Source organism: Clytia hemisphaerica, unplaced genomic scaffold (genome assembly GCF_902728285.1).
Source record: "Clytia hemisphaerica strain Z4C2 unplaced genomic scaffold, Clytia hemisphaerica genome assembly, whole genome shotgun sequence".
Lineage (NCBI taxonomy): Eukaryota > Metazoa > Cnidaria > Hydrozoa > Leptothecata > Clytiidae > Clytia > Clytia hemisphaerica.
The window spans coordinates 1,157,257-1,228,292 of NW_027104338.1; the positions used below are offsets into that span (position 1 = coordinate 1,157,257).

At 35.0% G+C, this 71,036-nt stretch overlaps 6 protein-coding genes and 1 long non-coding RNA gene across 8 annotated transcripts; 4 read left to right on the plus strand and 3 right to left on the minus strand.

Moving 5' to 3' along the window:
* Positions 1 to 2,659: 2,659 nt before the first annotated feature.
* Positions 2,660 to 4,276, plus strand: LOC136817853 (calmodulin-lysine N-methyltransferase-like). The gene has a single exon (XM_067074186.1). It carries the CDS (start codon positions 3,266 to 3,268, stop codon positions 4,154 to 4,156), a length of 891 nt encoding a protein of 296 aa, XP_066930287.1. The 5' UTR covers positions 2,660 to 3,265; the 3' UTR covers positions 4,157 to 4,276.
* A 696-nt stretch (positions 4,277 to 4,972) lies between these two features.
* LOC136817949 (serine/threonine-protein kinase 10-like) lies at positions 4,973 to 18,596 on the plus strand. The gene is made up of 21 exons (XM_067074298.1): positions 4,973 to 5,204; positions 5,907 to 6,071; positions 6,265 to 6,313; positions 6,534 to 6,592; positions 7,228 to 7,318; positions 7,509 to 7,581; positions 7,876 to 7,933; positions 8,344 to 8,480; positions 9,584 to 9,665; positions 10,501 to 10,617; positions 11,145 to 11,738; positions 12,046 to 12,194; positions 12,790 to 12,894; positions 13,568 to 13,715; positions 13,946 to 14,089; positions 14,840 to 14,969; positions 15,512 to 15,636; positions 16,299 to 16,511; positions 17,169 to 17,294; positions 17,694 to 17,807; positions 18,323 to 18,596. The coding sequence occupies exons 1-21, from the start codon at positions 5,064 to 5,066 to the stop codon at positions 18,506 to 18,508; spliced, it is 3,006 nt and encodes a 1,001-aa protein (XP_066930399.1). The 5' UTR covers positions 4,973 to 5,063; the 3' UTR covers positions 18,509 to 18,596.
* Positions 18,597 to 22,566: 3,970 nt separating this feature from the next.
* On the plus strand, positions 22,567 to 24,261 carry LOC136817959 (synaptic vesicle 2-related protein-like). Its single transcript, XM_067074306.1, has one exon. The coding sequence runs from the start codon at positions 22,605 to 22,607 to the stop codon at positions 24,000 to 24,002; it is 1,398 nt and encodes a 465-aa protein (XP_066930407.1). The 5' UTR covers positions 22,567 to 22,604; the 3' UTR covers positions 24,003 to 24,261.
* A 53-nt stretch (positions 24,262 to 24,314) lies between these two features.
* On the minus strand, positions 24,315 to 37,569 carry LOC136817956 (iron-sulfur cluster assembly protein SufD-like). 2 transcript variants are annotated; one of them, XM_067074303.1, is made up of 4 exons: positions 37,509 to 37,569; positions 33,416 to 34,052; positions 25,802 to 26,156; positions 24,315 to 25,517 (listed from the first exon to the last, which is right to left on the minus strand). In XM_067074303.1, the coding sequence occupies exons 2-4, from the start codon at positions 33,555 to 33,557 to the stop codon at positions 24,506 to 24,508; spliced, it is 1,509 nt and encodes a 502-aa protein (XP_066930404.1). In that variant the 5' UTR covers positions 33,558 to 34,052; positions 37,509 to 37,569; the 3' UTR covers positions 24,315 to 24,505. The 2 variants fall into 2 exon arrangements, with proteins under 2 accessions (XP_066930404.1, XP_066930405.1); XM_067074304.1 differs by lacking the exons at positions 33,416 to 34,052; positions 37,509 to 37,569 and adding an exon at positions 31,796 to 31,975.
* Positions 37,570 to 45,324: 7,755 nt separating this feature from the next.
* On the minus strand, positions 45,325 to 46,432 carry LOC136817826 (uncharacterized). Its single transcript, XR_010848160.1, has 2 exons — positions 46,304 to 46,432; positions 45,325 to 45,524 (listed from the first exon to the last, which is right to left on the minus strand). It is a non-coding gene; the product is annotated as an uncharacterized lncRNA (long non-coding RNA).
* Positions 46,433 to 48,599: 2,167 nt separating this feature from the next.
* LOC136817957 (Golgi-associated PDZ and coiled-coil motif-containing protein-like) lies at positions 48,600 to 55,922 on the minus strand. The gene is made up of 7 exons (XM_067074305.1): positions 55,652 to 55,922; positions 52,228 to 52,398; positions 51,117 to 51,292; positions 50,395 to 50,683; positions 49,932 to 50,185; positions 49,573 to 49,680; positions 48,600 to 48,985 (listed from the first exon to the last, which is right to left on the minus strand). The coding sequence occupies exons 1-7, from the start codon at positions 55,865 to 55,867 to the stop codon at positions 48,796 to 48,798; spliced, it is 1,404 nt and encodes a 467-aa protein (XP_066930406.1). The 5' UTR covers positions 55,868 to 55,922; the 3' UTR covers positions 48,600 to 48,795.
* Positions 55,923 to 62,964: 7,042 nt separating this feature from the next.
* LOC136817930 (uncharacterized) lies at positions 62,965 to 65,855 on the plus strand. The gene is made up of 2 exons (XM_067074273.1): positions 62,965 to 63,020; positions 63,797 to 65,855. The coding sequence occupies exons 1-2, from the start codon at positions 63,001 to 63,003 to the stop codon at positions 65,658 to 65,660; spliced, it is 1,884 nt and encodes a 627-aa protein (XP_066930374.1). The 5' UTR covers positions 62,965 to 63,000; the 3' UTR covers positions 65,661 to 65,855.
* Positions 65,856 to 71,036: the final 5,181 nt, after the last annotated feature.

Here is a 71,036-nt window from a genome sequence, read left to right on the forward strand (position 1 = left end):
GGAAAGAGTAAACGCAAGACATAAGGTTTGGTTGTGTTGATCAGGTATGTTTTTATTCTATCCGAACTAATGTCATGAAAGACCAAGGAGGCCCTGACTGAAGTTAAAGCAGCTCATTTTGCACCGCAAAAATTTTTCAGCTTCATACTTGATTGCATTCAGAAATAAAACCCCAAAAAGTGAGGTTTTCAATCACAGCCACTTTTTAGCCCACAGCGTTGACATTCTTGTGGCTTGCGGAAGTTGAGTGATTCAGTCTTGAAATATAAGATGGCAAAGTGAGGGCAGGTTATGTATCACTCAACGGGTTGGCTTATTATGTGCTGTCCTGCTTTAAGACTTCAATATTTTTTAACCATTTTTCTTGAAATTGGTAGTTTAAGGTCTGATAAAGATACTTATGGGTTTAATTTGGGGCTTCAGAGTTTTCAATGGGCTTAAAGTGTGGCTTCAATCACTAATTTCAGGGGGGGGTCAGGATCCAGATACCAAACCCAGGGCTGGGGGTGGTGTCAATTTTTTTTCTCCAAATTTCAAAAAGTCAAGTTGGTATCGATACCAAAATGAGGGGGTGGGTCCCCCTATTTTTGAAAATTAGGGAATCTTCAAGTTGGTATCGATACCAAAATGAGGGGGTGGGTCGCCCTTTTTTTAATTTTTGCTGAATTTGAAATTGGTATCTGACTTAAAAATGTTGTATAATGTAAGTATAAAAACTTATTTGAATCGTTTACACTATACCCTGATTCCATATAAAAGCATTCTTCATTCTATAATTGAAATTAAATTTTTATTTAACTTTTGCTGCTCTCAATCCTTTCAATCAACCAAAATTCATTCAAAACTAGAGTTGAACAAACTGAATCAAGTCTTAGCAGATCTTAGAACTTTTTTAGTCGTGATAAAATTTTTCTGTACATAAGGCAATTACTTTTTTATTTTCTGGTTTACGGACATTCAAAGATGATCTTTTGGACCGGAGGATGGAAAAAAATAAAAATAAAATTAATCTTTTCAAACTTTAGTTAATGTTGGAGAAAATTAAAAAAATATGTTTTGAGAAGACTTACATATATACATTAAAGAACGTTTTTAGTAGTAAGACCTGGACACACTGACCCTCCCTTTTACTTGCCCTTCTTGCTTTTATAAAATGTAATTTTCTATAAAGTTTCCTTTTTATGCCTGTTCAGTACAAGGTCGGAAGATCATAAATAAATAAAATATTTGTAAAGTCCAATTTTATTTTTATTTTATTTTAGCAAAAAAAACGTCGGCGATTCCGTAAACCAGAAAATAAAAAAGTAATTGCCTAACGTTCATCCAGGGGGTACTAGGGTTGGCAAATGAGGGGTATGTACGAACGGGACCTCTGAAAACCAACCCTTAAAGAGACTGATTTTTGCTGAAAAGGTGACCCTTAGAGAGACTCTTTGAATTTTTTTTTTCGATTTTTGAAAAAAGTCATACCCTTAGACTTTATTACAACTTCTTCTCTGGAAATCAAAAAATTTCCTAAAATTCCTGAATTTTCCAACCCTTAGAGAGACTAATTTAAAACTTTCTGATTTTTCCGACCCTTAGAGAGACTTTGAAAGGTGAAAAAACCGACCCTTACCGTCCGCACTTACCCATCATCCATTTTTGCCTAAGTACCCCCCCCCCCCGGGCGCTCATCATATAGGATAATGTTACAAAGACTCTAGACGTGCCTAATACAATGAAATTTTTATCTAGTCTAGTTTATCAACTTGTTTTGTATGAATTTTATACATTTTGCCAATTTAGTTCAAAAAACTTAATTTACGTTGTGTTAGAATGAGAAAAACTTGTTTTCATTTTCAGGAGTCTAAAGTGTGGTACATTATAAGTGATTCATAAGAGGAATGTTCTTTGAATAAAAACATCCACAGATTCTGTTTAGTGTCCCTTGTATGCAGTATCTTATGCATATAACTTTTTGCATTTTTACTGATTGCCAATTTAGGGGGGGGGTGGGTCCCCCTTTTTCAGAAAAATAGCGATTTTTTAATTTAGGGGGGTGGGTCCCCCCTTTTTTAGAAAATTGGGATTTTCAAGTTGGTATTGATACAAATTTAGGGGGTGGTGGTGTCTACTACTTTCAAATCTCGAAAAGTCAGGTTTTTGGGCCCTGGGTTGGTATCCTGGACCCTGACCCCCCCTGCTAATTTATCAATTTACACATTCCAGGTTGGGTTTTGTTTTCGAAACATGAATATTTTTCAAAGCCTAATGCAAAACAAACACAATCTGACACAATACAACAGTGTTATTTTAAGAAAAAATGTACGTTTTGTGGCTGCAAATACCATTTTTTGTACATAACCTTCTGAGCTGTTACATATATAAGTATTAGTTGGCATTTTTAGGGTTGGCTTATGTGCTGTCCGGCTTTAAGACTTTAATATTTTTTAACCATTTTTCCTGAAATTGGTAGTGTAAGGTCTTATAAAGATAATTATGGGTTTAATTTATGGATGCAGGGTTTTCAATGGGCTTAAAATATGGCTTCAATCAAAGCATATATGAAAAAAATCGTCAACTTTGAGCCGCAATTCTAGCCCAATAATTTTGGTTCCATTTTTGATATTTTGTGGATAAACCCTTTTGCTACAAGTTTCATCTGAAAAAAATTTTTACTCATTGAACAAATTTGTGGCTGCTGTTTTATCAACATAGTGTTTTTCTTGATTTGTGCCGCAATTTTGGCCCATTTTTTTTTTTCAACCTACTTATATCACCTTTATCACCAATATTGTGAAGTTTCGTTTGAAAAGAGTTATTTTTAAAAAGGATATTCAAATTTCTTTTTTTTGCTGTTTTTGAAAACCTCACACAATTTTTGAATGACATCACTTATATCAATCCTCTGTCAGCATCTTATATGACTTTTGAATATGAGATCAAGGTTTTTTTAGCATTTTGTTTATACCCCAGAAGAAGGGCAGTTGTAGGGTTGGAGAAAGTTTATGCCTTTTTAATTCAGATTTATTTGCTTTGGGAAAAAATTCTGGGCTCTGTATAGTACAGTAAGCACTTTTACGTCAACAAAAGCCAAATTTACATTGACTTTGGTTTCTGCAATAGCGGAATGCCAACGCAAATTAGAATAAATGGTATGAGCAAACCAACCTCAAGAAATTGATCTTTAGAGAGACTAAGTTTTTGTAAAACATTACTCATAGAAAGAAAAAAACGGCTAAGAATTTTGAAAAAGAGTTTCTTCCTTTGGGGGAGAGAAAAAATGAAATCAAAAACAACTTCATCAGATGCAGCAAAAGAGCGTTGGAAATTCTTGGCACAAGCGTTAAGGAAAAAGAATAAAAACAATGTGACTTCATCTGAATATTCTGTTCGAAATTTTTCTGGCTATGATTTGTACTCTGTCAAGCCTATTGAGGTCGAAAACAGTTCTGAAAAATGGTGTTCTTACAAATTGAATTATGGCCAAACTGATGATACTGAGATTTTAGTTCGATTAGTTGGTGAACAATTTACAGCAGAAGAGTTACGTGGTTTTAATAATACTGGAAACGTATGTATTTGGCCTTCTGAAGAAGTCTTATCATATTATTGTTACAAACATAAACAACTATTTGAAAATAAACATATAATTGAATTAGGTTGTGGAATGTCTGCGTTAGCTGGACTTCAAGTTGCAGCAACCTTAAAGACAAAAGAAATAGTCTTGAGTGATGGAAATGAAAAAGGCATTGATAACTTGAATATAATGCTTAAATCAAATCATGATACTCTAGTATCAAAGAATGTCAATTCAGTTTTATTGAAATGGGATGAGGGAATTTACAAAAATGACTGTTTAGCTCATCTTCATGGTCAATTTGACGTTATTATTTCAGCTGATTGTTTGTTCTTTGTCAATTTCCATAAAGCTCTTGTCACCACTATTCAATTCCTTCTTGCTCCCGGAGGGCATTGCATCTTTTTTGCTCCACAACGATCGAACACCTTAAATTTATTCGTAGAAGCTGCTGGTCAGATTTTTGATGTAGAAGTAGAAGAAAATTACGATACACACATATGGGGACGGTACCAATATCACATGCAAAATAATAAACACTTTGATAAGAATCTGCATTATCCAATTCTAGTAAAATTATCGGGGAAAAAGTGATTATCAAACATAAATAATAGATGACAGATTTCAAACTTATTTGTTGTTTTTTTTCACTTTTAATAGAGAAACTTCTTTATAAAATATATTATATCAATTTCTCATTTATCTTTTCATATAAAAGTGTAGTCTACACAATAGACAGATTCAGTCTTTTAGGCCTTACTCTTGGTCTATAGGCACTGCTATAGGCGGCCACTAGTGACCCCCACCGGGAATTGCTTATTAATAGGTTTAAACATAATAGACAACATTCACAAAAGATGTTTATCAATAGAGATTTTAAATAAAAGAATGTTTAAAACACAGCTGATTGGCTTAGGTTTCGAAACTCTCTATTGTTTCATTAAAACCTCAGTGCGCATGCGATTTATCTGGAGAATTTCAATATTCAAAACAAGAGCAGTGCTCATAGCCCGAAGAGTAGGAGTTTTACGCTCGAAACGAAGGAAGATATGACGTAGCCTAATAAAAGTGGTATTCTTTTTTTTTCGAAAATGAAATTTAGTAAGTCTTAGTGGGGTGCCTATTTTTTGAAGAACAGATTCTTTGGGATACTCAGTACATATAATATATTATACATACATGGACTATGTGTTTGTTTATATTCAAAGTAGATTTAATAAGCAATTTAGTCTTTTTTATTATTTTGTGAACAAAATACATCAAAAAACTTTTTCATTGTGTTTATTCTTCAAGACAGATTTTGGTTTTTCATATCTTCTCAAAAGGTTCTTTATATCTCTTATTTATATTGGGTTGAGTAAGATTTTTCAATTTAAAAGATCATCATTTTAATTACTGTACTACTTTTCCAGCAAGAAAAAAAGAAACAAACAACAAAAACATGGGTACTGGATGAGGTGTAATGTGAATATTTAAAATAAACAAATCACAAACTCCAAAAATGTCATCTTTTTGGAGTAAGCTGTTTAAGCCAGCTGCAAAGAATAAGGTTTATAAGTACCTTACAAAAGGGGTCGATCCGAATGAAATATGGGAAATCTGTGGTGAACTCGGAGATGGAACTTTTGGCAAAGTATACAAGGTAAAAATATTCTTGAATTTCTTTTGTTTTAATTTTTAAAACTAGTGTATATGAGAAGTTACTATTACAGGTTTCTATCATTATATCGAGTGTTTTAACTGTTTTTGTGAGCTCTTAAATTGAAAAAAAAAACATCTAAAGACCTATCGTAAAGCTTATATCATCGCATGAGAAATAAAGAGACTTGTCTCCTATTTTTCGAAAAATGAGACAATGATTGATCCATATTCTTCAGAAAAAATTCTTGGAGTTAAACGGACCTAAATCCATGAGGTTTGACTTTTTGGCCTTAAATTTGGATATTATCTCTATTTTTTAATGGATTGCAGATTTGAACAAATTATATAAAAGACAGCCCTAAATACAAAGTAAAAAGACTTAAATCCATTTTTTATATGTAAAGTAATAGGTAACAAAATTAACAATTTTGAGAAGTAAAAAGATTTATATCCATTTTCTGGAGATAAAGTCTTTTTATTTCTAAATTTTTAAATGCTAATTATCTCAAAACAAGGAAAATGGAGACAAGTCTCTTTATTTCTCATGCAACGATATACACAAAAAGTAATTGTATTTATTTGGAGGCTTTAACTGATTATGATCATTTTTATAATGTTTAAAAAAGTTAGAGAATGATAAAGAAGTAATGTTAACAAGAATTAATACTTTAAACAGATGATCACAAATTTTACCTTCTTCTAGGCCAAGCGGAAGAGCGATGGGGCACTGACAGCTGCAAAGATTGTGGACATAAAGAATGAACAGGATCTTGATGACTTTATGGTGGAGATTGACATCTTAGCAGAATGCAAACATAAATATGTTGTCAATCTATTTGAAACGTATTACTTTGAGGACAAGCTATGGGTGGGTGTTTATATTTTTTAAGTCTTTGTATGGAAATTTTGTTACATAAGATATGTAAGATGTTTTTTATCAAATTAGTTTTTAGTATTGATTTGATATTGAAAAAAATATCTATGAATTTACCCTTTTTATGTTCCAATGTCCCTTTAAAATTAATGACACCATTTCAATAAGTATTTTTGATCTTCCTCAGATGATGTTAGAATTCTGTCCAGGAGGTGCAATGGATGATATTATTTTAGGTGAGTTCAATAGAATGTCCTGATTTTTTAATGTTTGGTGAGAAAATCTTGTAGTGAAAATCTAGTCATCTGAGTCACTCTGACTCGATCCCATTTTCATTTTTTTCTTCTTCTTTGTCCTCTTTGTCATTTCTTTTTACCTTTTAAAACTCTTATTTTTGTACCTGGTGCATTTTACGTTTCAATTTTGAAAATGGGAATGAATAAATATTTATTTTAGATCTTGAAAGAGGTTTGGATGAAACTACAATTAAAAGTCTTTGTCGACAAATGGTTGAGGTAAGTGCTATGTTCACATTCTTTGGGAATTGTTATTAAGGGTTATTGTTATGCTGCTTGATCCTAAATTTCTTTTTTATTATGATTAGTGTCACACTTTTGAAAAGCACTTTGTAAGTTAAATATTTTCAGAAAGCTAACCCTAAGTTCCCCAAAACCAAAGCCAAATCTTTTTCTTTGTTCAGTCCACACCTTATGTATCATGGGGGGAGTACTAAAATCTCAGACATCATGATGTTAAGTGGTGTGCTGGTTTGCCATTGGGTACTAAAATACAAAAATATATAGGTATACAGGGAAATTCTTTTAGTACATTGATACATTGATAATAATATGTGACCATCCAAGCGATTCAAAGGACATGAAATTCTTGCGATACTTACTGTAATTGATGGATTGCCAGACTCAACAAGAGTGTTAGCAGCAAGATGCCGATAGTTTTGCCGGTATCAAGCTGGAAGATTTTTATGTACTTAAAATCGCTTGCAGATTCGCATATTATATTTTTTTTCGCTTTGAGGTATGTAAAAAAAAAAAGTCTTTTTTTAGTACTGACTCCTATGTTTGTACATTGAAGATAAATTCTGTCTACTGTCTAGTATACAGTATATAATGATACTTTCTGTTAACTCTAGGGTTTGGCGTTTCTTCATTCATGTGGAGTCATTCACCGTGATTTGAAAGCTGGCAATGTCCTTTTAACTGAAACTGGTGATATCAAACTTGGTAAGGTGTAGAATCAACTTCTAAAGAGTTTTGTAACAAAATAGGTAAAAGGTAGCCATTCAGTAATTTCAGTTATCTTTTTAGTTAATTTTTTCAAGACAGTATTCCCTTCTGTATTTGACAAATTAATTCTGTTTATAAACATTCCAATTAGCTAGAAAGTAAAGACAATTTTCTTCACATTTTTCAGCTGATTTTGGAGTATCTGCCAAATGTAAGACTGCTCAAGGAAGAAGAAACACCTTTATTGGAACACCTTACTGGTAACTTATATTTGTTTAACATTGACTTCAGATTTTATTTTTTATGAGATAGTCAGGTTACGTATGCTTACAAAGCAGAATATTGATAAAGGCTTCCTCAAAATTTGTGATCGTTCGGCGCGGGGAGGACGTTCTTTCTTCAAAAAAGTTTAACGTGTACTGAATTTTTCTACAAGAATTTTTAAATTTTTGATTCTAGCTTTTTAATAATAACCGTTTGGAAATTGCTAATCATTTTTAAGTGCACCATTTCTTCGATTTATTTTGACTATTTTACTGTATTTTGCTGTGTAGGATGGCACCTGAAGTTGTTGTCACAGAAACGATGCATGATGAAACGTATGATAATAAGGTAATAATTGTTTTATGTCAAAGAACTGTTAGGTTATCACTGCACAGTGAAGAAAGGCACGACTTTTTTTGTAAGATTTTTTTGTAAGATAGTATTTGCATTGATGTAAAGATCTGAAAATCTGAAAGATTTTGATGAAATTGATGATGAAATAATAATTTTCCTGAACTAAAATCATTTGCAGGAGTGAGAAGAAGGCATTACTGCCTTTTCACCTCTAACCTCTTTGATAATTTATAATATAACTTATGCAACTACTTTTACTGTTCAAATATGAATTGCTTTGGATTAAATCCCAGTATAATTTCTTTCCCACTTACCATCTATATAAGGGATGTTTTTTCCCATTCTTAATGAGTTTGTTCACTGCTTTATTTTTACTCTAAGTTTAATTGAAATTTTTTCTACAGGCTGATGTATGGAGTTTAGGGATCACGCTGATTGAATTTGCAGAGATGCAACCACCGAGCCATGAAATGCATCCCATGAGAGTACTAATGAGAATCACAAAATCGGATCCACCTACACTTCAACACCGCAAAAAATGGTAATCTATAATTACTGTATATGTCTGTCTCGGACAGATTTCCGCCTCAGCGAGATACGGAATTGGCTCTCTTCAAGAGCAGCCACCGGCTAGGAAGTATGAAATATCTGTTCTTGAGGTCCCTTTCTCCTGGAAAAAACTATCTGTTCTGTATCCTGGGCTCTCCTGGATTATATCATCTGTTCTGGGAAAAAATGGGACTCCTGGAAAATGTTTATTTGTTCTCTAGAAATATTATGCTCCTGGAAAAATATAACAGCTATTCTCTAAGAAAATTAAAATGCTCCTAGAAAATGAGACCTGTAAGAAGATTATGAAGCTCCCTGGAAAAAAATCTGGCATCTGGTTGCGTTTTTCACAATTTAGCTCCTGGATTTTTTAAACAGATTGTCCGCTGGAAAATTTTATGTGTTTTTCCTTAAAATGTGCTCGAAAATGTGCTCCTGGATTTTAAGAACAGATGTCTTTAAGGCGACCCCTGGATTTTACCTGGGTGTTCTGAAGAAAAGTCTCTCCTAGATTTATCCATAAAATCTACTCTCCTGGAAAAAAAGAACAGATATTTCAAAAATATCTGCCGGCGGCTGCTCTTGTCTCTTTAATTCGATCTTCAAGAGGCCGAAAATTTTATTCGAATCAGATAAAGATTCGAATAACAGAGAGTAATTTAAACCACTTCGAAGCTGAGGGGACCAATAATTATAGTTCGGATTACAGAAAGATTTGAATTAGAGAGAATTGACTTTACAAAAGAGGTTTTCCGTTTCCAAATTCAATAAAAATCTGCAAAAATTTAAAAGATCTTGTTTAACTGATTGTTTAAAGTCCATCTCCGTCTTCGACAAGAAACTTTGCTTTGGCTACTGAATTTGTAACCCTTCTATTTCTACCTACTTTTTGTTCTACAAATTCATTTGACCGGTTCCTCTGACCCGGTTGAGAAACTTTCCATAGCTTTACACAGCTCTTTAAACCATGTTCTAACAACTCATCAGTGATATCAAATCAGGATTTTCCATAGGTCCGATTCAAAAAAAGTTAAACAAGTACTCCATCGTCTTATTTCATCATCTCTGAATTTCTTCTTCTTTTTTGTTCGACAGGTCAGCGGATTTCCACAATTTTCTTGCGGTTTGTGTGAATAAAGATCCGAACCAAAGACCAAGTATGGAAGAACTTCTTGAAGTAAGTGTCTTACTGAATATTGCACATATCATATTCCTTACTGATTGAGAGGAAGTTTCTTCAGATGGAATTTAAGTCAGCGAATGGCTTGAAAAATTCAATTTGGCAGATGCAGGATATTTTTGGCCACAAAACGCTATTATGTATTAAATAAGAGAAAACTTGTTTTAAGCCTTAAATAGCACACATCTGGGAAATACAATACAATACAATAATTTTTATTAAGGCGGATTTTGTCCAAATCCGCAAAAAAACTTTTCCGTAAAAATTTCTTCCCTTAAGGTACTTTTTTTGTTTCTTTTGTATACTGATATTAATAAACAACTGAAATATTCTTTCTTTCTTCGCATTCGAACCCAAAATCCTCCACTTTACAAACCATCTCAGTTTTAACCTTAAAAGGGCTGACTGGTTATCCGGGTATCGGACCTTTGTCTTTCGGTATTCCGATGTTCGAAAGAAAAATTACTACCGGGTGTCCCAGAAAAAAGTCCCCTTTTTTGAAGTGAATTTTCTCCAGTTCTATAAACTGTTAACGAATCAATCCATTTTGCATTGGAATGAGGAAGGATAAACTTAAATTTTGAGGGGTAGTTTGTCAAATTTGGTCACCTATATCAAAAGTTGTAGTCTAAATGCCAAAACATTACTTTTCAAAAAAGTCTAAAAAAGGCGAAAAATTAGAGCCATCGCACCCTACCCACTTCATGAATAGACTCCTGGTTAGTTTTTAAGTGATTGTATTGAAATGACAGAGCCAATAATAACTTATTCTGGCTAAATTCGACATTCAAAGCCAGAGATGTATCATTTATAATGTCTATTATCCTTATAGCATCCCTTCATACGAGACGTCAAAGACACACAGCCAGTGATCGATTTGTATCGCGAAGCTAAAGCTGAGGTTGTTGAAACGCTGGATGACTTGCCAGAAGATTCTGATGGCAGCTTCGTAAGTCTTCATTGTTGTTTAGATTGTTTTTCTTTACTCCAAACCATGCTATCGATTTGATATTGAAATACAATTTTATGTACATTAGACAGTTTTTAGCAAAATTCAGTGGTCTCATTTTTATTGTATACGCCGTTCAACCCTTTCTGGCGGTGCGACCAACTGGTCAGGAAACTGGTAACAAGAGTACATGAAAAATTATTTTTGATAACGGTATTGAAAACATAAGCGTAGAAAAAGGCTCTTGTGATAGATGTAAGATACCCTTGCTAGCATGCTCTTCATCGCTGAGAAGTGCATATCTTACATGGAATTTTCTTGGCTCGTTTGCGCTGAGAATAATTCTCCTTTAAGTTCATTACCAGTCCCCTAAAAACCGACCGCCGTCAAGGGTGGATACGATTACCTCAATTCAATGGGGAGGGTCATTTAATTGAATAATCTTTATTTTTACGTATTAGATGAATTTGGAAATGCTATGATTCGAAAGAAAAATTAAGTGAGGGATTATTTTCATTATATTATAGGTTGAAATTTCGACTCCCAAATTGGAAAAATCTACTTCAAGCCACACACTTGACAGCTGTAGTATAATATCTGAAGAAAGCGATTCAAGTCCCAAAGATTCTTCGACATCTACGGGTAGTGCTATTCCGCCTATGCCCATCAGAAAGATGAAAGATCTCACTGGAGACACCAACTTAAACGAAGATAAAGACAAATTCCCTAAAAGTGAAGTCAAGAAAGACATTCCCAAACAACCGCAGAGTCCTGAATTAACAGGCTTCAAAGAAACAGGAGACAAGGCACCGCAGAGTCCTTCAGAGCAAACTCTCACAAAAGAAGAACTCAAAAATCGTGAATTGGAGAAAGTTCAAAAGGAATACGCTGAGAAACAGAAACATGAAAAAGAGAAGGGTGGAACGCCTTCCGAAACGCCCCACCCGCCAGCCACGCCCACGGAAACAGACTCAGCTTCGATCGCAAGTAGTGCATCATCAAGGAAATCCTTAGGTGAAGAAAAGAAGCCTTCTGATAAGCTAGCTGGACTAGCCTCGTTGACAGCTGACTTGAAAGCAGTTGAAGGAGAGGCTAAAGCACAAATGAAGGTTCCGGTTGAGGTATGTAAATTATACTGTATTGCATCTTTAGACTACCACAAGGAAAATGGAATTTTACAGACGGACATTTATAGAGGCAAACTCGGTCATATAATTTCTGGTTTACTAGCATTAGAAGGCACCTGTCATTAACATAAACTGTTATGTTGGTGGAACTCGATTTGCTTCTTACCTTAAACCGCATTACTTTGGAAAACGAGTGTTTATTAAGAATTATTTGGTTTCTAGGATGGACGTTTATTCGAAGGGGGGGCGTTTTTTCAAGGGTATGTTTATTCGAAATAATACGTTATCCATTTTTCTTCAGGGCGACAAAGGTAACAAACAGTATAAAACGTTGACTCGCGTTCGACAGTACGAAAAAGACGGTAAAATGGTTACCGAAACTGTCCAACGTATTGTGGATGTGTCGAGTGAAGATTTCCGCGCGGCCGCTAAGAAGGAACAACAATTAAGGTATGTTTTGTACATATGGTTAAAAAATGTATCGACATTGGAAAATATTACCTTAAAAATGACATGTTGCGTCAGGCTAAGCTCACAAAGTATACAATTTTTTTTGTTGAATCGTTTATTTTGTGTGAGTTCTGCTGTAGACCGTTTGGCCGGGAGACCGTTTGGCCGGGAGAAACGTAAAGGAAAAAAGGAAGAAACGAAGCAGTTTGATAAGATCAAAATAAACCTATCGGTATTATTATACCTGCAAAGGAAGGTTTCATAGTTCGGACCCCCCCCCCTTTCTTAAGGGGGGATGACACCTTCCAAAAAAGTGAAGAAGGGGGGGTCAGAAATTTTCACTAAAAAGGGGGGGGTAGCAAGGAGGGGAGGTCGTTTAAGAAGGGGGGCTATATATTGTAGATTATTTTCCAGCACTGTTATGAAATTTGGTCTGCATGACAGGAAGTTCTTTATTTTCACTAAAAATTATATTTGCCAGACTTAATTTTTCTTTACTTTTTCCCTTCCCTTTTTACCATAAAAAATTTAGCCCGAAACCCTTGGGGGATAGCCATTTATACATACCTTTATATCTGTATCTTCCTTCTTCTAGAAAATTGGCATTACAAGAGATGAAAGCTTTACGTCGCGAAGAGCAGAAACAAGGAGCTGAATTAATGGCCAGGATACGTTTACAGTGGGATCAAATCGACGAAAGGTTTGTTTTTTTTATATAGTAGCCTCTCGCTTATTCCAACTTCTATTATTCGAATCTTTCTATGATTCGAACTTGTTCTCAGTCCCCGTCAAGAAGAACCTCTTAATATAATTTCTATAATTCGAATATCTCTGTAATTCGAACAAATATGATTCCCCGTTCGAGTTCGAGTTAGCGCGAGTCAACTGTATTTCTTTTCTTTAACTCTTATCGGACGAAAGAGATGCACTTTTGTGAAAAAGAAAACTCGAAATATTTTGCACAAAGTATGGTCAATAGTATCGACCAACACTTGTCCCATGCATCCGGAAAGGGTTGGAGTCGCTGTAAAATAGTGCACAATTAGCTCTAGGCTGATCGATATCAACTGCATACAATACTATCTATAAAATTGATATGAGACTGAATTCGAAACATTGCTAAGCCGGTGTGATAGTGTCGCTTTTCGTTTCGTTAAGTCGTCGTATCATTACGAGTCGAAGGAAGAGGTCCTTGGACGTTCTTTTATTCACAAGATAAAAAATATCTTCGTTCGCTCCTATCTTAATTTTGTTTATTTGCGATCTCATGCTTTTCCCTGATTTTCATTCGTCCCGTTCTTGCAAAATCTTTGGCCACGCTGAAAGTTTGGTGCATTGATCTTCAAAACTCGTTCCTTATGTTATTCTTTAAGGTTCCACACTGAGGAAGACGAATGCAAGAAAAAGTATGAAGCGGATATCGAGAACATGAGTCGTCAACAGAAACGAGAAATGGAAAAACTAGAACTCAACCAAAATAATCAACTGAAACAAGACTTAAAACATTTGAAGATTGATCAGGTACATTTTTAACATAATATTAATTTGTATAAGCTTTAATTGGTCACGTCCCTTCCATTTTTCTCATTGTACCATACTTCTGCTTATATTTTAACTGTTTAGCGTACATTTTACTACTACTTGAACATTGCCATCCTAATAGTTGCTCCGATAAATGTTGGCGTTTTTTTGGGGTGCTCTGTTTGGGCTGAATTGTATGTAGTATTTCGAACCTTTTTTCATATTTTCAGGAGAAACAATTGAAGACATTCCGTGAAATGTTGAAACAAGATCAAAAACGCTTGAAGAAGGAGATTGAAAAACTTCCCAAAGCAACCAAGAAAGAAGAGATGAGGGTCCGCAAAGAAAAACTCGACCTTCATCAACAGAATCAAGTCAGTATTCTATTATATTGTCAACCCCCCATTTGATTTATTCCGGAAGACACATTCTGTGACAAATGACTTTATGTTACAGTTTACTCTCTCTCTAATTCTAAGCTCTATTATTTGAATCTTGCTAGAAAGTGGGTTTGATTACTTTCTGTAATTCGAATCTTTCTCTAATTTGTAGAAAATGTTCGGTCCCTTTTGAAGATTGAATTAGAGAGAGTGAACTGTATTAGAGACAGCCTAATGAAATTATTTCATGTTTCCTGAGTGTCTTTCCGGTGAACTTTATAGTGTGCTAGACGAACAATGTTCTCCATTCAAGCTCTTTAGGAGGACTCCTTTTATTGGAACATGTTCTGTCTACCTCTTTGTACACAGGGATTTTTTTATGTCTGTATTGTGTATGCTAAGCAATACGGTATTCAATATTTTTAGGTTCAGCAATATGTTCAGCCTCTGACCCACTCCCCAGCTTCATCAATGCACAGCTTCGCTGAGCAGATACCCTTTATGGCATACGGCCCAACTCAAACTGCTCGTAAAACCTCTGAGTACAATACGCACAGTCGTCTAGGCTCAAACCATAGCCGAGTTTTAATCAAATACTTGGATAGGTTTAATTACTAAAGCTTTTTAGATCAAGATTAAGCCTGGGAACTAACTGTGATCGTAAGACTTCTTACTTTAAAAACCCTCCGCCTTATCGATGTGTGGTCAGTGAAATTTTTAATACTCTGATATTTTGTACTGTAGGAGCGACAATTCTTGGCGAAACAAGGTCAAGAGAATGTCGATTTTCATCGAGCAAAAGTTGAAGAACACCGAAAGATCATTTTCAACAAGGAAATGGAATTCCTCAATAAGAAACATAATTTGATTCGAGGTTTGTACCTTCGCGCTATCTTTTATTTTCGCGCTCCTCTTAAAATTGGATATTCGAGCACCCTTTAACTTTCGCGTAACTAGTACTTTCTAGGATTTTTTTTGAGTTTTCTGGTTAAATTTACTTTTGATCACTTTTTATAGTGTGTATCTTAGCTAGAATTTACATCTCAGAGTTGTTCTACCCAGGACTCATTTTATCTAAATAGCCCTTAAATGAGTTTTTTACACCTTCAGAACGATTACTATTTAATTCAAAGGGAGAAATTATTCGCTGCAGGATTTAAAACTAGAAATTTACAAAATGAGAAAATTATTTTAAATGTATTGGGCAGCCAGGCAGACTGGACATCTTCGAAGATGTTTTGCCTTACTAATCAATGGGATATCTACTCGAGATGATGGCCTTCTGAATTCCTGATTTTGAGATAGAAGCACGTCTACCAGAACTTGAATTTAGAACGCCATACCCGAGAACAATGTTTGATATTAGCATTTCTTCGAATAAAAAGAATTCTGACTTTGACAATATATTTCTTCCAGCCTGGAAATCGGACGAATGGGAAATGGAACAAACTCGTATTTACAACAAACATAATTTAACGAAGAAACAACTCAAAGAGACCTTTTTCTTACAACGATCACAGATGGCCAATAGACATTCTAAGGTATGATACTGTACAAGGGTATGTCAAAATCGAAATAAGATAATGGTTCTTAGATGCAATTACATGATTCCTATATTCGCTATAGTTGTGATTTTTTTATTGGAATTTCCTGAAATTTCCATCCTAGACGGGTCATTTTGGATTTTTTGCGTAATCTTGAAGGTTCTGTCCAAATTCATCAGAGCCGGATACAACACATTGACGCTTATTCTAGTGCGAAAGCTTTACCTTAGCCGATCAAAAGCTCATTTAATATTCACAAAAAGTTCGGTTGAAAATCATCAAAAAGAACCGCCAACCTACCAGATCCTCTTATTACGGATTTAAATTTATGCTGTAAATAGAGTTGTCTCTACACAGACCCAGTATCTACACTAATTTCAAAATTCATTGCCGAAGAGAGTCTGTTGTCATTTTTCAAACTGACCGCTGCAATGGAATGTTGGTGAGAGAGGGGAGACGATGAAAGAAGTGTTTCTATTTATAAATCATACTTCATCGCAGAGTTTTCCGTACGGGAAATTTTTTTATCAAATAGACAATGCGCACAGAGTGTACTACAAAGCGATAAACGTGAGATACACTCTGGTACAGAGTATAAATGGAGTAATCAGGATCGACTTGAAGATTAACACTGAGCTGAACAATTTCTTCTATTCTAGGAACTGGACCAACACACGCGTCTATATCGTACGAAAGAAGACGATTTACGTCATCGACAAGATCTAGAACGTAAACGTCTTCCCAAGATACAACGTAACGAGTTACGTACTCGCGTACAGGCGAAACGTAAACAGTTACGCGGTGAACGCAATAAACGTGAATCGATTGTTGGTGGTGGGTTAAACGCTTCTGAAAAAGATAAACTACGAGAGGTACTGTTTTTTTTTGTTTTTTTTACTACAAATAATGGGCTTTTCCAGAAAAAAATTTTACACCTACTGTTGAAGATAATGATTTTTCGAAGTATCGAACCCCTGGATATCCACTCTTAAAAATGTGCTCAACCCCCTGTATATCCTCTCTTATAAAGATGCTTACCCCTGGATATCGTGTTTTTTACTTGAAAAGATACTTTACCCCCTGGATATCCGCTGCCTTGTAGATATTTAACCCCCTGGATATACACTTTTGAACAAAAATCGTTAACCCCCTGGTTATCCGATATCCTCAACAGAGGGGGCACGGACTATTTCTGGAAAAGCCCAATCTATAAGGTATTAAATAATTATTACTATAAATCAATCGGAGTAAATGATGTTCCGCCGCCTAATCTTGTAGCATCGTATGTCTTGACATTTTTCAACTTTTTTTTTATTTTTGGGGTATACGTCGATATTTTCGCCAAAGCAAATTAGAACTTTTGGGGCAGCTTGCAAAATAATTTGACTATTTGACTAGAGTTGTGTTGACTTTTTCATTAAAAGCGAATACCCAGGGCGTTCGTTTCTCACAACTTGGATTACCTGAAACCTGGATCAGGCTACGCTCGACTTTTCTCTTAATCTAGTCTAATATTTACTAAATGACAGTACGAAGACAAAGTGCGAAAACAACAAGCGGAAGACACGAACCGAATGATTGGCCGTCATCAACAAGAAGAGAATGACCTTCGACAAAGCGCTGATAACGAACTCAACGAGCTGAAACAGTTGCAGGTATGTTTTGCTTTTTTAGTTTGACGTTCACTTGAATCCAATTATACCACTAGAAAGCTCTGGAAAGTCGATAAAAAATTTTGAAACGAATATGGCAGATTTCTCAACCTGATCCTAGTGATGGAAATAGTGGAAATATGCAAGAAATCGGCCAAAAAGTCACACTCCCAGATGAAATATATCGAGTTTTTCAAATTTTTACAGGACTACATGGACGTTATTTCAAATTTGCTAACATTTCTTTACTTAACTTTTTATTAAAATGTACACAATTTACGGCATCTTCCGAGTTGTATGTTACAGTTGCACCACTGTTTGGGAAAGATTCGCACTAATCCTTCAAAAGGTTTGACCAAGAATATGCAGTGACCTTGAGAAAAAAAATTATTTCTTCCATAGAACGAGAAACGACACATGTTGGTTCAAAGTGAAAGTGAGAAATTGAAAGAACGTGAAGTCAAACACTCAACCGAACTCAACGAATGGAAAGAAAGTCTGGCTCCAAGAAAAAGGGTATAATTTGATATTTTTTGCTGTCTGTCGTAGGGCCGCCTTTAAAAAAGGGGAACAAATTAAGTGGCCAATGTTTCTTGATTTTTGTCTGTGAGGTCTAAGGTTAAATTTTGTTTACTCACTCGCGCGTTACTAAAGGAACCTCGAATTTATGTTGTTATGTGGGTTTAGTAAATATTTTCCATTGCTTTTCCAAGATCAGTAAAAAGCTTCATTAAACAGTAGATTATGGTTTTAAAGCTTTTTTCACATGTACGTAAAATTTTTCTTAAAACCTTGAAGGATGGAGAATCTCTCTAAGCTTACGTAGTGTTTTAAGGGCTTATGTAGAGTTTGCTTACGTTCAAAAAGTTTTGAAAGACCCTCTTAATCAACAAAAACTCTACATAATGGAGGGGAAATTCCCAAAAGACAGCCTTACGAACGGTTTTCCGTAAGGTCTAAAGTAAAATTGTACGTGCATGTGAAAAAAGCTTAACACGGAAAGTTCAGTCGGATTTTACCTCTTTTTTCAGACACTCGAAGCAGAATTTTTCCGGCAAAAAGAAGAGCAACGTGAATTTTACTGTCAGACAAGCACTGACGTGTACGTAGCGGACGGACAAAGTGGTCAGAACGGTGTACGTAGTACGCCGGCAGCGCAACGACAAGCATCTCAGACACCGTCTTCGCCTGACGTTCAAGGTGCTGGAATCTATTGAGTGGTATTGAATTTCCTTTAGAGAGTATTATGCTGAGGAATCTCATATGATTTCACGGGTGAAGTTTGTATGAGTAATCACACATACTTCGAGTGACCGCTCTTCCACTCTTTGTAGATGCCTTTGATTTCGATGTTCAGTTCATAGCAAATCATGATGTTGAGGACTAACGCGAAAAGAGGAGAATGATTCAGCACCATTGCGCTATTCCATAAAAGATCCCCCTCGCATGTTAAGCAAGCTATTTCGGAAGTGTGGAAGTCTTCCCTGTTGATACCAACTGTAATCTTAGAGATCCCCTTAACATTTAGTCAATTATTTTTGTTAGTCTTTCAGAGCCCTCTCGTGGGTTTTTAGATTATTTTGAGACCACTTTTTGCACGGAAAAAGGAGCTCTTCAACGCAGAGGGGGGGGGGGTGAAGGATCTTTTTATGGATTAGCTCATTTGAGTTGGTGTTTTATCTATCACCCTTGGTTACGGACACTTATTGAAACTAGAACATTGGTATATCAATGTATTGTGTCTCCTGTAGGTTCTCATTTGGTTGGTTGTGTATGTTTTTGTTCAATTCTGTTTTGTCTATTATTACATTATAAAAATTATTACAATTTATTACTTTTTACAATTTCAATACTTATAAGAAAATCAAAAATTTTATATTTTATGAAAATGGTAACGAATTTGGGAGAAAAAAATTGGGAGGGGGGCTTTTCTGTATGTTTGGTTACTAATGCTAAATTTTCCAATTTGGGGGACTTTCGGAATATTTCAACACAACTGGTGGTGGGTAGGACCAGGGCTAGAGTAGAATCTCTAACCTTTCTCAGGTAAGAAAAAGTGAAGCCTTAAAAAATGCGCCGTATTTTTGACGACAGATTGAATCTAGCAATTCCTTTGTTTACGATTGATATTTTTTTCGAAATTTAGCGGTAAATTTTAGTTTTAATCTGTCATTTGTGTAAAAACCAGGCGAGCCGCTCAAGGCCGCGCAACTTTGGTAGGATTTTTTGGCTTCAAATACTACCAAGGAGATTCGATTCTAGCCCTTCGGGCTTATATTTCATTGGGTTGGACCTCCAATTATTGTTATTGACACTATTAACTCTATAAAGCTTTTCTGATTTTTGCAGTCCCAGGGTGGTTGAGAACCTACCACCCTCGTTGTTTTGATCATAAAAATTGATACAGTGATGTTCCCCGGGGGCAAACAACTTCAAATTGTGTAGATTTCTCTATCATTTTATATAAAAGTAGCGAACAGGAATAATTCTTGTGACCAAATACATTCAATTCCATTTTGTTAACTTTATTTTTATGTACATAACCATTTCTCTTTATAATCATTCCTGAATTTCTCTTAAACTATACTAAACCTTAAAATAAAGCTTTTTTGAGGAATAAGTAGTTTCATGCATGTAATTTGGGAATTTTTGTCAATGCTCTCAAATTCTTGGTATCAGTAAACGTCTTTAAGAGCATATTCATCAGCATGAATTATTTGCGATCGTTTTCATATATTAGAATATTTTATTGTAAAAAATCGAATGGGTCACTCACTATGGTTGTTCTTTATGAAATTTGACGATCTTTGAGGAGAGAATTTTCGTAATATTTCGGTTTATAGCTTCCTGGGTGACCCCTGTATCGTTTTTATTAGGGTTATACATATGTAGTTTTTCGTTATTTTGCTACGATTTATTTTGTGTCTCTGTAGAAAAATCGAAAGGAGGTGAGCTTTTGCTGCTTCTACTGAATGTTTTCACACCTTACCATTTGTTTTTCAAGGAACGAGAAATTGTATTTTCTGGCGAGATAGATTACAAAGATACTTTATAACCGCTATAGACCAGCTGAGGTGATTATTGTTTTAGTTCGAATTACAAATGGTGTGGATATGAATAAACCTTATCGGAATTTTTAATTTTTCTAAAAAATCGATGCATTGTGGGATCGTTTCGAGTGTATTACAATAGAATTCCATCGAGGAGTTCCTAAGAGATTTCTCTTGTAACACACTCGAAACAATCCCACAATGCATCGCTTTTTTAGAAAAATAAAAAACTCCGATAAGGTCTATTAAAGAATGTTAGCTGTACTTTCTTACGACTATGAATTCAAACTTTGTGTTAATCTCCAATCAGATTCTGATCCTCTGCGCATGACACGTATTCACTCTAAAGACCATGGCTCATTCGTTACACTCACCACAACACTTTAGAGCAGACCGTGGTGTGCGCAGAATGGATGATCTGTTATGAGATTAGCCTCATGTAGTGTTTGTGTAGAGATTTTGATGACGTTTTGGCAAGAAGAGCTTTTATTTGTCGCTAGAAATTTGAAATAATTTAGGAAATTTCATTAAAAAATAATCCGTCATTATATTTTACCAATGATTTATTATGAATTAATTGTTATATTATTAGTAGCAGTATACTCCTATTCTTTCGTATAAATAGCCAATTATTTTTTAATTGTTATTATTAAAAAAAACTAGTTACAACTTAAACGCTGTCTGTTATATTCTTGATTTCGTTTTCACTTGGCACTTTATAGATTTTTAGACATTTTTTTCAATAAAACATTTTTAATTATTTGTGTTGCACATTCGTCCGTTCGTCTGTTACCAGCTTTTCTCGGGATTAATTTTTCGCACAGTGATGCAAAATGGTGATTCCCAAAAAGTGGCGGAGCCTGATTTTCAATAAACATACTTTTCCGGCCGAAAAGGCCGGAAATATGCTAGTCTAGCAAGCTAGACGATTAATTCAGACATATTAGAAATAAAGCAAAAAAGTAAATTTTAGTCGTCTAGAAGCCTTTGTGCACTCCAAACAAAAAAAAAGTGTCAATATCGCAATTAAAATTTTTTCCCGCTCAAAAAAAATTCTTAAAAATGAAATGTGTGTGGATTTGTGTGTTAAAATGTTTCATTTGAGTTGATTTTATTTTGAGAGTTTGTTGTTGCTTAATAAATTGTTTTCTCGCTACGCAAGTTTCTGCGTAGCTAGGCCCGGTATCTATAAGGCTGGAACACCGGATTCTTCCAGTCGTTTATACAAACTAAATCCCGTATCATTATTTGTGTTTATTATTAGTATTACATGCATTATAAACGACTCCAGTCTAGAAATATGCTGGAAAACCCGATTTTTTGGCATTTTCTCGATATTTCATCATTAGTTTTTTCCGATTTTCTGCACAAAGATGCGTATAAGTAATGTCCAAAATGTGGCGGTTTGGATTTTTGAGAAAATTTTTTTTCTGGCTGAAAATGCCGGAATTATGCCGAAAATCGCCGTTTTTGCAGATTTTATTGGACTTTTTCCTTTAATTTCTTTGTTTTTTTCACACAAAAACATTATTGATAACAATGCCCACCATCAAACATGATTCAATTGTCAATAAAACTGATTTTTGCAACCGGAACTTTCTATTTCTTTTTTCCCTACTCCCTTCTCCCGCTGAACTGAAAAAGTACACGCTTTATAAGAATGGTGTAAATCCATTTCATCATGGATATTCTTAACTTTTTTGGGAAAATCATCCTAAAATATTCTTACAGCATTCTTGTTACTTGGGGGTAATTGGCAATTTATAATTAAAATGCTCTAAAAATGACATTCTTAGCTTGAGTAGCATAGGTTTGACCATTAAAATGGAAAATTTCATATTTCATCAAAATGACATGAAAGAGAGCTGTCAATCAAAAGTTAATTAGTTTTTTTGCTCTGAAAATTTTCAATCTCGAAATTTTTTATAATCTCCAACTTGCTGTGCTTAAGTTTAAAGTTTTTTCATAATTTGATTTTACTTCTTTGAGTATACCTTTTGTTACTTTTTTTATATGCGGTATAATAAAAACGTGCATTGTCTTTGATTACCATGAGGATACCAAGCAAGCAATAGTATTTTTTAAGATGTTCCTTTCAATAAAATGTTTTATTTATTTATATAGAAGCATTATATCTTGATTTCATCCAATATTTGTCTTCTTGTGAAATACGAAGCTTTCGACCAGGTTTATTTAATTAGAAGTTAAAGAAAATTTCAAAGTTATCGAGCAGAAGTCGTATCGTTTTATATCAGGAGCGATAATGAAACCTTCGACAGAAAAGAAAAAGCTAATACGGTCCCTCGACGATGTTATTGAATATTTACCATTTTATAATCTGTTCACGGTCAAAGCCATATGTTTGGCAAACATTCCTACGTTTATAAGTGGGTTCGTGTTATACATAAATGTTTTGATTGCTCCAGCGTTGCAGTGTGAATTGAATTTAACAACATTTGAAGTGACTCTCATATCGATCACCTTTTTCATTGGCGAAGCTCTTGGATCATGGTACTGGGGACGAATGGCTGATGTCTATGGCCGTAAAAAGACACTTATTGTAGCTGTCACATTCCAGGTTTATTTTGTGTTGTTATCAGTTGCAAGTGATTCCTATGTGCTACATGTGGTCTTGAGATTTTTGGTAGGAGTTGGTTATGGTGGATGTATTGTACTGACTGTTGTCTATAGTACTGAATTCACCAGCAGAAGAAATCATGCTAAAGCGGTCTTATTTCTGAACGATATATTCATATTTGGCAGTCTTGCAGCAATCGGAGTATCATATTTCACATTGACCTTGTATGGTTGGAGGAATTTTATTCTTTGGTCAATACTGCCGTACATTTTACTGATATGCCTAATGTTGCTGATGCCAGAATCCATCCGATTCCTAAGTATAAATGGAGAAACTGATAAAGTATCGGACATGTTAGATGAGATTGCAATGACAAGCATTATCACATTGCCAGCGAATTTCCATGGTGAAGAGATTTCAACAGGTAGACACATAACAAAGGGTCAAAGTCCAGGTTACTTTACAGTTTTTACAAAACATTGGAAAAAGATTTTAGGATTATCAATTAATGGTGTACCCATATTTCTCAGTTTTTATGGTATTCCGTTCTTTATCGATTATAAAATCCAACACCCAAGTTCTTGTGGATTCAATGATGCAACGGTGATGATGAAATGTGCGCCCTTGACCGATTCTCAAATCTTACGTTCGTTTTGGATCAATTTTGGCCTGTTACCAGGATCAATAATCGGTTACTTTGTTGTTGAAAAGCAAGGTCGTAAAATTCTACTTGGATTTACGACTATATTAATGGCGATATCATATTTAACGCAGTTATTATGTTTACCGTCCGTCATGACGTATGTATTGTTGTTTTTATCGTCGGGGTTTGGATCGAGTTCGACGTGTTTTCTTTTCTTGTTTTCCTCAGAATTGTTCCCAACAAATATCAGAAGTACTGCATCAGGAATATCAGCTACAATTTGGAAAGTTTTTTCAATTTTATCGCCACTATTGTTTCAGCATTTAATTTATATAGAGTGGAATTTTGTTGTTGTTTTCATGGGGTCCTTAAGCGTTCTTGGTATCGTTGGATTAGGACTCCTTCCGGAAACGCTTGGTCAAAATTTAAACGATTATTAAATCATCTAACTCTAAGTATAGTAATACGATTATTTTCAATAGATTATTTAGCCAAAATACCCCAGCTTCACCTCATTTTTTTTCACTTTAATATTTCCACTATTACAGCCTGATAACCTATATGTTCATGAACCCAGCGTCATCAAAGCCTTAGTTAAGCACAACCATCGGACGCATGTGCTACCTTCAGATTATATGATACAAATTGATCTTCGAAGACCAGGAGGTCAACGAAAAACATCAAAATTGAAACAAAGTCTACAATCAGCTAGGTGCGATTGGCACTGGGTACGAGAGTGATTAATTCCTAATAAATTTTGCAACCTTTTGATCACCCCTGATTTTAATAAAGTAATCATATATCGAATTTTAGAATGCTAGATATATTAATGTATTTAAAAAATGGACTTCAAAAAAAAATTGGAAAAACAAAATCCTAATGTAAACTCTTATGTATATACTAACAAAAATGAAAATAAATTGTAGACTGAATGAAAAAATGTTTATACAACAAGGTCATCAAAATGAGCCTCAAAGTTCTTCAATTTGTTTTCTTTGTTTAGGAGATCGTATAAGTCATTTACACTGTATGAGAAAGATGACGCATGTTTAATGTTATTCGAATGAAAATCGAAAGATTCCGAATTTTTCCGGACATTACCAAAATTGTTCATTGGACTGAAATAATTATCAACTTCTTGTTGTATAATTTGTTCCGTTTTCTCGGACGGGTGCTCGTCGAACCGGACACTTTCGGTTGAATCGTAAAGCATATTTTCAACCGATTCAAAACTTCCTTCGCGTTTTAAGTTTGTAGTAGTCGGATGGAAGTAACATTCCTCAAAGTTTTCTTGTTGCTTTTCAAGCTGCGTATCGGTACTGGCTCCCATTGAAGACATACTGTAATTTGATTGGCTCTTTTTCAAATATTTTTGCGAAAGAAACGAATTGATTGGTCCGATTCCCGAATCCAGTGAACTTCGACGTGAAGTTTTTGCTGAGCTTAATCTTGAATGGGAGTCTTGCAATTTCTTTCCTTGAGGTGAAAGATACTTGAAGTTCATAGCTGTATTCGAATTTTCATCTCTGTCGATAGTTGTGCTCTCGTAACCGCCCGAAAAGCTGTGGCGACGCGTAACTTCTAATCTCGAGTTCGCAAAATCGTATTTTTGTCTTTCTTCAATTAACAGGCATTCGTCATCATCCTTCTTTCGAATAAACCCGACAACGTAATTCATTCGTTTACGAGCATTTTGCCATAAATATCGAGACTGTTTCCATCGTAAATCTTTAAATTTGTCGTAATTGTTCTTTTCTCGATTGCTACTCGAGTTTACTGTTGTGTCGCTTGAAGATTTTTTTACGATGTTATCATTTGTTTTGATTACGGCCGAATTATTCTTTTTACGAAGATTTTTGGCACGATTACGAACGAATGCAGCCGCCTTGTTCATTGCGAGAGTCTTCTTTTGCCGCAACGGTTTCGGATGCGATATTAAACCAGTGCTTTCGTCACTAAAAGCGAACAAAAGTTACAAAATAAATGAATTGACGAGAGTTTTGATATAGGTGGAGAACTTGGTCTCACCACCTTACATTACTTCGTAATTTTCTGATTTTCTAATAATTCATAAGAAGAATGAAGCCTTAAAAAAGAAAAAATATTAAGAACATAAAGCTGGGTCTTTTGAATTAGCTCGTAAAGAACATTTTGAAGTCACTCGAAGTTTATAGAACAAAAAATTTATTGATTCTTATACAAAAAGTGTAATCAATTGCAGAGTGTATTAGTTTCTTACCTGTTCCCTTCATCATTTTCTTCTTCATTCTGTTCTACGTTGTTGAAACGCATCACTCCTTCGCCATTCACTCCTTCGCCATTCACTCCTTCGCCATTCACTCCTTCGCCATTCACCTCTTTCGCTTCTTCTACTCCGTCCTCAAATGATGAAGATGATGACATTTTTCCGGTCACAAAATCGTCATCAAAAGCTGAGGGATTCTTATGTTCTTCTTCTTCTTTACGTAACATATTGTCATCCATTTTTTCTTCGCTCACCTTTTCTTCAGTGTTGTTTCTTTTATTGTTTCTTCGTTTTCGAAAGACTATTGTTTTCTTCATTTTCGAGAAACTGCTGTTCCCAAAGCTCGTATCTAAAGTGTAAAAAGTAAAGAATAAAGATTTCTAGATTAAGATTTAGATTATAAGGAGATACGACTATTGTTAAAACCTATAGTTATGATATACTAGAAAATCCCCGTTGAAAAGATAACATTCAATTTAGTTTTCAACACGATTTATCCCGACCTAAATATAGGAATCGCGCGGTGACAAATTAATTTTTTTGCTGAGTGCATGAATTTTATTCGATCCTAACAAGAAAAGGTGGTGTAGAGTTTGACCTTGCTAAACTATCTATTAAGAGCCGAACTTATTTAACTTAATGTATTAGATTTTCACCTCTTCTCAAAAATTTTAGTCTACTTCCACAATAAGAACTAAGACCTCTAAAAGTCACTTTTGTATTAGTGATAATACGTCCCTTGCAGCCTTCTTTTATATCTGACTGAATCTGCGAGTGAAAAACATTATTCAACCCGCCCCCTCTACATTAGCAGTTTTTCGCCTCTGTATTTCACCTCAATAATTCATGACATTTTTTTTCTTGACGGGAAAAACATGAAGATAAAAGTACTCCAAAGGCTTTAAATGCGAGTAGGTTGATTTTCCCCTTTTTTCTTCCCCTATGTATCTGACTTTGAAACCTGGTTTGATTTTCATCATTGTTCACCGCCGACAAAACATAATATGGATTAGTCCTTGCCCATACATACACGCTTTTTTTTGAAAGAATGGTGTAAATTCATTTCATCATGGATATTCTTAACTTTTTTGGGAAAATCATCCTAAAATATTAGCTTACTGGGGGTAATTGACAATTTAATAAAAAATGCTCTAAAAATGGCATTCTTAGCTTGAGTAGCAAAATTCCATGATGGTGATATTCTTAGCATTATTCTTAATTTTTTGACCATTTTCATCATGGACATTCTTATAAAGTGTATTCTTATAATAAAAAAAAAGCGTGTATAATTTACAGAATGAAAAGTTGACATTCTAGATCTTACACCCTGTCTCACAGCCCCGGTGGTATTTTTTCATACAGCGCGAAAAACTTTTATCGAAATTCCAATGAATATAAAAATTCTACTGTTCCAAGCTCAGAAAATCCAATGGTTTCGGCTGAGTGCAATTCTTTAACATTAAGTTTCAAATGGAGATGAAATCAAAGTCAATTTCTCACAGGGGCTGAAATTGTAGGGTATTTTTCCCATCGGGTACGAAAGTTTGACCAAATATTCCGGTCTGTGACACACGGGTGTATCTTTGAAGGGGAGGCTTTGATGAGAAAGGCAGTTTCTGGACTCGCACACAAACACTAGCTAATAAAGTTTTGAGAATCTTTACTGTTTGTCTACTTATGGGAAAATATCAACCATTAGCCCTACTCTTGGATACCTAATAGCTGGGGTTGGGATAAGCAGGAGGGTTGGAAAAATCTCAAAACTTAATAAACGGGGGGGGTGGAATAAGAATGTCCTGCGTGAAAAACTTTTGAGAAATTAAGCGGGGGACAACTTATCAGGTACCCGAGAGTAGGCTGAATGCATCCCTGGGACTGAAATTCCAAAATTTTCTCAAAATTTTCCACCTTTTGACAAAAAATGTCTGCCATACTTTTCCCGAATTACCGAAAATAGTTACACCCTGAGAGCACTGTTTTTTTTTCTTTTTTGGTGTTTTTTGCGGCCCTACCTGGGACTTATGGAGGTGAAAGAAGGTACCTTGACCAGAGGCACATCCCCGTGCCCCTTTTTTTTCCCAAGTACTAACCCCGGAGGATGCTTATCGTGTATAAAACTCTCGCCTGAGAGCTACCAAAATACGAGGTAACCTCAAGTTTCTTAAAAAGGGCTAGAAATTCAACCATTGTGTTATCTAATTTTTTAAATATTTCCTATCTATATAGGAAATATTTGTTAAAACGGTAAAATTTCTTCTCCTTCTTCTCCTTCTTCTCCAAGTCTAACGCTCGGTTTTGATCAATTTCGTGAGTTTGTACATGAGTCTCTTTTTAAATCAAGCTCCGGCGGTAAAAACAGTAGGATGTTCTTTTTTTGAGGCGGGAGACGTCATTTCTTCGAGAAACGTCTGTGGTAAATATCCGTACGGCGCTCTATTCTCCTTGTCGATCGGGAAACGTCGGCCGTTTTAGAAGCGTATTGTTGATCGGACCATACTGCTTTGTTTCTAACTGTCAAAACAAAGATGGCAGAAAATAGACAACAACTTTTACTCTTTCGCTACTTTTCTTTGCTTTGGTTTATGTGCTTTGATGAGTTGAATTGGATCATGATTTTTGTACGATTGTCACAAGAAATGGTCGATAGTGAACTTTTCTTAATATTACTTTTTGGATTTGATGTTTCGTTTACATTCTGTTGGTTTGGAATGAGCTGGAATGAGAGATGATACTACAATCTCTTGCCTTGGTCTTGGAAAAACAGGACATTTTATCAACTTTCACAACAAACTAACTTCAATTTTGTTTGTATATTTACATAAATCGTACGCAGGCAAGTGACTGTGAATAAATCTGACCATGTTATACCTGAAAAATTACATACTGTTTGCAATATGAAAAAAGTTTGCACCCAACGAATGCAAGCCGACAATGAAACAATGGGAATGGTTGATGAACTGATTTTAGGTAAAAATTTAAACATGGAGCAAAATTGACTGGTTAATGATTAAATTTCCCTTGGTTTTTTATCTACAACAATGAATTAACTGCTGGGGTTAGTGACAGTTAGTGAAAACTCGTTGCGGTTATAAATTTCAAATTTTAAAGCTGATATCCGGATCCGGAACACCACGGCCCCAATATGAAGAATGTTATGTTATACTTCTTAAAAGGTTTATTGCATTGTGCATTGAATATGGATGTAATTAATTTGAAATCAACTCACATGTACAATTAAAATTTTTTTTGAACTTGGAGATTTTCTTCCCCGCGTGCATTTTAAAACGTGGAAAACTTTAGTTGTGAATTTAGAGATCTTTTGCAACGTGTGTTTTAAACGTGGAAACTTTTCTCGTGAATTAGGAGATTTTCTTACCGTCAACTGCTCCACCTTGGGACTATCTGACAAAACATGGGACAGCAATTTGGCCACCATTTCACCAAACCTCCAAAGTCATTTGATTTGAGTTAATGAATGGCGTATTAAAAAAATGGCAAAACGATGGAGCGTTTGACGTCATTCGGGCGGCAAGTTACACACGCGTTATTTGTTAACCCCATCGGGCGATAGGCGGTTAGGCAGCGGGCGTTCTCTAATTCTCCAATTGTCCCTACTGTATCAGTGAAAGTTATCGTGACATGTTATGAAAGGAAGTATGATTGATAAACTTGGTCGAGTTATCAAAACAAATTTGTTGTCCAAGAGATTTAACAAGTTACTGTAGTGAAAATACAGACCAGATATCAAACAGTCCCATGTTTCGACCAATCGTCCCAAGTAAAGCAGTTGACAGTATGTACATTTAAAACGTGGAAACTTTTGTGATAAATTTGGAGATTTTCTTACACGTGCATTCAAAACGTGGAAAACTTTTGTCGTGAACTTGACATTTTCTTCCACATGCATTTAAAAAATGAAGAAAACTCAAGTGATCCTGGCATGACAATTTATTTTATTTTCTGACATTTTTTTGAAAATTTTTTTTTTTTGCATTCTGTCGGAAAATATGAAATTGTTTCCCTGTTTTGTAAGTTTTTTACTTTTTAGCACGTACATTATTTAAAAAAACTCCAAAAGTTACTTTAAATTTTTACATTTTTTACAATATTTTATATGTGAAAGTATACTGTAATGCAAAATATTTCATCTCATTTTGAAAATATATAAAATTTTCTTTGGTTTTCTTTTTTACTGTGAAATATTCTCCTTTTTGTCATTCTTTCATTTTAAATATTTGCCCTTTTTGGCTATATAATATTTCTGGAAATCAGAGCTTAATGAAATAATTATATAATCAGGTCTTTTGATGTGTTCAACAACACTCTACTTGGCGGTGCGACGCCATATAATACTAATAATACATAATACTAAAATCTATTTAAAGTCCACCCAACGAAAATTAAAGTTCCAGCCAATTTGATTACTGTATTGTTGTTCTCAGTCGGGTTCAGCTTGGTTGGATATATTCCGTGATCCGTAGCTTTGAATCTACAGTCATCTTATGAAATACTGTCAATAACATAAATGGAATTTTGAAATTCTTAGGGACTTGTGTTGCTTGATGTTATCTGAGATTTAAAGCACTTTGAAATCTTTTGAGGACATTAATTATTATTTTAACATTTGTAAAGGAAATATTTATCCGCATCTTTGCGGCTCTTGTTTTTCTTTCAAATGTTTAATTGAAATTCAATTGTTCAATTTAAATATTACTCATACAAAACTAATAATCAAGCTACAAGTTTATAAAATCTCAGAAACACAAAGACGGGGCGGGGGTAACTCTCGGACGATAGTTTTATACACGACGAGCATACCCCTTTATCATAGATTTCATGAGCCTCTATATTAAATCCATGCCTATATCAAAACATATCCGAGGGGATGCGTGCAGCCTACATTAGCCGAGATACTGATTTTAAGATGGCAAAGTATTGATAAAAAGAAAGTCCAAAAGGTGGGAAAAGGGCTTTAAATTGTCGTAGGCCTGTTTATAATGCTTTTAAGTAATCTTTGACACAAGATGGTACGTAGGTTGAAAAATCTCTTATTTTGAAATCATGTTGAAATAATTAAATCCTTATGTTTGCTGCAACTGTTACTTTCACTATAGTAAGAAACTTGAATATAACATGGCCCCCGGGGTGCGAATCGAATTGAGGGGGCCAAAAAATATGTCGCCCATTATGGTTGGGCGACGAAGAAAATTTTCGACTTATCACCCTTATTTCACCCCTCTAAACGGTATATATAAGATTTTTTGGATCCGATTTTTTAAAGTAAAAAAAAAATACTTTGCAAAATATTGGGGGGGGGAGGATGCCATGTTTGTTACTTTCACTATACAGAAAGAAAGTTGAATATAAGTTATGCTCTCTGAGAATTATATGTATCGAAAAATAAAAAATTGCGAAACAACATCTTGAAAGTTCAAACTGGGGAGATGTACCAGTTTGTCGGTGTGTCTTTTTTTGCGTCGGTTTTTCGGTGATCAACAAAAAATGTGTCCGTATTTAGGTGTTTGAGATGATACGGTTATACGGTAATTTTGCTTAAAAGTCGGAGAAACGGTGCTAAATCAAGGGCTATTTCTCAGAAATCCCTCTTATCATCTTATCTCATATTAGAATTTTGAAGGAAAAAAACATGAAAAAATGTCGGTGTGTCGGTATTGCGGTGATTTTGTGAAAACTGTCGGTATTTCGGTGTCCAGGACCCTCATACGCCCCACTTCCTAAACGTGATGATTGATGATAGAAAGTAAATTGATAAAACTAAGTAACTATTGCTTGGGCCACTATTACATGTTAATATCTTTTCGTATTAGTTACTTCCTGTTGGGTTAGAAATTTGTACTCGAAAACAAAAAAATTCTCAAACGATTGAAAAAGTAACAAAATATAGTCAAATAACCAGCAAATAACCTGGCTTGCTGCGTTACGTTTGTCCGAATAACGTATAGAAACAAAACATAGTACAGTTATTACCTGATTCTGGAGGACAAAAATCTTCATCATTCAATTTCAAATACATTTTTCCAAATTCAATGTTTTTAAGTTCTAATCAAACCAGCATGAAATTTTACTTCAAAATTAGTCAAGTAAAGTGCAACTTATTCATCCATCAAATAATAAACTGATAACTGGTCAATACTTTAATGATACCTTAAACATATACTCTCACTATTGAACATCAGAAATAGAATTTTCTGTTTATTTTACTGACTCATTATCCTCCACGTGTTTACCTTCCATTTGACGTCATCATTGTTGACGAAATTGAAACCTAATTTGGCTTATTCTGCAACATGTCAAACGCCATGATAGGAATATGGTATTGATATTCAAATTTCCGTGAAATCAAATTCCGTTAGAAAACTTTTTGCGGTTTTTAAGATACATCCATATTTGAGCTAAGATTTGATTAAATATGGCAACAAAAGTATTCACGTCCTGGAAACATCGTATACGCTGCGTTGGTCGCTATATAAAGCCATGACCAACTTTGGATACATTTAGACAGAGTTAATGCTTATGTAACTCTCGTCTTAACCGAGGTTTAAGTATGGGCCAGTGAGATTTTGAGCTCCTTTGGAATAGAACAAACGTTACCTAAATCTTTTTGGGTAATGTACGTTCTCTAGCTTAAATGGGTGTGATTTTTTTTGGAACAGACTTATTCAAGAAAACAATAGAATCTTGACGTAAGAATTACCGTGTAAGAACTGATTTTAAGAGATTGGTCAAATTATCATATGTTGACTTTGTAAAGAAGTTACACAAAAAAGTTTGGAGGTTTCGCTCAAAAAAATGTAAGACATCTACAAGCAAAAGATTTCGAACTATCATCCCTTAAAAAACGCAACTGAACAGGTCAGAGAGGCTTGAAATGCTGAGTGGGAAAGTTAACAATAAGTAAAGTTTGTTCTTGTGGATGGATCTTCATACTTATTGTGCTCAGTGACAAAAAGCGTAGGAATTATGGTGAATTAATTTTGTGAATCAAGGGAAGCTGGAGCGAGATAGAGAAAAGAGGGGGTAGACGTATTGCTTTCTAGTGCTAAGTAGTGCTTACTTGTGGGATGCAATCTCTATTCTACTTGGAAAGGGAAAAGTGAAATAGAGTTTCAGTTTTTTGCGTTATCTGGACAATGAAAGTGAGAAAGTGAAGAAAACATTTTGAGCTTCATTAAATGGAAAAATAAGTGTCTCAATAATTTGATGATTTATTAATTTCCTAATTCATATACTCAACTCTCTCTAATTCGAATCTCTATTATTCGAATCTCTCTATAATTCGAACTAAAATACTGGGCCCCTCAGCTTATTGAGAGTTGTTTAAAGTTCTCTCTGTAATTCGATTCTTTCTCTAATTCGAATACAATTTTTGGTCCCTTGAAATCGAATTAGAAAGGGTCAACTGTAATTTCTTGCTCAGTGGAGCGGAGATAAGATGAGAACTAAATCCAAATAGTGATGGAGAAACTTCTGAGTTCTATTGTTACAGCTCAGAAATCCTGATAGTCTTGATACAAACGGCGAATACTGTATATGTCTCTTGAATGTAAAAGTGTTAAGCTATATAATTCAAAATGATGAGCTCCTTACCTGAAAAATATCTTCTCTTTAATTGTTCGAGCCGCGTTGCATACGAAGATTTACGTTGTTGTTGAGCTTGGTCACGTGATTTACATAATGGTTCGTATTCGTCAAGAAAAGTTTCCAAATCGTATTCAAACGATGTCTCCATTACTGCGGTCTCTTTTACCAGATTGCTCGTTCTTTGATTCCTTGGTAAAATTTACTTTGATAACTGTGTTTTCCAGATTTTCGTCGATTCTCGAGATTTCCAGAAGGAAAAATTTTGGCACGTAGATTTCTTTTTGACAAAACTAACGATTTCGAGATTGATTATTCCAAGGAGCCCAAATATTTTGATGATATATATTTCGATGAGTGCAACTTGATGCAATTATTTTGTTTCAATTCGTGTTAGAGGATCTCAATAGTAATACGTTAAGCTAACATGCTTTTTAAAAAGACAAATATATTTCCAAAGCCCAAATGAAATATATCGACGTAAGTGATTGTAAATGATTCCTCTTAATAGTCCTATGTGAAAGGTTTGATAAGAGATGCTCTTCAAAGTTTAACTCTTCTACAAAAACTTTGTTTTGAAATCCAATCTTTCTGTTATGAGGAGCTCTTCACAAGTGCTTTTTGATCTGATCGATTTTTTTGGCACCTAATGAATAGAAAAAGTATATATCAAAGATTTTAGACTTTGAATGGTCTTAATAGAGAGAATGCTAGCCCTTTACCATAATATATCATCAGGTTAGTGAGACAGGGGTGTTTACATCTCGTCCCCGTGTATCCCAGGCTTAATTTACTGATGAACGCCGAGGTTTTACAGTACACTCTCGCTTATTCGAACTTTTATTATTTGAATCTTTCTATAGTTCGAACTTGTTACCTATCCCCGTAAAAGGGAAACCTCGTAAAATGCTTTCGATAATTCGAATCTCTCTGTAATTCGAGCAAATAAGATTCCCCGTTTGAGTTCGAATTAGCGTAAAGTCAACTGTACCAGAAAGCATAAAAAACCCAATGATGCGCAATGAGTCTTATCAAGGGACTCTTATTTGCTCGAATTACAAAGAGATTCGAATTATAGAAAGCATTTTACAAGCATTTCCCTTTTACGGGGATTGGTAATAAGTTATGTACATGAAAGTAGGTCTATAACCTGAACATTTTATCGCTGTAGAGCATTAAACTATGCTAATTAATGAAACAAACTTCGCGATTCATTTATCAGACATTTAAATCCATGATGTGCTAAATCAATTAATCCATTCATGCATAATGTCTAGTCTTATTAACAGGCTCCTGACAAAAACAAAGTAATTAAAATTTGGTTAGCACCTCCACCTGACTCTAAGACTCGGCCTCCGAACCTGACTAATTGAAAAAGAAAAGGATCTCATACAATTTCAACTTAGTATCAAAATTATCGAACGCCATCCTCCACATGATGTAAACTGTAAACAATTAGATTTTCCCTTTTTCGTTTACAATCTTCGTTTTATTTCTAAATCGTGAAATATTTTCATTAAGTTGCGAAATCAATAACCTCTGAATCGAAACTTTAAAACCGTTATATCATCGCCGTGCTTGACACCATAAAAGACCATAGAAAGTCCAGTCAAAATATAAAATCTCTAAAATCACAAAGACAATATAAACAGTACTGAAGTGCCTCTTTATTGAAATGACAGTCCAGTGGGTTGTGTGTGGTTTGCCGATATTTCTGTTACGCGTGCCAAAAATATGAAGTACTGTCTAATGAGAAATGCTTTTCGGGGAAAGATTTTCATTTGTTTATTTGGCAGCTGACAAGGAGTGGGTGATTGTATTAAAAGAAACATAGGTGATGAAATTAGAGGTCCACACCGAGTCCACACATTTTTTATTGAAAGTAGGAGATTTTTATAATCCTTTAACGAAAAATACTTCTACGGAAATACGGTACATTTATTCCACGGCAATCCGCAAATTGCATTTTACTTTTAGATCCATACCTAGTCTCGCAAATCCAGTGGGACGAACTCCTACCTGGGAGTATAATGACACCCCCTTCTCACAGACCCACTGGGACCCCTTCACACTGGAAAAAATTAGCCAAAATATCGTCCCCGGTGGAAGATTATCCTACAATTTTTGTCCCCACTGAAAATAATCAAATGAACCAATCCTCACTCCAAAACATTATGCTATTTTTCCCATCCCCACTGAAATTTTTAACTTTAAAACAAAAGATTTTAAATCCACGGCCATAAACAATATGGGATTTATCAATCCCCATTGAGTTTCAGTCCATTATTTTTATTTCCACTGCCTGGAAAAATCCTTCCGGGTCTGTGAGAAGGGGGTGCATAATGATACTAATATAATGAAGTTTCACTTTTATAGATTAAGGACCTGAAAATTGAGCACCCTCAAAACATATGAAAAATGGTCTCTCATAAATCAAAGCAGGCTGCCTGCATCCCTCGAATATGTTGTGTTTTGTAACAGAACTTTTTCAAGGATGCGCACAGCCTACAATTGAACCAGTTACCACTTAAGTCTTTCTAAACGTCAAAATATAGTCTAGAAAGCTAGACGAGTAATTCAGACATAGTAGAAATAAAGCAGAAATCAATAGAGGGAAGAAATTTTAATTTATACAAACTAAATCCCGTAACAATAATCGTATTATCATATAACGCTTATATTACTATACTGTATTACACGCATTATAAACGACTCCAGTCTAGTCAAAACATCGAAGTGCTTAGAAAATCATTAACTAGTAGGAAAGGCCAACACGTATTTTACCAGAAACTATATTCCTCGTGTTACTACAAAAATGATTGACAAAGTAGAAAAGCGTTTTTTGATCAGAAAGATTCAATCCAACCTACGTATTATAGTTGTTAACAGAATTATAGTAAAGATGATTGAAACCACAATTTGTTTTAAAACAGTAAAAACCACAAGAAGTAAATATGCGACATTCAGAAAGGAAATGATATGATTGATATTATGGCAAGCAGAAGTGAAAACCTCTAATTAGCGGACACTCCCAAAAAGCGGACACTGTCTAAATAGCGAACACAACCTATTCCCCCTTTTTTAACAAACGCCACTAAAACAGTCTCCAAAAAGCGGACACCTCCAATTAAACGGACACTTTGCTTACTCCCCGATGGTGTCCGCTGATTGGAGGTTCCACTGTACTTAGAAGTGCGGACGTGTCTTGTGGTGGTTTCAGAGCTCGCTGGACCGAGCAGGAAAATCCCTTTGTGTAGACATCAACACAACGAGCAAGAAAGCACGGTATTTAAGAGGAGCCAGTCCATGTTTATCCAATCTAAGGAGATACTTCATAACTGAAATAGTTCGGCCTCTAAACCATCCAAAAGGATATAAACAAACTTTCCAAATTCAATGTTTCAATTCAATGCTCTGCTTTGGTGTCCTGCTGTTTTATACAAAAGAATAGTATAGTAGAGTAGAGCACTTTATCTCAAACACGATGATCGACTGTTATATCTGCTTTAATAATCATCCTTCAAAATCCAATAAATCTGAATAACTCGTATTCCATACAATATATACTACACTGTATGGAAAATAATTTTACCAATGAAAAAATCAAAGTTACAGATAGTTATATAATATTTGAAATCGTTACATTATAAGAACAACAAACTCTTTACCGGAAAAGTTATTCCATCTCTTGAAGGTCACACAATCACACACAAACTTGAAGGTTCAAGCAAAATCAGCAAAGGATCAGCAAAAATTTTTAAAATCTGAGAATAAGTGATAATTCACCCCATCTACACAAAACTTTGAATTCCCATTCGCAGCTAGCCCACGCGCATCCCAAAAGACCAATGCATTAGAAGTTTTCAAGCCCACAAGGATTATGAACTGACAAAAAACTTTACGTATCGTTTCATGAATTTGCGCCACACCACAAGTCTTTCACACATTTTGAGCGAACCTGGTCAACATGTCTACTAAGACCTCGATTACCGTATAACCGATAACAACCGTACAACCTTCCTTTTTCTCGGAAAACTTTCCAATCCTTAACTCAGGCTATTAACTTCTGTGCACAGTTAGGAAACAATATTTGAAAGTATACCTGGTAAAAACAGTGGAAATGCACCAGAAAAGTTTCCAATGAATGATAAAGTTTTCACCACGGTACATGTTTATTGAGTTCAGTTCTTTCTTATAAAAAGTGAAACAGAAATCTTTCTGAGAAAGGTCAAGGTAAACACAGATGTAAAGTGTTGAATGAATTGTCATTATTTGAAATAAGGCGGGATTTTAAACATCATCATCGACCTTGGCACATATTGACTTTGAAAATAAACACTATTCCAGCCTTGATATTTATTTTTGTTGTCCCAGATATGAAAATGAAAATCACAAAAAAAAAAATTATCCAATTATATCGATTGAATTTACAACCTTGTACACCGTCAAACCTAAAAACATCACTAAAAATGTGACTACCTCATTCAAAAACTTACGTTTTGATACAAATTTCATGGATTCAGTATGATAGCCTTTCCTTACCGAAATAAGGTACACGTTTTTTTTTATAAGAACAAACTATATAAGAACATAAGGCTTCAAGGCCCAAAAATTTAAGAACATTCTAAGAACATTCTAAGGCTTTGGAGACTTAAAAACATGCATTTTCTTAAGAAATTACATCAAAATGCTCAAAAAATGCTGAAAATAAGAACATTATAAGAACATTTTTAGGCTTCAAATCCAAAAAACTAAGAACATCCGAAGGCTTCGAAAATTTTTGACGTTCTAATAAAAAAAAAGAACGTGTATTTGCCATATGAGACCATAAAAGAGGTAACATATCAAGTCATGTCATGTAAAATGATTGCCTTTAAACCTAGGCTGCTGGCATCAACTAACAGATTCGTGCTCTTTATAAACTAATACATGCGAGATCTGCGATTCGGACTACTTCGTCTTCATCACGTCAATTTGTGCTAAATCCTCCATCTTTTCATCACGACATAAGATTGTACAATTTCATTAACATCATGAGAGAGAAGTTTCCCATCTCTCACGTCTTCTAACGAAAACGCCTTAAATTCATGATAAGATGTTATCGCAAACTACCTTTTTACATACCACGAAACTATTTCATTATCACGCTTTTAGTTGCTAAGATTCTTTTAGAATTAGACTACAAAGACAGTATTAGCAAGTTGCTTAGTAGCTAGAAATCAAGAATGACTGTCATTTCACAACGACGGTATCCTTACTGTACAGTATGACAATACCCAGGGTTGGCATGTCAATATCTTTACAACGTAAAGTAAGGTAAAGTAAGCTTCATAACTATATTTATAATCCGATCGACCGTAATTCAAAGGTAGAGCGTTCGGCTGCCGTAAGCAAGGACTTGCTTGTTCAACACCTGACCGGGTCATACTGAAAATTACTACTCTACCTTCATGTAAATAGATATCGAAAAAGCAGCCTTTAGGTGGCCTTCGACTGCGACCGCAGACTTAATTACTTACAGATATAATCCGATCAAGTCGGTTCCGTAAAAATTCATAGAGTAAACGGTCAACAGATATAAAATAATAAGCAACAAATAAAAAACAAGTCTGAAATCTCAAAACTAAAATCCTCAGCCAAAATATATTTCAGAAATGGTCGAGCTTCCCATACTAAGCTTATATTATCTATGAAAAGCAGAGAAGAAAACCACTTTACTTGTTAGTCTTTGCGTTTCCTCGTCCTGGAAATATACGCCGTAGGATATTAGGATCTCAAGGCAAGTGAAAATGATGCCTTAAGATTTACGCCGTGCTTCCGTAGAGGGATTGATTTCTTCTGGTGCCAAATTTAACATTTTTTTAATATTCTTTAAATCTAATATTTGTGTGAGATCCACAGGAACCGGCTCTCGCTCCAAACGCAAAACATAGAGCAACGTGGTGACAGTAACAATAATCGAGCGGAACTGAGGGAATATTACATTACTCACAAGGGCATACCGGCCAAGTGTTGCTACCACACATCATTTTGTATAGGAGAATAGTAATCAATTTTCCATCATTCCCCGGCTCTTTTTTAAAACTAAAAACTGATGAGTAATAAATATCCCCGTAAAAAATCGATGTACGTTTTATTCAATTCCCTATCTCTACACGTTTTTTTTTTATAAGAACGTCAAAAATTTTCGAAGCCTTCGGATGTTCTTAGTTTTTTGGATTTGAAGCCTAAAAATGTTCTTAAAATGTTCTTATTTTCAGCAGTTTTTGAGCATTTTGATGTAATTTCTTGAGAAATTGCATGTTTTTAAGTCTCCAAAGCCTTAGTATGTTCTTAGAATGTTCTTAAATTTTTGGGCCTCGAAGCCTTATGTTCTTATATAGTTTGTTCTTATAAAAAAAAAACGTGTATCCCAACAGCGGTGTCGAGGAAAAAGCCGTGGTCGTCTACAGGCAATATAACCCCCTCCCGTAAAAACAAACCAGACCCAAATATTTCCCAATTTAGAAAGCACATCAATACCAACAAACTTTCAAGTCATTTTTCATTAAACTGACAGTGAGAAATCTTTTTACTCATGTCACACATACAAATCAACGGAAAATCGAATTAAACACAAACCTCAAACGTTGGATAAATAAGTAATTAATGAGCTTTATTTAAAGCCACACAAAAAAGCAATTACAATCAAAATCACTATCTTCCCCACTGCGTATAGCATCATCGCATACCTTAGATAGTATAATGAAAAGAAAAATCGCTATTATCACTATATAGTAAATATTAATAAATAAAAAGATTAAAGGTGCATTTACACGATACGATCAAGATGGTAAAAGTGATAAAATGGGTGAAACCAGATCATCTGGATAGTGTGGAAAGGGCTTTTAACCGAAATTCCTTGGCAACCTTTTGATGATGAATGAATGAGTCAAAAATGACTTTAATCAAGACAGGTCACAAGTCAATAACTCAAAAGGAGATTTTTAAGCTGGTCGCTAAGCTATAAAAAAGTAGGTCATTGCCTTTGATATAAAATTGTATAGGTATAAGTAGATTAGCCTTGATTAGGAAAAGAATAAAAAATATAGGTAGTTTATGTAAATAAAGACTTATGGAGACACGTTTTTTTATAAGAATATACTTTATAAGAATATTTAAAATGAAATTGGCCAAAAAATTAAGGATATGGTAAGAATGCCACCATCATGAATTCGGCAACTGAACCTAAGAATGCCATTTTAAGTGCAATCTACCATTAAATTACCAATTATTCCCCAGCAATGCTAAAAGGTTCCGCAAATATGCCAAATTTTTGTTTGAGGCATGTACTACATGCTAAATTTTGGCTGGGTTTGAATCCAAATCTAAAAATACCGTAAGAATATTTTAGGATGAAAAAACACCATTCTTATAAATAAAAAAGCGCGTATACAAGAATCTGCCAGCGTACCTGCTGCGTGTACGTACGAGAAAATTTTCTATACAAAAAGAACGCCATGAAAAGGTCAGCAAAATGGGATCATTTGTCTTATTAGGTTGACTTAGTCCTCCTAGAAGAAGTTTTACGTCTAGTTCATTTTCCCACTCCTAAATAATGCTACCTCTAGAAATGGTGAAATCAAAAAATATTCAATAATTGACATACACCGTTGGTATGCTATCGGCAACTCTCTTCTAATATTGTCATTAAATTTCTCTCATACATATGAAAGTAGGAACGTTAGAGTTAGTGATTGAGACTAGATTGCTTCCGTTGCCGAACAGCGTGAAATACTTTTTCATCAATGACTGATTCTGTCCATTATATCTATTTATGTCTTTCCGACCACTAAAAAGAGCAACGGTTCAAGAGTAGGAAGCCGACATTTGAAGTCCATTCGCTTCAAGTATGCACACTATCTTAACCATGTGGAGACCATGTTATCGTGATTAGACTGGTTCTCTTGAGAGTGGTTTCCACGTTGCAGAACGAAAGATTCCACGTCTAAAGAGGGACGAACTTTAGACTAATTTACGGTAAGTGAAGTAGTAGAAAAAGAAAAAAAGTTGGTAGAAAAGCAGAGGCATAGGTCGGAAGTCCGGGCAAGCTGACCGCTAATTTCCAAATATTTTGTGTTTAATTATACTTAATCCGCTTAATCCGTTGTTTTTAATTTATAATGAAAATTAATCATTGCGGTTGATTGAAAAGTTTTTTTTGGAAATTCCATCGATTCAAAGAAAAAAAATTTTAAATGATTTTTTTTCCCTTTCAAGCGTAAAATGTTCTGGCAATGACATCAAAAATACTTAACTAATCGAATTTAAGTGAGATAAGTTTTTATGAGAATACCTAATACTTTTATTGATTATAAAACTTTCCCAAATGAATAACGGTTGTCCCTGATAGAAATATCATTCCCTTGAGAACGGACCGAGTCGAACCGAAACATGTCGGGAAAAGTCAAAATATAATAGCCGCATTCCTTTTCACTGTTCAACACATAACGGTTGTTCCTCAATAAACACTTACGTTCATTGCTAACTTAGAAGATGCTACTAGTAGCGTGGTGGGTCAACTAAGATTCGGGCAAAATTAGGAGGCAAATATAGAAAATTTTGATTTTGGTGCCCCCTATGAAAAGTAAATGTCATTATTACAAAAATCACGCGAGGGAAGCAAGCACGAAAATTGTGTGGTTATTTTCTTTATTTTTGGTAGAAAATTGCCATATCTAAGCTGCAAAAGAGAAAAGGGACGCCGAAATTAGTAAACATAGGCGATTTTTTTTTCAGCCTTTGCATTTCGGCACCCCCCCCCCAAAAAAAAAAAAAAATCGGCCCTACCACCACACTCGACCACACTAACGTTACTAGCCCCATTATAGAAGCATCCAGTATACGCAAACTTCTCCAAAAGACAAACAGGCAAACAATTCTTCTCTCTCTTGCTTGTACAGCTATATAAATCAGGAATTTAGATTTTTTTCAAATCAGACCATAATTTGATCGATAAAATAGAAATCAGAAATTCAAGTTAAATAAAAGCTCATCAAAAAATTCAAAATCCATTTTCCATTTAAAACGTCTCAATCAAACTTTTTGTAGCTTGATAAAATCTTAATTTTGAAACGCACTCGTAAAAATCAAAATCTCTGCGATTCAGGTGTTATGAAACTCTTTTGATTGAACTCGAAGATTAGCAAATGAAAAATGAAATAGAACAACGTGGGAGGCATCAATAAAAAGTTTCGTAAGATATTTGTGAAAAATTTTCATGAAGATGAAAATGTAATTTTAAAGTATAGAGCTTATCGGAGTTTTTGATTTTTCTAAATAAGCGATGCATTGTGGGATTGTTACGAGTGTATTATAATAGAATTCCCTCGAGGAATTCCTAAGAGATTTATATGTAATACACTCGAAACAATACCAAAATGCATCGCTTTTCTAGAAAAATCAAAAACTCGGATAAGGTCTGTTAAGGCATTTTGTAACAGTGATTTTTAATATTATAGTTCACATAAAATTGGGTACAAAAACACAATACAAACTTAAAAATGGTGAAAATGAGAACATGTTAAGAACATTTTTGGCTTAAAACTCAGAAAGTTAAGAACATTTCATGGTTTAAAAAATTTTGGATGTTTTTATAAAAAAACGTGTGCGCATGTCTAAACTTTTGAATCCACAAACCACAAGTACCAAAGCCATATTAATTTTCAACAATTTCAGGATTAATCCTAGCTCTAAACAATCTTTCCAACGCAATATCTAAATATGCTACAATGGCATTGCGCGGAAAGGGGTCTGACCCCCCTTCTTAAATGATCCCCCAACCTTTAAAAATGCCTATCCCCCAAGGGTTTCGGGCTGAATTTTTGGTAAAAAGGGAAGTGAAACAGTAAAGAAAAATTAAGTGTGGCAAATATAATACTACTTTTTAGTAAAATAAAGAACTTCCTTTCGTGCAGACCAAATTTCATAACAGCGCTGGATAATATTCTACAATATATGTAAGCCCCCCCCCTTCTTAAACGATCCCCCCCCCTCCTTGCTATCCCTCCCCTTTTTAGTAAAAATTTCTGACCCCCCTCCCCTTCTTCACTTTTTTGGAAGGTGTCATCCCCCCCGGGGGGGTCCGAACTATGATAATGGAAACAAAAAAACAAGCAAAACCAAAATTAGTGCACATTTTATAGCAAATGGAGAACATTACCATACATACGTATTCCAACAGAAAAGCCACGAATCTATGCACTTGATGTGAAAATTCACATTCACAATTTAAAGAATTTCTTTCAAGTCGTTGTAACTAATTAAAGTCTAATTATGTTACGTTAGCTTTTTAAATGGCTTGTTTTTGTAGAGGAGGCCTTTGGGGAGTTCAGGAATTCACTGAATTGGAATCGGGTTTGTCACAGATTTATAAAGCCCGAATGGGTAGATGTCGCGCTTTAAGCCATTGCAGGCAAAAAAAGTTGAATATCGGAAAGAATATTGTTGCTATTGTTTTCAAAAACCTGCAAAGCCTCTGATTGGTCAAGCGCTGAAATTCTATTGTAGAGTCACGTGACCTAGGTAGGATTTCCTACCTAACCACGGCTCACTTTTCATCAGCCGAAGCACGAAATTTAGCCCTTCGGGCTTTATAAATCTATGGGTTTGTCGAACATTAGCAGCCCAGGCATCACTTAGATGGCGAAATCCTCTATAGTCTACTTCACTGGACTCAGCGCCATCAAAAAGCAAAGTTCAGTCAGAAGTAGACTCTAGTCTAGTCGAATATGACCATGATAACAGAGGAAATACCAGTGATCTATAGCTGAAGGTTAGAGAATAATCTTTCCTAGGCAAAAGAAAGTGATGCCTTAAAGTGTTTACCACCTTCCTGATGCCAGATCCGCATCAGATCTAGCATTTTGTTAGTTTAAGCATGACACCTAGGACGCGCAACTTATTTCTTGCTTTAAAAAATGCTTATATACAGTTGACGCTCTCTAATTTGACGTTCTACTATTCGATACGCTCTATTATTCGATAATATTGAAAGTCCCTGTCAACAAAAAAATCTTATAAACGACGCTCTACTATTCGATACGCTCCCTTATTCGATGAAAATCAGATTCCCCTTGAAAATCGAATTAGAGAGCGTCAACTGTATAACAAATAGAGGGGTGAAATAAGTTGAAAAGTCGAAAATTTTCTTCGTCGCTCAACCATGGTGGGCGACGTATTTTTCTGGCCCCCTCAATTCGATTCGCACGTCCAACTTTGGTCTAAGTTAGAATTTATCCTAGTTTGAAGAGTATAAGAAACTTAAGAATGTTTATTGCCTGAAATCTTTACTTTATTTTGAAAACAATAGAGATTCTAAACAAAGTCATGACAGTAGATGAATATTAATTTGTAAGAAAGAGTGTTAGTTTTAAGTAAAAGCATAGTCCTTATAAAAACCCTAGTCTGGAAGATTGTTACCAAGTACTCCTCTTAGGATTGGTTTAAGATTTAATCACATGATCAAAAAGTGAACAAAAAAACGCAAGCTCAAGTAAATAACAATGGAAAGATACAAAAAGATTCCACACCAGGGATTTTTATACGGACTATGGCAAAAGGTAACTTTGCGCTATGTTTGTTAGTAGATGCTGGTTAGGTTGCGACCAAGGTAAGTATTATTTCATAAGCTTTGAGTCTCCATTCATCTAACGTTCAGATCATTGTGTATCATTGTTTGATTTCAGCATTGTTGGCGCTTCCAGAAAATGTAACGAACTACTTTTATAAAAGGTTTCATTTTTTCAAATTCTTCAAAATTCATTGTTTAATTTCATTGGCTGCTTTTAATGATGTTTCATAATTGACTCCATCAAATTCTTCGATCAACATTTCATCCACGGTTCCAGGGTCCAAACAATGTACCATTACTCCATATCTCCCTGGGTACGCTCTTGGCATGTAAAAACTATGAATACCGCAAATTTTACAGAATTTATGTTTGGCTTGATGTGTATTATACGTGTATGTTGTTATGTTTTCTTCACCTTGGATTAGTTTGAATTTGTTAGCAGGGACGTACATAAGGTGTTGTTTTTTGACACAAATTGAACAATTGCAACGCACACAATTCAGGATCCTGAATGATAAAATAAGTTAAAATTGAGTTTAAAATCCCATGAAAAATATTCAGGATATTCATGACGTAATGTTTCCACGGAAAGACCCCAGTTTTTGCCAGTTGTGGAAAATTTTTGTCTAGTTTAAATTTGCCATTAATGGCTAAAAACCGAGGTATTTCCGTAGAAAATATTACGTCATGAAAATCATGAATACAGTTGAGTCTGTCAAAAGTGGACATGGTATAAATAAAGCGGACATTTCTGTAAGACGAACAATTTTCTTTGGAATGGAATGTTTTAGGATCAAACTAAATTTAACAAGAAATACACATCTGAAGCATAAAATGGCATTTTCGTGAAGGTAAAATCTTACTTTGGGATAATTAGTAATTTAAAGTTAAGATTGTTCTTTAAATACCATGCTTAGGGTTGTTTGCGAAATTCCATGATGGTGATATTCTTAGCATATTCTTAATTTTTTTGGCCATTTTTAACAAGAACATTCTTATAAAGTATATTCAAAAAGTATATAAAAAAAGCTTGTACACTTATAAAACGGATACTCTATAAAACGGACACTTTCCGCACATAATTACATTTTTCCCATAAAAAACTAAAGCGGACATAAGATATTTAAGTCATTTATTGTTTAGGTCAATTTCCATGATGAGGCTCCGTGCGTCTCATTATATACCAGCAGTTTTGCATACCTACGATTTTGACTCAGCTCCATTGTAAAAGGCCACATGCTTCCTATCGTCTTAATAAAGAGGGGTCAAGATTTATTTGGGATTACCTTGGAGCGTACATTTCATAACGCACAGCGCCGCAATGGCAACCACCAGTATGTCTCACTTCTTCAGCGTTAACCATTCTCTATCTTGATGTGGGTTGTTGCTTGGTATTTTTATTTATTTTTGTCTCTGTAAAACGTAAAAAAGATAAGCAAATTTTGACTGTTTTAGAGAGATGACAGTGGAGTTGCCATTGCACAAACACGGAAAAGTGGGGTCAAAATTTGCTTGATATATGGAGGCGGGCTGACCTGGCTATGCGAGGTAAGATAGATTTCCAAACGTTACGTCACAATTCTTGACGAATCAAATGGCTAAAAATAGATCACGTGACGTTCGAAAATTTACCAAACCTCACCTAGCCAGCCAACCTCCATATGAACAGTACCTTATGGAAATTTTGAGTTATATAAACTTGTTTATAAAGGTGTTTTACATGAAGCAAAGGAGCTTTCCTGAAGGCATCAGTAGATTTGTTCGATTATGGAGACAATCGTGTTAAACAAGTTCGAATTATGGACACTCCAGTGTACTAAAGTACTAAATTACAAGAAAATAATGCATCTCTTTTCCAAAAAAAGTAGAAACAAAAAATCTACAAGGACAAATATTTAAAATCTAACCAAGCAAGTAAAAGTAAGTGTCTAAAACGACCCTTTTAAACACACATGACTCAAGTTTAGTAATATAAATTTGGGTGATGGAAAATATTTCAACCAATCCTTGATGCCGTGCGCAAAATAAACATTCCGAGCATCAAAGAAAAATAGCTCTTAATCGGACCACTTGTGCTGATCACACTTTTTATATAAAAAAAAAAGATCGAAAACAAATTTAAGAACAGTCTTATTTTTCAGATTTTAGAACTTACTAAGAAATGCATACTTTAAAGGGGAGAAAATTTTGCGGAAAAAAAACTTGCAATTTTTCGCGAATTTGGTATAATTCATCAAAAATATAGACAACGTCCATCATTCAATAATGATCAGTCATATCACATCAGATCAAGCATACACGTTTTTTTATAAGAACAAACTATGTAAGAACATAAGGCTTCGGTGGCCAAAATCTTAAGAGCAAGTTAAGAACACTTTAAGGCTTCGTGGGCTCTAAAACACCTGTATTCTTAGGAAAACGGACAAAAATACTCGTAAAAAAACGTGTAGTTCAAGCAGGACTAAGAAAATAAAAAATCATCTAAATCTTTTGATTTAAGAATATTTCTGATTTTGCAAATGCATGAACGTTCTTTCCCGCGAAATTTTCTTTTCCCCTAAAGTAGTAGGGTGGCTAAAGAAAGTTATAGTAGCATTAAAATTCTCTACAAAATTAGGAACTACAAATAATACAAGTAATAGTTTAAGTATGAAATGCATGCGTTTTAAATCATTTATTGCAGACCCTCATTGATTTCCCCGTGTGTGTAATATATTAGAAAAATATGTATAAATTCCAAAAATTTGTACGAATTAACTAGAAATTAACGAATAATAAAATTATCAAAAAATTGTTTTAAAATATATCATATCAACAAAATAAAAAATATAGTTCATTAACCAATTTCATTTATTCACCCCCATCATACAATTCCTTAAATGTTCCTATGCACTAACTAACTATATTTAAATTTAAAAATAAAAGAAACTTGAATCCCACCTATTTGACTAGATAAAAGATATAATACGCTCAAACTTTAGAACAGGGAATGTCGCGGAAAAATTGAGTTTACTTAAAAAACCTGCGAGAAAAATAGTCCATCTCCAATTTTTCATTTGGTCACGGTGAAAACTGACAGCGTGGGTCGAGGTGCTTCTCGGTCCAGACCTACCGGAATAGGAGCGTAAAATATGATATAAAGTATCATCATATATGATACTATACATAGAAATTAATGGATTGACGATGCGAAACTAAAGTATACAGCGTACATATAACTTAAACTTCACCAGGAGTTCACCTTGCATCGCCTACGCCAAGCTCCAAACCTGACACAGCCATAATGGGCGTGTCAAGAATGTAATAGAACCATTATACACAAAAACAAAGATAAACTACATCGTTCCGAGGTGGCAGAAACTATGACCGGATAAAGGTATCAATAGCGAGTTTATGTATTTACACTTTTGAGGACGGTAAAGTGACTGAAGCGATTTGGAATAACCCGCAGTTCTGACCCGCAAAATCGAGGACGGTAAAAGTGCTGACTTACCGTCGTCCTCAGCTAGTTAGGATCTAGTCAAATTAGAACCTTACCGTCTCCGTCGCTGAAAAACACACATACATAAACTCGGTAATAACGTGATTAAGGGAGTCTGGATCAGCTTGGATTAACTCGGTCATTCCATAACACTTTCGTTTTAAAACTCGTTGTAAGAGCGTCACATGGAGAGAGAGAATCCAAAAAAAAGCGTCAATCGCAAAACGTATTTGTTTGAACGAAGATATTGCTAAGTAATTCCAAGATACCAAAATGCTTCTGAAGAGATAGTGGGGATCAACTCGGATCAACTCGTTTTAGCATACCCGGATATTTACCACCGGATGACGTTGAAGAGTTCCGTAATAAATGACTGTCTCTTACCACACTACCATTACTAGTGATTTTCTCGGTTTCTTTGTCTTGATTTTTCTCAGACTCGTTTTCATCCAGCTTTGAAAAAGCGGGTGTTGCGTAGGTATACGCACTGAAAAAAAATGAGAAAAATTCCAAGTTCAATCATGAAAAATCAAAGTGATGAAAAGGTATAGTAGTGAAAGTCTTTTTAAAGTGGTGCCTCGGCATTCTGACATTTTTTTTCAGATACTACCAATTTGTTTCTTTGCACAAAATACAAAATACGGAAAATATTCAGAGAAAAGCAGGAGATAAACTAAGAAATAAACGAACAAAATAATAAAGAATGGATGGATGAATGGATAAAACTTACAGGACCTCAAGGTAGAAGGTCCAAAAAAGAAAGAGAAAAGTAAAGATCTTAATGTTTGTTCCAAACTTTAGCGCAAGAGTTCAATTTCTGAAAAATTTTTAACTCATTTTACATACATTATTATAGTAATTCGAAAGTTGTGAAAATTTGTGTTTTGAAGTGATTTGACTAAAGTAGTTAGAAAGTTATCCGTATTTAAGGGTTTTACGATTTTAAGTGGGTTTTTTGTTTGATTATCACGATGGAAGCATATAGATTGATTACTTTTTGATAGATACATGCATCATAAAAAAAACAAGTTTCATGTTAAGGAGAAATAAATTCTTTAAACTAAAATAAAATACCTTGTTTTCTTTATACTGGATTTTGAAGGTGAATTAGTCATGACGATTTCGTTGTTTTCATTGCTGGTTAGCGTGAAAGGGTCGTCTACCAAGCCAACCGAACTGTATCTGTTGATAGGGAAAGAAAAAAGGTAATCAAACCATCAAAAAAGTAATACACGGGATTTACTGTGCATTGTACATGAAAATTATTTTCCGTCAGGGGAAACCTTATCACTTTTTTTAAGGTTTGTGTTACCATCCTTTGACGATGTCCCGAGGATTTTTTCGTGGAAAACACCTCCACTTGCCACGAAATTCGTCAGTTTTCCACAACTAAGTTTTCCCCTTTTATCAGGTATGAAAAAAGTATAACTAACCTTTGTTCAGCGTCTTCTTCCCAATTATCATCCTCTTCTGCTGACTCATCAACATCTACATACAACACTTCCATCGTGATGTCACCGTGCACGCGCGACAAAACGTGAACCGCTTGTGAGTGCGTCGAATCTTTCAGATCAGTGGCGTTGACGGAGAGGATTGCGTCACCGACGTAAAGGTCTTGGCAACGTTGCGCAGGCATGTCTTCGTGTATTTCAGAAATTATAATAGGGACGCCGTGCTCTTTACCACCCTAGAAAACAGTAAAAATAAGATAATTTGTCATATGAAGGTGAGCAAAAATTAGTATTTAAAGTCACCTTAAAGAAACTTAAAATGGACGAGGTTCCATTCTAAATTAACACCACAGAAATATTTTCTTAAACTCTTACTTGTTGTATAGACTATAAATAAAGAAACATTTGCAGTTTTGAAAACAAGCAATCTCTATGTAATAGCTACCGTGATGGAGATTCCAAGCCCCTCGTGTTTTTCTCTTCGCATTTTCACCAACCGTGCTTCTCCTATCCCCCTCTTCTTTCGTTGAACACTCGCCACGTCGTCATCTTCATTAATCTCTTCTCTGGGCGGCACTTTAGATGTTACTTTGTTGTTCACGCCTGGTCGCCCTCGACACGCCCTGATGACAGTTTTGTGTCGGTGGAGATGAATTTCGGATTCGATTTGATTCCAAAGCAAGTTGTGTTCTTCACTTTTGAGATTCCTTCCAAGTAACTGTATCTGTTGTATCCTGAAAAAATAATTCAAAATTTTTTTATTGAAAATAATCATTAACATCATCGATCTTTAAAAGTACCAAATAATTATGATAAATAGATCCCTGTAACCTCAAGCTTTACAACTTTAGGATCAACTAAGCAAGATAAAAGGAGCACTATAGCAAGTTGAAAACAAAACAGTGTTCAAAGAACAGTCGTCATTCTTATAAGGAATTGGAATTCGATTTCAAATTTTCATACTGTGAAGAAATGTATATAATAAAATTGCAATATCAAAACAACCACGTTCTACACATGTATGATAATTGGACGAGGCTTAATTTCATGAAAAGCCATCATATCCACTGACCTATCATTCAAAACCTTGGACTAAAGTTATATCCACACCAACTTCAATCAGAGCTCGAAGAAATGAACAGAAGCACCCAAATCAAAAGGACCTACCTGCCAGCGAGTTCTTTGTCAAGATATTTCGCAGCTAAACGTGCACCGTATACTTCACCTTGCAATGTCAAGACGTCTCTTCGAAGGTTATCATTTTCTTTTTGGTACTGGTTGACTTCAGCTTTCAGTTGTGTTTCTTTCATTGCATCTCTTCGGAATGTAGTCAATTCGTTTTCCTGAAGAAATATATTGACTTCTATCAAAGTTCATAATATAAACCTGCGGTGATACAGTAGAGTCTCTTTAACTCGAACCTGTACTTTAACTCGAGCAAGTCTTTTCGTCCCTTCAGTTTAAAATGCCTTATAAACCTTTAACACATTTCTCAACTCAAACCAGGCTGGACTTAAAAAATTGTTGGTTTGCCGTCACCCGACCGACCCGACCTCGAAACCTGCCGACCCAAAAAATTTTATTGCCATTTAAAGAAGATTTTTTTTCCTTCAAAAACTTCAAACAATAAAAAATCAAAACTCGTATCTTGTTTGTCTCAAGCATTAGAATCGTAAATTCGCTGCTAGCACTTCTGTTTTTTATTCAAAATTACCTAAACAAACTGTTAACCCTTCCATGGACGAAAATTTCATAAATCGCCAAAATAAAATAAAATTCCGACCGAGCGACCCACCTCCAAAATCTAGGGTCGGGTGACGGCAAACCAACAATGTTTTAAGCCCAGCCCCAATTTCATTTTAGTAATGAAAAGATAAATTATTTTCATAATATTAACAATTTTAAAGTGTTAGTGGAAAATGGTCATTCTTAACAAGATTTATGAAAATCTAATACCCAGATTATAATAGTGGACGAACTAGAAATGTCCAAAAATTAAAGTACTCAAAATTTGACATTTGAGTTGCAATAATAATGTAACTATAAACTGCTTATTGTCTCCAAACCGAGAATTTTACATTTAAAAGGTATATTTTAACTTAAGTGTCTCCGTTTCATATCAGACACAGGACAGTGTCTTGCTATTTATATATTGTGCTGATAAAGGCAAAAAAATATTTGCTCTACATCCAATGTGAGAAAGCTTGTGAATTAAAATTGATGAGTAAACAAACGATATCACTCTTATTTAAAAACAAAACCTTTTTAAATACCTTACCAATCTATTCAATATCACGTTTGAGTCGATAGGATTTTCTGCATTAGTATTCGAATGGAGTTGCAATTGAACTGCATGTAACTGAAGTAAAGTATTTTTCAATTCTTTTTCCATCACTGTTACTTTAGCCTGTGATTCGGTCATCGACGTCCTCAGTGATAGCAACTCTGCCTAGAGCAAGAAAATATAAGATTCTAAGGATATGATTTAAAATTACATGAATGGACACTTCATAGAGTCTTCAGAGCTTACAGTATATGGCCCCCAAAACGGAGACGGCCCCCAAAACGGAGGTTGTCATTAAAATGAGGATTCTGACTTGTACCAGTGGATACCCCTTAAAACCACATACCCCTTAAAACCCACAATGTTGCATTTTTGGCTTTCATAACTACCAGATTTAATTTTATGTGGTATGTTTCACTTTTTTACAACCTCTTATAAATGTTCTTTCATAAAATACCAAATTTTAAGGATTTTAAAGATGCTAAAGTATCTTAAAATTCGAAGTTATTCAAAATTTTATCAAAAATCCCTTCAAAAAATCAGGTTTTTTGGACTTAGAAATTACACAATTGAATTTAAGGTCATAAAACCTATACTTTTTAGATACCTATACTTATGGTAGGTATGAAAAAATCATTTTCATCTTCGTGAATAGACCCCAACGAAAATGACAGGCCCTTAAAATTCTACTTTAAAGCACTTTTATGGTGATGATCAATAAAATCTGAAAATCGACTTTCTCAAAACCTGGTCATGTTGCATACCAAAATGTCACAAATTTGATGGAGATTTAGAAAAACATTAGAACCATAGGTCAAAAATGAAGCGAATGAAGGTTTTGGCCTTTCGTAGCCGTTTTTGACGAAAAAACCACACACAATTGCATTATGGGCATGAAATCCTGAAAAATGAAAATATTGTTGTGGGAATGAATTTCTAGCAAGTCTTTGAACCATTGAATCACGAAGCACAACACCAAATTTGTATCCATCAGCTTGAGTATCCCGTTAGCAAGGGTCGGACTTTGTGGTTTTTAGCCTTATTTTTGTAGGTTTTAAGGGGTATTTTGATTTTAACACAATATTTTTGAGATCATTTAGGTACTAATGGTATATTCATAACATTAGTAACTTTACAGTGAATCACTGTTCAAAATTTGAGGTCAAAAGAACTTTTTTGTAAAAAGTTATTCGAGAAAAACCATTTTGTAGGTTTTAAGGGGTAAATAGCTAAAACTGCACTTTTTCACTTCCTCGTGAAAAACTGAAAACTGTTTTCTACAAAACATCACTGCTAGGGAAGACAATCATAGACAACGTACTTTCAACACAAAAAGTTTCAGCCTTACACTCCAACTAAACAATGAGATAGAGGGTACCACTTTTTATTGTGGGTTTTAAGGGGTATCCACTGGTAGATTTATCAGAATTAAACGATTTTTGTTTATTTAGAAAGAATGATGGTTATACTAAAAGAGGAGCATGTTTTTGATGGTTTGAGACAGATTCAAAATAACATATTTGCGTATGAAGGAGATATTTTAACACCAAAATTAGATAAAAATTGCATATAACTCACTCTAGCTCCTTGGATATTGAAAATAAGTTATGAAAATGGGGTATAGGAAACTTTCTACACCTAATGCCGTTCAGAAAATGCAGATACATCTGTGACTTTAGAGAGGATGGGTAAAAGATATAGCATCTTAAAGGTCAACCAGTATTTTGGGACCCTAGAATCAGTATTGATAAAACCGAAAATTCTAAATATGAGAAACAGCAAAAAATCTTGGAATTCCATTCCTATCAGGTTGAGTTAATAGCTTATAACAAAAAATTAATATTATATATAAAAAGTTTCGCTGAATCAGCAAAAATGGCAAATTCTGTCATTATTCTGCAAAAGGAGAAAAATACCTTTAAAGCTTAATATTTTCAGTTTCAGTTAAGCTTTTCTTCTCAAATTTTCACAGCTTTTTCCATACATGAATGGAACTATTTCCAAAAGACATTGATTTTCAGAAACTTGATTAAGGCGTTGTTAAATCTAAATTGTCATTTTGAAAATTTCGAAATTTTCAATTTGGACTTTGCAATACCGAAAATCTTGAAATATTTCAAAAAAATCATAAATTTTACATCTATCAGGTCGTAAATTTAAGGGAAAACACAAATATTTTCATAGTTTTTCCTCCTATTACCACTGGGCTTAATAATTTGATTTTAACTACACCTCCGTTTTGGGGGCCCCAAACCTGCATTTTGACAACCAGGGGTATACTGTAAAAATTTTATCAAACTAATTTATGCCCAAAACCCTCTAAATCACATTTCAAAACTATGTTCAAAATTTTGTATTACTATCTTAAAGATATCGCGAGAAATCGCTAAAATTGCAAACCTCCGTTTTGGGGGCCACTAGAAAAAAGCTACCTATCTTTAAGCGATTGAAAAATATTGTTGAAATTGAAAATTTTGAAAAAGAACTGTCGGGAAATAAAGTAGAGATGTTAAAGTTTTGCATGCAAGAAAAATTTTTGTAAAACGTCTTTTCCTCTAGCTTTGAGAAAAATTTTAAATTTGATCGCCGTTTTGGGGGCCACATACTGTAAGAGGTGATTCTGATTTTTAATCCATGGGAATTTTTAAATTTTATGTGTAATGAGACACAAACCATGTTAAAGAACTAGTAACAACATGGTTCAGAGTTTTCATTCATCTCAAAATAACCTAAAAAGGTCATAATATAATTCCTCGTTATCGTTAATTATGACCTGAGAAAGTCTCAAAGGTTTCGTTTATTGTTTAATGACCAATGTGTTTGTTCATTACAGTACTTTACAGTATTTTTTAATCCAAATTTTCAATAGCCAGTCAATAACAATAGACGATATCGGCTTTACATGAAAACTCAGATTTGATCCCCGAGAATTCCCCACAATGCTTTGCGCGGAAAAAAGTTCACGGTAAAATTTTTTCTGCACAAAGCATTGTGGGGAATTCTCAGGGATCAAATCTGAGTTTTTATGTAAAGCCGATATCGTCTATTGATTTTGCTCGAATGAAATTGATCGGGTGAAGCAGTCGGATATTATCAAATTTTGCTTTCCCCCAGTTATTTGACGATTTTGCGGTTCCCCCATATGGTTAACATAAAAATACCTTAAATCAAGTTTAAAGTTTTGGAAAACTTGTAAATATAGCCTTGAAACTGCTTGAAAATGAAGTTTTATTGAAAAATTGGTTTGGATTTTATTGCTTTAAACAGGTCTTCTACAAGATCACTTTGAGATCAGTGAAGTTACCTATGCAATCAAAATTTCCAAAATTTTTTCATTTCCCCCCAAAAATGGGGCAAAAATCAGAATGTTCACCCCCGCTTGCTCTTTATATCCCTGAGGTCAGCCATTATAATTTACCTCAAATTTAGCATTAGATTGAAAGATAGTCTGTGATTTGTGTGCCAGCTGAGCAAAGGCTGATGAAAGAGCAGTCAATTTTTGTCGTCCAGCAAAAGTGATTTCCGACTGGTCTTCATCAATATCGCCAAGCAAAACATCTAATTCCACAAATGCTTTATCAAATTCTTTCTCCAGTAAATCTAACCACCGAAACATTGGCGCAGCTAACGACATTTTAATCTTTATCCTGAAATTGAAAGCAGTAGTTGGTGATAGTTTAGCCAATAATATCAAATAAAAGTGAAAGGGTTTCATTATTTTTTATTCAGACTCTGAAAGATGGAAATTATGTATGAATTGCTCCTTAAAAGTTTTTATTTTTTTTAACTTTATACAAAAAGCACTTTGCCTTGCCATCCTCCATCTTGAATTGTATGCTAAATACAAGAACGAAAAAGCCGTGGTTGGATTTAGTTGGAAAATATGCAAAACATATGCAAGTTTACACAAAGATTAAAAAGACAACAAAGCATCTTTATAAAGAAATATTATAATCATTAGAACAATAAAAGATGGAATTTCTTAATCCAAAAAGAAATATTTACAGTACAACAAAAGCCTTTTAGAAATTTGTTTTTAAAAACATATAGCATATTCTGTTTTCATGCCATTCACGAAAACGGAGTACACCCATCAACTTTCAAAACACGCAAACTGAAAGCAGTAATTATGACGTCACACATTCTTTCCCGTACAAGAAAATATTAAAACCCCCGTTTTGATATACAAGGTCAAGCCCAACACGTCAGTAAAAGCTGCTGTAAATCAGTGGGTTCAGTGTAAATCATTCTCCTGGGAATAGAACGGCCAAACGATCAAATCAAAACATTGATCTGAACCTGCTGAATGTGTGACGTCATTATTACTGCTTTCAGTTTGCGTGTTTTGAAAGTTTGATGTATGTACTCTGTCTTAGTGGAATTTTTTAATGGCATGGAAAACAGAATATGCAATGTCTTTAAGAACAAATTTCTAAAAGGCTTTTGTTGTTTTGTAAATATTTCTTTTTGGATTAAGAAATTCCATCTTTTATTGTTCTAATGATTATAATATTTCTTTATTAGATGATTTGTTGTCTTTGTTGTCTTTGTTGATCTTTGTGTAAACTTGCATATGTTTTGCATATTTTCCAACTAAATCCAACCACGGCTTTTACTTCCTCTATTTTTGGATACAATTCAAGATAGCGGATGGAAAGGCGAAAAGGTCTATATATAATGCCAATTATGCATGTAAGTTTTATATTAATTCTTGATATGCGTAAGTCATTGGGCCATTCCAGAAAATTTTTATTAGCCCCCGTCGGACGACATGCAATTTTTAATTTTTCTAGCCTCAGAAATAATTTTTCTTTTCCAGTGGTGGTCAGAAATTCCGATAAAAATCCATGCACTTTTGCAAAATGCATCGGAAATTCCACTCTTTTTTCCAGACGATCTTAATCGAACGGAATCAACGACCGAACTAGTTGAACCAAATCGAATGCAATTGACCGATTGAAATTTGATTGTGGAACGCAATCGAATCTCAATCGAACGTCAAAATTCTGGGTAATATTTGATTGGTTCGATTGTTGTTTGACTGCATGCGATTGTCGTTCAACTGTGTTTGATTGCCATTTAATCGTCTTTCGACCGCGTTTGATTGCTCTATGCTCTAAAGAAGGCCGATTTTCCATCATAAATCAAAGAAGAGTGTTTGACGCCCTCTGATGTCCCGAAAACATACAATTCGCCACTTTCGTGACACGTTCGCAACCGTAAGGAAAGGATAATGATTCGTCACTTGACCTTATTCGGCAATTTGTCCTTCTGCCATCATGATAACACTTTCTTTTCTTATCCCGCCCTTACTAGCTTCAGGCCGAATCCTTAGGTCATGGTTCAAAACCACATGTTTTCCCGTGCAAAAAAAAGAAGCGCTTCAATGTTTAGCCAAGAAAAAGAACGGGAACCATGACGCAACCGCCAGCACCGCGCAATCGGAAATTTCGAATTTTGGTAAAAACTTTTGCCCTTGGAAATCCTGTGTCGTCCGCCCCCTGTTACAGACCAGTCAGGACCTCTTTGGTCTTTTTTAACATTAGTTCAGATAGAATAAAAACATACCTGATCAACACAACCAAACCTTCTGTCTTGCGTTTACTCTTTCCTTCACAACAACTTTCGTTTTTGATTATGTACCGGGTGCCTCAGAAAAAAACTTTGGACGTTTGGCGAGCCACTGAGGCCGAACAAAGTCTTGTTTAGACTCAAAACAACTTTTATTAGAAAGAGGACATGCTAACTTAAATTTTGCGGTATAACTTTTTAAGTTTGGTCAAGTAGTTGTCAAGTTATAAGCTTTTGAAGTCAAAATTCACTTTTCGAAAAGTGTAAAAAACACGTAAAAAAAGGTGTATTAAATTTATGCAAATAATGAAAAAAATAGCTCAGTATTTGACTTATTTAACGACTTTTACGACATAATTAATTGTTAAAATACTTTTAAAAGCAGTTTTCGTTTACAACATAGTCAGTTTTTAGTAAATAGTCAGTTTTTTAGAAATATTTGAAAAAAATTCTTATCGAAAACGCTTAAAAATGCTTAATTTAATACCCTTTTATTACGTGTTTTTCACACTTTTCGAAAAGTAAATTTTAACTTCAAAAGCTTATAACTTGACAACTACTTGACCAAACTTAAAAAGTTATACCGCAAAATTTAAGTTAGCATGTCCTCTTTCTAATAAAAGTGGTTTTGAGTCTAAACAAGACTTTGTTCGGCCTCAGTGGCTCGCCAAACATCCAAAGTTTTTTTCTGAGGCACCCGGTAGGTTTTAAAATCCACAAGTAATGAACCTCTTATAGCTTTATCTGAATAAATCTGGTTGAAAACCTTCTATCAGGTTTCATTCCGTACGTTTTTTATCCACGTGGTGAACCGGTTTCCCTGATTTCCCGATCTGTCCCGATAATTAAAAATTGTAACTTTCCCGTGGGTGCGATTGGGTGTACCGCCATCAAGAAATATTTTTCGTGAAAATTTACCATATTCTAACTCTAATATAATCTAGATAGGAAACAAATATTAAATTTGATCTTTTGTTGCTCGTATTTCTAAATTTCAAGATAAAAAGAACTATCTACAGTACGAATTATTTTCTTTAACGGGCGTTGAATCGACATTGACATATTTAATGATGTCATAAAATCAATGCCGTGCATATTTTGTCAGCGCCGTGCATATTTTGTCAACATCCTTTTCATTGGATAAATACCACTAAAATATACAAGATAAGTAAACATAAATTTATCGCCCGCGAGCACGGCTTAGCTAAGCGCACCTCTCTTATTCATTATCTAAGAATTGAAGCGGGCAAAGATTACCGCGCGGCTGATAGCGGATAAGGTTTTTTTGAAGAAATTTTCAGTTATAATCCAAGGTAGAACAAACTAAACATAGAAAGGGGGTATTATTTAGTGCTTTATACGATATGATCGCTATTTTTTTTGAATTCTATGTTTAGATTTTTCTACCCAGCCCCGTTGCTATGTACGCGCGCAAAAAGGATGAAAAGGATGTTGACAAAATATGCACGGCGCTGACAAAATATGCACGGCGCTGACAAAATATACAGCATTGATTATGACATCATCAAATATGTGAATGTCGATTCAACGCCCGTTAAAGAAAGCAATTCGTAGATAGTTCTTTTTATCTTGAAATTTAGAAATACGAACAAAAAAGGAATCAAATTTAATATTTGTTTCCTATCTAGATGTAGATTATATTAGCGTTAAAGAATACGATAATATTTCACGAAAAATATTTTACGATGGCGGTACACCCAATCGCACCCACAGGAAAGTTCCAAATTTTAATTATCGGGAAATCGGGGAAACTGGTTCACCACGTGGATAAGAAACGTTCGGAATAAAACCTGACAGAAGGTTTTCAACCAGATTTATTGAGATAAAGCTATAAGAGGTTCATTACTTGTGGATTTTAAAACCTACATAACCAAAAACGAAAGTTGTTGGGAAGGAAAGAGTAAACGCAAGACAGAAGGTTTGGTTGTGTTGATCAGGTATGTTTTTATTCTATCCGAACTATAATGTTAAAAAAGACTAAAGTGGTCCTGACTGACTGTTACAGACAAATTCTGGAATGGCCCTGAAACAGTCAGGAACAGTCGCCTTATTAGGAGACGCCTCCTGATTAGGAGACGTCTCCTGATTAGGAGACATGTAGGTCGCTTGATTAGGAGACCCGTCTCCTAATTAGGAGACATAAAACTTGGATCTCAATTTTAAGGGCTTTAGGCTTTTCCGCGCATTTTGAAACTAGTTTTAATGGAAAGAGCAGCCTCGATTTGGTAAAGTTTTAAAAAAAATTATCAAAATTTCTCGGTGCAATCGATCACAATCCTAATATAAAGCACTACAAGGAAGCCCCTCTTGATTTTTTTCATGTCCGCCATTTTTCTTTTTGAGACGCTTTTGTTCAGAAGACAGATTCTTACTTCTGATTGGTTCTTATGGATTATTAGAATTGTGATTGATTCCACCGGTGGATTTTTCTGAAAATCACCATATGGAATCAATTTTTTGTGCTCTTTCCATTGGGAGCAATCAAATCATGCGCAGTTTGCTCGTTCACGAGATAATTACACCCGTCTCCTGATTAGGAGACGGGTCTCCTAATCAGGAGGCGTCTCCTAATAAGGCGACTGTTCCTGACTGTGAAACACCCCTAGAAAAGCTGGGATTTGACCTCTCTTTGTTACTAAAAATAGAAACACAGAGGTCAAAAACCGGCTTTTTTGGGTGCTTCCGTTAAAAAATATGCCGTAATCTTGACTTACGACTACACAGCTAAAGCTTTAAAAAGGACAAATCACAAACATATAAAATAATACAGCATAAAAATACAAACTAATAACAAAAACATGAGTAAATACTGGAATATAAACTGACATTGCCAAAAAAGGGCATCTCTAAAACCATATACCGTGAGATTGGGTAACTTGCATCAGTGGAGGCTAACATGCATAGCCCTCCTCAAATGAAAGACCTGGCTGGTCATAAAATACAAAGTTAAATCAAAACAAAAATGGTAGAGTAGAGCTGCGAGCGCAGCTGTGTAGTTGTATTTTAATGACCAGCCAGGTCTTTTATTTATGGGGCTATGCATGTTAGCCTCCACTGATGCAAGTTACAATCTCACGGTACGCTGATCATAAAAAAGAAAAAGGAGATGCTGGGGAGGGTGTGGTGACTGGGTGGTGTCGAGCAAAAATACAGCAGTCAGCACTAAGCAAATGAAGAACTGAAAAAGGTCCATGTGGAAGAAATTGCCCTTACAAGAACTCTTAACATCCAACCCTGACTGTAACTTGCAACTGGTAATAACCCAAAACCTACCCAATCAATAACCTTGATTGCTCTATATTTTCCGAGATTAAAACTTTTACTATAAACTAAAAGGCGGTTATTTTCCATTGTGAAGTATCAAGAAAAGTAAGAGTTTTATCATCCGTGATTAAGCCTGGTGAAATGTGTAGTGATATCCTCTTTAAAAAAACTATCAGAAACCACACCACTGGAATATTAATATCATGACCAACTGAACAAATTTTGTCCTGTCCAACTCTGGATTTTCAGGGATTTTCCGTCAGTTCTTGACGGTCGTAGCAGAGTCTACCATTTTAAGTGAGGTGGTTGGGTGTTGGAGGCGTGCACAATGCGGAGGGCGGGGGGAGATCGACCGCGTTTTATTACATACATATTATAATCAAGAATTTATTATAGACACTGGATAACCAATGAGCTATATTTTCATTGATTTCTCATGTTCTAGCCTTGTCCGCAGTAATGACATTATTGTTCACTCTCCTTCCTTCATTAAACGATTTTTCGTAACATTTTAATCATTTTTCTCATCTTAACACAGTGATTTCAATTCCCAAATGAAAATTAAGTTTTCCTTAGAGAGGCGAACACATCAAAATAATTGCTAATTACGTGTCGTTATGACGTTTCAAGTTGCAAGGGGGTTGCAAGAAATATACGAAAAACATGCTATGTATGAAAAATTGAATGTTGACACCAGATATTTTCAAAATTCAACCTCAATAAAACCACCGATCCACCACGAGCCTCCAAAATATTTTCATACCACGGTGAAGCCAAGACACTCAAGTCTCATATATGTCGATATTAGCTCTTCTCAGAAAGATGTTAGAGAGATATTGCCAACTTAAAATTCTGTATCATTTTAGGCCTTTTGTTTGATTTTTCTTGCCTGATGATGTTTTTGTCACAACAGATTTAATACATGTATAAGTTAAGTTTTTTAGCATTTATTTCCAAATTTGTGGCGAGTAAAAGTACAAAAAGATAAAGATAGAGGACTTTTTAGAAAAGAGATTATTAATCATTTTTCAAAATCAGAGAACTTCGAGCCGCCATGACAGTTGTCCTTTGCGGACAAAGCTAGATCCTCGTGTTTTCTTAAACAAAAGAAAGACAATGCTTCACTCTCCACCGTTTTATACGTTGTTTTTCCAGTGTCTATAATAAATTCATGATATAATACTACATACACACTTCGGGATTTCGGTAATCTTAGACTATGCTATAGTATGATGGCCCCCATGAAGGCCACCATTAAAATTGAAAATTATTATTTATTTCCTAAACTAAAGAAAAAAGCCCGGGGGGGTACTTAGGCAAAATGGGTGCTGGGTATGTGCGAGCCATAAGGGTACCTTTTCTCATTCCTCCAAAGTCTCTCAAAGGGGTACAAATAATTCAAAAGTTAGTCTCTGAAAGGGTCCCTAAATCACGAAAATCAAAAATTTCTCTCTCAAAGGGTCACGATTTCCAAAAATTTTGACCAAAATTTGGTGAAAATCAAACCAAAATTTGGAAATAATGGACCAAAATTTAGGAAAAAGTCTCTCAAAGAGTCCCAAAATCACCAAAATTTTGTCTCTCTCCATAATTCTTAATTTTTTGGCCGATTTTAACATAAATTTTCCGTGTAATATTTCCCTGACCTCCGTTTAACACCCCAAAAGGGGCGTCGAAGGGCGCTGTGGTAGCCCAGCAGTGGTTATCATTTTCTGCATGATACCAATGAGTGATAAGGAACTGAGGAATGATAAAGATCTCCCTCGTAAACAAATAAAAATTGAACAAATACTAGAAGTGTGACTAAACTACATGCATGGTTACTTTTTACAAAAGTTGTTGTTTTGTAAATCATCCTTTGGAATTTTACTTTATTTCGCATTCCATCCAGGCAGATTTTATCCATGGAAAATGAAGAACCTTTTTGCAAAGTAAGTTTGATAATCGTTGTTAATTTTCTTTTGATTTTTGGCAGAATACACCTTTTCGACTGTAGCCGCCAATTGCCGCACGGGCATGTTTTGTCCGCTATATCCCGCTATAAAACCGTCCAAGTCCTTTTTTTCGCATCTATAGAACACCCCTTTCTCAGTGCCCTGGTAGAACTTTTTCCCTCAGTGGGGATGAAAATTTCTATCAAAATGCCAATGGGGATAGAAAATCTATTGTTTCCAGCTAGAAAATTCCAGTGGGGATGGTTTTGGAGTGCAATTTTTTACATTCAGTTTTCAATGGGGATAAAATCATCGAGCAATTTCGCAGTGGGGTTAAAATTGTAGGATATTTTTTCCATCGGGGACGACTTTTTGGCCTATTTTTCCACCGGGGTAGGGGGTCCACCGGGTCTGTGACACAGGGGTGTTATAGACAATAGAAAAATGTGTCAAAAAAGGATCGGGTCGAGTTTAGGGGGATAATTAAATAATTTAGTGGCATGCGCCTAACAACTGTGGGACTATGGTCAAAAAGGTGTATATCTTCTTTTTTTTCTTGGAGATAAAAAAACTTGTTAAAACAAACCCCGTATCTCATCCGGGAGTGACCAGACCACGATGAAAAGTGGCCCATGGTCTCTCGTAACTGTATTTTCATCATTCAAAAAAAAAATGAGTATCAAAAGAGGTTTTTTATGACTTAAGATTTTTATCTTAATCTATTTTTTACTATCAGTAAAGACAGTTTAATTTTTAATTACCGTTCATTTTAGCATGGCATTGCCCTTATCAATCTTTATTATCGTGGTGGTATTCAGAACTACATTCGCTGTTCCCATTAACAACACCACCAATGAATTTGAAGTAAAAGAACCATCGAAAAAGACCGTAGAGTCGTACAAAATTGAAGGATGTTTCAATACATTTCCTGACTCTGGAAAAGAAACCGATATGGGAAGAGAAAGCTCTAATGCAAGGTGTCAACGAATCTGCCAAGATGTTGGTTACATTTTAGCAGCTACCCAAGGTTCTAGATGTCTTTGTGGGAATGTGTATCCTAAAGGTCATTTGGTTAATGATACAGAATGTCGCACCAAATGTCGATCGTATACCCAATGTTATAATGCTCAATCATGTTGCGGTGGTGAGAATGCCTACTCCGTCTCTGTTGTTGGAGACATCGATGTTGCTAAGCAAGTCTTGAGACGTTTGGCGTTGCTATGGCGAACTAACGAGGCTTATAGGAACCACATGCAAAATCAATATATTCATGAGCAAGAACAGAATACGCAACGAGCTAACTGGTGGAATTCTATTGACAACGGAGGCTGGTCAAAGTGTCAAGCTGGACATTTTCTAACTGGTGTCTATAGAAGTCCACATGTTTGGTGGGATGAAAGACTCGGCCGTCTTGAAGAAGGAGAATGTAAAACAGCACCTAGAGAATTACATCCGATGCGTGGTGAAGCTGATTGCTACGCTTTGAATCTACATAAAAAGTTTAACAATAAAGGATGGCACAGCTGTAGAGCTGGTTACTACATTTCCGGCGTCTACACCTCTCCTGGCGCTGGTCTTGAGAATTTGGAAGAATTCTATTGCTGCAAGCCAAAATCACAAGGCGAACAATGGGGAAGATGCTATAACCATGATGCTCATGCTTCACTTGATCGCAAAGGATGGACTAAGTGCAATGCTGGTTATTTCATTTCCGGCCTGTATCGTAATAGCTGTGAAAGATTGGGATGTATTGAGGAGCTCAAATGTTGCCAGATGGGTCCTTACAATGGAAATTCTTTCATCGATAATCCTTCACTTGTAATCAAGACCAAACGATCGTCTGGAGGCTACAAAGAATGTTCAATGGATGCCAAAGATGAGACACCAGAGAGTGAATCTTATTCATGCAAGAACATAGCAGAACCAGAAGAAGCATTAAAATTGCGTCCAGTGTCTTTCATTGTTGAGGATAAAACTGAACCAACAACCGCCAAACCAGAACGAGTCAAAGACTTTCGCCCTGTCCAATGCTTCCAATCGAACGTCAAATACACCTGCACCAAATCCTTATCAGTGACCATCGCTGTTGAGAAAACTCTTACCATTGGAACTGGTTTTGATGTTGGGCTCACACTTGGCTACACTGCTGGGTATGACTCATCCTTCTTTGGTCAAAAAGCATCAGTTGAGTTTTCAGCCGAAGTATCGACATCGTTTTCATTCAGTTCAGAGCGCAGTGAAACCAAGAGTACTGAGACATCCGATAGTACTGAAGTTGCAGTCGAAGTTAAACCAGGTAGGCAAATCACTATTGATTTAATGCGTAAGAAAATCGACGTTGTTTATAAGTGGAAAGGAACCTTCCGCTTGTTGGGTACCTATGAATTGAAATGGAGCAATGGTGATAATTCTGGTCACCAAGATGTTACAACCGTCCTAACAGGTCGTAATCGGGATATGTATGCTTTTGGAACGTGGGAGTTTCCCGATACTGATATGCTACAGGTGCTGGTGACAGATCAATTTGGGAATGAAAAGATCTGTGAGCATGCGTCGGGCGATGGTGCAAATTGTAATATCAAGAAATTAAAAAAACCCAAACTACAAGCTCGTGCAAAAACACCAAAATCTGGTTGAACTATTTTTAAGAAACACACATAAGTGAACATTTTTTTTTTGTATGGAAATTTGACCATTTTAACTGATAGCATTTTTATTTAACTTGTAACCTGAAGTATTTTCTTTAAACCAAGCGTTACGTCCAAGGATTTGTGAAATAATTGTATTTTTGGCTGGAATTTTATTCAAAAAAGAAAGACAGTCGTAATGTAATGGAACCAAATCTAAATTTCTTAATTCCTTAGAAGAAAAGTAACGGTGTTTCACTCTACCATTAGGAAATTGTAAAGAATTTCGATCAAAATGAAAAAGAGTTTTTGACTTTTATTCTGAACAAGCACAATAACCTCAGATCTTAAAGGCAGACATAGATGCCATTTTTTTAATTTCTGATCATTTAAAAGCATTAAAGTTTTTACCACGCTAAATGGGCTTTTCAAGAAAAAAAATTTACCCCCACTGTTGAGGATATTGATTTTTTGAAGTATCGAACCCGCTGGATAGCCTATAGTAAAGACCCCACTCTAAAAAATATGCTCACCCCATGGATATCCTCTCTTATAAAGATTTTCGTATTTTTTACTTGAAAAGACACTTTACCCCCCGGGTATCCGCTCCTTTGTAGATATTTAAGCCACTGGATATCCACTTTTGAACAAAAATCGTTAACCCCTAGATATCCGATATCCTCAACAGGGGGGGGGGCACGAACTATTTTTGGAAAAGCCCAATTTGAATTAAGTCTTCTGTCTTGTACAAATCCATACTGCATCTATACGGCAATATGGTTAGTGAGTGGTTAACCATGGAGGTAATAAAAATATAGATGGAGATAACACTCTTCCTATTCTATTGTATTGTATCGTTGATAGCAAACTGTTGCTTTGTTGCTTTGGGAAAAAGCCATTTATTTTGCTTTCGCTCATGGAAATACTTGAGTCGAAGAGAATTTGAATAAAATCACGCTACATTTTAAATTTTTTAATTGTGTGATGACAGATTTGTTTATAAAAAATAAGAAAACCTTGCAAGAATACACGTTTTTTTTATAAGAACGTCAAAAAATTTGATGCCTTCGGATGTTCTTAGTTTTTTGGATTTGAAGCCTAAAAATGTTCTTAAAATGTTCCTATTTTCAGCATTTTTTTAGCATTTTGATGTAATTTCTTAAGAAAATGCATGTTTTTAAGTCTCCAAAGCCTTAGAATGTTCTTAGAATGTTCTAAAATTTTTGGGCCTCGAAGCCTTATGTTCTTATAAAAAATAGTTTGTTCTTATAAAAAAAAACGTGTAAGCACAGAACATCGAATTTGAAATGTTCGCTGCTCAAGGAATCCTCGGCAAATTTTGTCAATTTTTACATATTTACTAATACCAATCTTTCAACTATATTCTATCAAAATTTTGAGGCAGCTGCTATTTTAGATCTAAAGATATTTATAGCAAAGAACCTTCCACAAACAACAAAGAATTTGCAAAATTTGAAGAAGTTTACCTCTCGAAAGTTTCCCGATGAAATGAAAACTTCTTTTAAAACTATAAAGAAATTATTACTCGAAAAAAATCGCATTTTTACCTAAAAATACGAGGTTTCGTTGGACAGAAAAACTTTACTTTAGTTCTTATAATCTATATCTTGACTGATTTTTGCTATCAACCTATCAAGGATTGGTAATCAAAGGAGGCCGATTTGAAATAAATTTCTAAAGAGTTTTATGACTTCTCTGGCTATTACAGAACCCCATCTATATTTTTATTACCTCCATGGGTTAACATACCCAACACATCAGGGTGACTCAACCTTTTGGTTGAGTTTTTGAAAGGACCAACTCATTTTTAATGGAAATGTGAAAACCATACGCAATCCTGTAAATTCTTTCAATACACTTTTCTCGAGATGCATAAATTCATTGTTGTCCTCGTTTTCAAACAGATTTCATTGCTATGAAATTATATTTAAACCAATTTAAATTCCCAAAAGGCAAACATTAACTCTAAAACAAAAGTACTTGAAATTCAAAATGTCTCATGAGGTGTAAACAACACAATTATCATTGTGAATATTTTATTTTATAGCAATGAAATCTGTTTGAAAACGAGCACAACAATGAATTTATGCATCTCGAGAAAAGTGTATTTAGACTAAATTTTGAGAAATTTGGAAAAGCACGGTAATTACTGTTTAATGCACGGGTGATAGAAAATTTAAAACTCGCAAGAAGAATAAGGTGAAAAAGGCTGCCCTGCTGGCTAGCTGCCTTGTTGCAGTGCAGACTTTTACTACCAGGTTAAAAATCGTACTCAGTGAAGAAATAACCCTAAAATTTATATATCTTCATTGGCATTTTTTCGCCAAAAGGTGCAGTTAGACTAAAAAGGCTAGTTTTGATAGTACGAGAATCTTTTTATACTCCTATTAACTTTCTGTTTCTCAAAGGTTTTTGATTGGAATATCGAAAAAAGAAGACTCTTTTGTTGAAAAATGTTACCCTATTGAAATCTAAAAACCCTTTGTTTGAAGTGTTGCTGCATAAGTCATTGCATGTAAAATAATTTATTTTCCAGATTTTTGAACCAATGTACGAGAAAAGAAACCTGTGCTAACCTTACCTTTACCTTTGCCAGGATTCTAGGCTAAGAAAAAAAGAAATTGGCGTATAGGAAAGTGAAAAGTCAAATTCTTTAAAAATTTGGTCCAATGACCAATGAGAATAACCCAAACCCGAACCCAGGCCCTTTAATTTGCTTTTACTTTATATATGATTCTTCAATCAAAAATCAACATCCAAAGCCACTTGCACCACTTTTCTGATTTTACTGACGGACGTTGGTACCTTCCTTGAGCGCTATTAGAATCACAAACAAAGCAAACAAAGGGACTGGGTTCGTGTTTGCTTATGTGACGATATAAGAAGTATCTAGAGCTCTAAGTCTGAATTGCACACTTATATGAAACCGTCAGTGTAGAAAATATAGCAGTATGTATGTAAATAGGCTGCTGACATCTGCTAACGGATTCGTGCTCCTTATATACTACCTGCGGTTTTGTAGAGGTCTGTGATTCAGACTAGCTTGTAAGAGTTGACTGAATCAGCGCTGTACTTGCGCTCTCTACTACTCCGTAGTGCAGTGGTAGAGCATTCAGTTGCGGTACCCAGCTGGCACACAATGTCTTTCTAACGCTCACAACGTACCGTGAAAAGCACAGCTTAAAATCATATATTTACGCTGTGCCGACGAATCGAGATTCTATTCATCGCGCAATCTGCGAAGACAAAAGTAACCATGACGACCATCCAAGATCTTGGATGAGCGTCATAGTCGATATTTTTATTCCCGTCGTTGAAAACACAACTTACAAAAAGTCATCAATGCTTTGTAAAAAGAGTCAGCGATAGGAGAATCATAACATAAAGTCTGTCTATTATTTCGATTCAATTAAAGTGACATTTCCATAATTAAAAGTTTAATAATTACTGTTATACATTTGGGGATCATGTAAAAGATTTCTTTCGAAATAAACTCATTTCAACTACACTTGGAGGTTTCTGGGGAATTCGTAAATAGTAAACTGCATACTGATACAGTCTGCTAGACATTAATATGGTAACATTTGCTCTTCATCTTTGATTTTTTCTACAGTGATTAGATTGACACATGCGCGATAAAATTTATATTATTTGTCTTCAGAGGTTACTATTTTCTTTGAAAACTTAACCTCTGATACTCAGGGTACTCACAACGTCCATATAATGTTAGTTGAGTGTTGAAACAACGTTGTGTGCCAGCTGGTGCGGACTTTAAAACACCCAATTTCTTAAGAAAATGGACAAGAATTTTAGGCATTTTTAGGCTCAAAACCTTAAAAGTTAAAAACATCTTAAGGCTTCAAAAATTTTGCATGTTCTTATATTATAAACAAAACGTGTATCGAAAGAGGAGCCTTCGGGTCACATACGCTTACGGTCGCAAACTTACTAACTTACTTCTACTCGTTATAGATTTCTGTAAAGCCCGAAGGTCTAGATGTCGTGCTTTAAGCTCTTCCAAGCCAAAAAGTGAATATCGCAAAACAAATAATGCTTCTGCAATTTATTGTTTTCGAAAACCTGGGAAGCTGCGCTTAAATTCTATTGTAATGTCACGCGACTTAGGTAGGATTTCCTACCTAACCTCGGCACACCTTTAGCCAAAGCACGACATCTAGACTTAGTATAAGGGCAGCAAGAATATCGAGATTAGTCACACGTCGATAGATTTTTTAGAGTGCGGAAGCAAGATGGCTGAATTGATGAGATTCCTTGAAGATAAGTTTTCTTCTATGAAGAAAGACATGAGGTTAGAACTAAAGATCTCAGACATCAGAAAAAAAAGCGATTGATTCATACGTATACGTATTCCCTGCAGGCTGGGGTACAGTGTCAGAAGTATCCATTGGACATTCTAGCAAGCGTGTCGCAGAAAAAGAGCCCTCCAAAAGCAAACTTCTAAGAGGAGGAGAACACAGCCTTCATCAACCATCACTAAACGTGATGACAGCAACGATGAGTTTTCAGGGGATGCCTGGCTCATGAGGAAGATCAAACTTTAAAGTCACAATATGAAACAACAGACAGCCCAGAGCAAACGACTACATACTGTCTTAAATGTTGAGAGCAAGGACACTGAAAAAATCAAAATATATCTGCTTATGGCAACGCATTTTTCATATCTGAGACTCTGCAAGACCTCCGAAGGTCTGGATCCATTTTCAAACCACGTGTAGTTAGCCCTATATCCGTAGACACACGCCCATTCGGTAAACAACTGTTGATTCTTGATATGTGTCACGTCAACAGGTCACGTTAACTTGGGCATTGCCTGAGTCATAAATTTTTCTTTCGTTTTTTGTAAGAATAAACTTAGAAGAAGATAACTAGCCGTGCTTAATGTTTTCTCCAATAAAATGTTACTATTATTTTACTATTAAATTATCAACAGTGCAAGTGATCAATGTTTTCAATTAGAAATTTTGTGAAAATTGAATTTTTAAAGGCCTATAGTACTTATCATTTGTGCGAAAATTGTGACGGCGATGTCTAGTGTTTTTATATTCTCTTTTGTATGTACACTCCCCAGATTATCTTTCTTCAAAAAAGCTCACGCTACAACGCTAGATAGTTAATTTTGTAAAATTATCCTGAAATATTAAAGCTAAGACTGTTTTTTTTACGATGGTGCGTCAGGGATGAAGGATGTCAGTTAGAAAAAAAACTTGGACTTCTTACTATAGCTATCATTTTCAAGTCAACTTTTCCAGTTTTCAAGTTAGCACCTCCCAAAAGATGTCCATGGTGGTTTTCGTATTCAATATACAACAGGACGTGGCAGTCAGGCTGATCATTTGCTGTTCCA

What these genes read in the sequence shown, in the direction of transcription:
- LOC136817853 (XM_067074186.1), top strand. Translation starts at nt 3,266, where the DNA reads ATGAAATCAAAAACAACTTCATCAGATGCAGCAAAAGAGCGTTGGAAA.
- LOC136817949 (XM_067074298.1), top strand. Translation starts at nt 5,064, where the DNA reads ATGTCATCTTTTTGGAGTAAGCTGTTTAAGCCAGCTGCAAAGAATAAG. An exon ending in AATGGATGATATTATTTTAG is followed by an intron (nt 6,314 to 6,533) that starts GTGAGTTCAATA and finishes TATTTATTTTAG; the next exon opens with ATCTTGAAAGAGGTTTGGAT. An exon ending in AACTGGTGATATCAAACTTG is followed by an intron (nt 7,319 to 7,508) that starts GTAAGGTGTAGA and finishes CACATTTTTCAG; the next exon opens with CTGATTTTGGAGTATCTGCC.
- LOC136817959 (XM_067074306.1), top strand. Translation starts at nt 22,605, where the DNA reads ATGAAACCTTCGACAGAAAAGAAAAAGCTAATACGGTCCCTCGACGAT.
- LOC136817956 (XM_067074303.1), bottom strand. Translation starts at nt 33,557, where the DNA reads ATGGAGACATCGTTTGAATACGATTTGGAAACTTTTCTTGACGAATAC. An exon ending in AAAGAGAAGATATTTTTCAG is followed by an intron (nt 26,157 to 33,415) that starts GTAAGGAGCTCA and finishes TTTACACTTTAG; the next exon opens with ATACGAGCTTTGGGAACAGC. An exon ending in GAAAATGATGAAGGGAACAG is followed by an intron (nt 25,518 to 25,801) that starts GTAAGAAACTAA and finishes GTTCGCTTTTAG; the next exon opens with TGACGAAAGCACTGGTTTAA.
- LOC136817957 (XM_067074305.1), bottom strand. Translation starts at nt 55,867, where the DNA reads ATGTCGTTAGCTGCGCCAATGTTTCGGTGGTTAGATTTACTGGAGAAA. An exon ending in ACGTGATATTGAATAGATTG is followed by an intron (nt 51,293 to 52,227) that starts GTAAGGTATTTA and finishes ATATTTCTTCAG; the next exon opens with GAAAACGAATTGACTACATT. An exon ending in TCCAGTATAAAGAAAACAAG is followed by an intron (nt 48,986 to 49,572) that starts GTATTTTATTTT and finishes ATTTTTTTTCAG; the next exon opens with TGCGTATACCTACGCAACAC.
- LOC136817930 (XM_067074273.1), top strand. Translation starts at nt 63,001, where the DNA reads ATGAAGAACCTTTTTGCAAA. An exon ending in ATGAAGAACCTTTTTGCAAA is followed by an intron (nt 63,021 to 63,796) that starts GTAAGTTTGATA and finishes CGTTCATTTTAG; the next exon opens with CATGGCATTGCCCTTATCAA.